The 60,023-nt window shown below is 30.8% G+C and overlaps 1 protein-coding gene across 3 annotated transcripts; it reads right to left on the bottom strand.

Annotated features, from left to right (window-relative positions):
* Window positions 1-4,375: 4,375 nt before the first annotated feature.
* LOC126746369 (elongation of very long chain fatty acids protein 7) lies at window positions 4,376-45,693 on the bottom strand. Of its 3 annotated transcripts, none has more exons than XM_050454597.1 (7): window positions 45,480-45,693; window positions 19,060-19,128; window positions 11,474-11,748; window positions 11,257-11,419; window positions 11,067-11,203; window positions 5,915-6,103; window positions 4,376-4,810 (listed from the first exon to the last, which is right to left on the bottom strand). In XM_050454597.1, the coding sequence occupies exons 2-7, from the start codon at window positions 19,118-19,120 to the stop codon at window positions 4,628-4,630; spliced, it is 1,008 nt and encodes a 335-aa protein (XP_050310554.1). In that variant the 5' UTR covers window positions 19,121-19,128; window positions 45,480-45,693; the 3' UTR covers window positions 4,376-4,627. The 3 variants fall into 3 exon arrangements, with proteins under 3 accessions (XP_050310554.1, XP_050310552.1, XP_050310553.1); XM_050454595.1 differs by lacking the exon at window positions 45,480-45,693 and adding an exon at window positions 33,304-33,350 and having other exon boundaries at window positions 19,060-19,127; XM_050454596.1 differs by lacking the exon at window positions 45,480-45,693 and adding an exon at window positions 20,958-21,093 and having other exon boundaries at window positions 19,060-19,127.
* Window positions 45,694-60,023: the final 14,330 nt, after the last annotated feature.

Raw genomic sequence — 60,023 nt, 5'->3', positions numbered from 1 at the left:
TAGATAAATATGATTATAATAGGTATAACTTATAATTATATTATTATATAACTTATAACTCTGGTTCACTTGGATATAGCAAATAAATACAATGTCTTTCCCTTTATTCCCCTTCTAGATGCTAGTTAGAAAAATGTGTGCTGTAACATATTGAAACGGGTTAATAAATGCAGCATGATAAAACGTCTGAAGGATACGCTTAAGTTAATTTATATCTGGTTCTGATTTAAATCATCTCTATATGCTCTTTAACCTGATTATCAGCTAGTTGTACTGTTTCAGTTACCCGGAATTACGTATTAAATTCCGAAAGCCACAATGTTCTAGGTAATTAACGAGTTGTTTGCAACCAGACTGCCGAAATTGGAAAAAGGGTTCTTGTAAATGAAGTGTAAGAAATTGAAAGGCCTTAAAAAACCAGTTTGGCTTCTGTAAGGAAAGTCGGCATTTGTACTTTACAAGTTTTGCTTGTCGAAGAACGATTGAATAAAATTTAGGTGGATTTTATCCATACTCACTTCTTGAAGGCGTGGATATCGGAATTCCTTCTTGGAGCTTATCTAAATGGCAAATATACATTGACGGACAGCATACCTCTGATGAACTCAAAACTCGTGTAAAAGCAAAAATATATTTTGAAAAGATAATAATTAAATATAATATCAATGAATTGACTTGTAACAATTTGTTTCTATTCGTCTAATTTGCAAAATGTCTCGGTTTCGTAACTAATTATGTAAATTGCACTGTCTAAATCGGTTTATAAAATATTATACAACGTTTCGGATGAGATACCTCTAACTGCCATTAACTGCAAACTAAAAGTAGGATATACAGCACTATTCTATACACGCCCGGACAACGCAGGTCTTGAATGCGTAACTCAGTGCAGTTAGCTTGCAATAATAAGTCTTAATAACAAGTATAACAGAGAACGATAGCCTTTTTACTACTTCTCTTCTGTCCTAGTAGTAAGTAATTTGCTTTTCTTTGTTTGACAGTATTCTTTATTTCTGTTGTTTCTCCATACAGGTTTAATATCTCGATAATGATATTATAGCCTGTCCAATAAATTCTCAGCATACTACGGTCCCACCCCATTTCGAAGGCCCCCAAGTAACAATTTGCAGTCACCTAAGTTGAGATTACTCTTATTTTCACTAGTTGCAACGTTGTTTTTAGTGCAAAATTCAGTTGATTTTGCAACGACGTTTATTTTCGACCAAACTTCGACGTATTGCACCTTTATCGCAACTGTTGTAAAACTTTGCTGTTTTTACGACGTATTTTTTTACTACTATAGATGGTAGCAGTAGCAATTTACACTTATAACAACGACGTGCAGACGGGTACAATTTTTCGAATCAAAAACCCAGTAAGAACAACGTTACGTCATCGTTAGCGAAGGAGTATTACATTGCCTGATCGTCTGTGTTAAGCATTTTTCGCTGTAAAGGGAGCTTTTTTACATGTTAAGAGTTTCAGGAAGAAGATGAAAAACAAAGGTAGAGAGAATAAGAGAAAGAAAAAATATTCAATTCAACATAACCTACTTAATCTAAATTTTTTATAATTCATTTTTTGCTTGGAATTATTGGGATTTATTATTCTTGTTTTGCTTTAAAAAATGAAGAGATATAAAGACTAACTATTCTGCAACTTATTACAGACTCACAAAAAACTTGCAATGGAAGCAAAAATGCCTACAACTAGCTTACCTGAAGGTAATATGGATTATGTAGAATCAATGGAAGTGGCGGAAGATAGCAGCGAAAAGGTTTGTATTAAATTTTACATATTTAAAGTTTAAAATACTGAGTTTACTTTTTGTAAATGGTTTCCTTCATGGTTCCTATATCCTACTTTATAATGTAATGGTAACATTACATTCTGAGTTTATATTTTTCGAAGAGCTTATGAATTTTTTTGTAAAAGTTAAAGTTTTTGTTTATTAAAGTTTGTAAAAAAACGTGCTACAAACAATATTGCAAATTGCCAACAATAGCATTTTTAGTGTTTAAATTTGGAAGCTGACATTTGAAGATTTATTGAAATATATTGTAATGCCTACTTAGTTCATAGAGCTATACAGAATGTAAATTCTGGGCTTTTATCTAATAAAATAATAATAAATAATATAATATATGAAATATTTAAATTTGAGGTTAGGTCCATTCGTTCTTCCTCTCGCTTCAGGCCAACCAGGGACACAGGACACCAATAAAAAAATTACTTATTATTTTTTTTCGAAATCCGGTATAAATTCTGGGCACGCCTGCTATTTAGGGCTAAAATAACATCTTTTTACAGTAAACCGTTTCACAGTGTTCCGTTTATAAATTAAGTGCTAGTAAATCTTTTAAAACGGGTATTTTACCCGTATAATTTACTATACTAAACTACATACAAAACAAATATTAATAAGGACTGTTCAAAAGATGGATTAAAAAGGTTGTATTTTTGGAGTAGCTGCCTACTCGAGTTATCTCTTAGTTTATTGTTAAAAAAGTAATTAATTTTTCTGTCGTTATGGCGTCCAAAAATCAGTAACTCTAAAAACGTTGCAAAAGTATTTAGAAAGTTAACGGGTAGTCACTGCGTAACGCTGAGACAACCAAAAAAATCTTTTTCAAATTGGTGTAAAACGGGGTTGTCTCTACGGTTAAGACAACGTAACAATGCAACGTTGCGTTGCAATTTGTAACGTTGTCGCGTCGAAATATTGCTAATTGGGCCTCCACTCCTCTTTGTATCGTTTCTGTTAGCGTCCAAATTTTCACATCATAAGCCAGTGTGCTAAAGACATAACATCTTATTACTAGAATATACAGCATCTTACGCATGCTAATAAATATTGCTTTTGCCTTTTCTATTCGAGCCTTTGCCTCAATCGAATAATCCCATATATCATTAAATACGCAGCCCAGATATGTCATTTTCCTCACTCTTTCTAGGGTGATCCCATTTATGCTTATTTCAGCGCTAACATTTGGATTTTTACTGACTACCATTGTTAAGTTTTATTTTCATTAAGTTTCAGAAGATTTTTCGCAGATGGTCACGATGTCGATTCATAAGCCATAGTTTGATTCCAATATAAGTTTGAGGTAATACTAAGATCAGCAGCTTCGACACTACGAGAGGCCAATATCTCAATAAGTTTGTCATGATTCATAACGTCAAACGCTCTCCTAAAATCTATGAAACATCAGGTATGCATTATATTGATATCTTTCTATCTTTCAATAAGCACTTTTACAGCAAACATAGTATTTTATTTTTTATACATCTCTTTTTAAGCTTGTAAGCTCCTCCAATTCATTATATATTCGTCCATGAATTATCCGCAGCAAGAGTTTTAGAGCGTGACCTAATAAGCTAATGGTTATATATTCCTCGCATTTTTTTGAGATAGGCTTTTTGCCAGAATTAAAATAGATTTCAACTAGTTCTGTGGTATTCCACCTGTATTGTATACATTTAATGTTAAACATGTCTTGTATGTCATCAATGTATTGGCAAAGAGTTTAATAATTTCGGCTGGTCATCTTCCCCGTGTATTTTATTGTTCTTTAGCTGCTTTGTTACATGAATTATTTTCTGCTTTATAATCGGTAAATCATCTATCTTCGTTTTCCAATTTCCTTCCCGTTTTCATTAAACAATTCTTCACTTATAGACCCAGCAATTTCTGTTGTCAGTAAGGTCAGTAAATTACGTTTGACATTGTGCTTATTATCTCTACACTTGGTCGGCTAAAAATTTGATCTTTCTTGATGAGGTCTACTCCTTGCGGAAAATCTTGACTTAAGATCAATGAATATTATGAGCATATGAACAAGCATGTTCTGTTCAGGTTTTGTTCATGATACTGCAGACCTAATGTTGCATTTGCTGGTAGAGCGCCGGCTCTTGATTGAAGTCCTTTTATGTACTGTGAAGATCCTTGTAGATTCATCCGGTATTTGTATAGGTTGCTTTCTTTTTTTTATGAACTACAATACAATACTTCTTGAAAGTTGTATAACTCTTATGGTGGGTTTAGGATCTAAATATAATGGCCTGTATTTTCTTTAGTCTACTACTTCTTCAATATTCTTCTCATAGGTCCATTACCACTATCTGCAAGTAAAATCTCGACGATGTTATCTTAAATATTTTAGTGCAGAAGTTTTATTCCTTGCAAATAATTTTTTGGTCTTTTGAATTTTATACCTCACCAAATTAAGCTGATCTTTCATTATTAATAACTTTTTGTGATGAAATATATAATAAATGATAAAAAATTAATAATATTTTTTAAACTTAACATCTATAACTTTATTACCTTATATTGAATTTTATTTCTTCTTTAATATTCATTAAAAAAACCATGTAAAAAACACCTACAATTCCAATTTTATTGTCCATAATATTAAGACACTGTCCTTAAATTATATGCTAATATTAAGGTTTATTAATATTTTATCAAAAAAAAAACTATAGTTTCGAATTACTATAAAATATTTATAGTAAGACAAAAAAAAAGAAAACAATATTAGGTAAACAGTTTTTACGCAATATAGTTTTCGCAAGTTAAATCACAACGCGAATAAATATTAAAATCTAAATATTGGTAACAATCCTTTTAACCTTTCTTCTTATCGGATAACTCTTTGGGTAAGGAAATGTCGTTTTGGTTGATTTCAGTTTGGTTTCCATTTACTCGCACCATGATTTTTCCATTTTCGTGGATTATTTTGCCATTTTCGATGAATTTTCCGTTTACTACCACACCATTTTTGTGCTGGCAAATACCATTTTCTTTGGTCTGAAATAGTTAAAGGAAAGATATTAATAGTATTACAGATTACTGATTTTAGTTTCTTAGATTAAAGATTTTATTTAAAATTGACATGAATAATTCGTAATTTCAACTTGCTTATCAATCATCTAAAAAATATCTTAAAAACAATGCAACATAGTGAATTTAATTAGGAACTATATCATACATAGGAGTCAAGAGACGAGAAATCTAGATTACGTTACTTCAATGTATACCTAGAGCCTTACCTGGTAGTGCTCATTAGTACTATTTATTATTTGGTACATAGCCAAAATAATAAGATAAAAACCTATACGAAGGTGGGTAAGAATCTACTATGATAGTCTGACAGCATATAAATTCACTTGCATTGGAAAATAAAGTAAGGTGTCAAAGTATAAAGGAGCAACAATTATACGAGTTTCAAGATACAAGGAGTGCCAAGATAAGATTGGCTAACTAGATAAATGATGCATCAGATAACACAGAGCTTTTGCTACTAAAAGGTAGATAGAGAAACATAACTACCCAGATAGTTTTGTAATAATTGAAAAATACTAAAACGTACGGTATTTTTAAAGAAGTCATATTAGAGGAAGATTATTTTGCTTGTTCCAATAGATTTTTTTAGTCATTGTCTGATGGGTAACGGATGAGCTTGTCTATACACAGAAGTAGTAAAATGATATCTTATATAGAAAGCTATGCACAGAAAAGCCTTAAATCTAATAAATGCAAAGCTTTACAGCTATCAAAAGTAGATACAGGAAATAAAGTAGATAAAGAAAAGTCGTCTTTAACGACTTTTTCCAATAATTAAGAAATATAAGGGAGTCTCATCAAAAAAACCTTGTGCTAATACGAAAGTCCTAAATATATCAAAATAGTCTTAACCAACTCAATAAGTAGTACCTAGCAAATATGGTTGTGTCTGCTTCACTAAGGGTCTCAGAATTATTCTAACTGAATTTAATAAAATATTTTTAAAGATAGTGGCTTGATTGATTTTACAATTTTTAGAATTTCTGTCTACATGTCATAAGTAGTTATCATATTCTAAAGAGGACGCTACATTTACCTTGAATTTTAGTTTAGGCTTCAGTGACTTACCTTAAGACTTTCACTTTGACTAGTTGCAATTTTCTTTGATTTTCCGTAATATGCCTTCCTATAGTAATCAGCAAAGAGGTACATGAAAATGACCACGTTGGTAACAAAGAAGTAGGTCAGCGCTCTAGGCAGTTTGCAGTCCATTACTACTACGAAGGCTAAGTAGACCAGCATGATACCAAATTGAGTCTAAAAAATAAATTTTAAAATGTTAACGAAATATTAAAGATAAAGGTTTCTGTATATACCGGCCTGGTCAACAAATGTCTTGCGTGTGGAAAAATTGAAATAATAAATTAAAAAAAATTTAAGTCGTTAAAAAGAGATTGATGTCATTCCTCCTAACAACAGTTTGATCTAAATTGAACGTAATGATGGTAGAACCGAGACTTGCGGCGTATTGTTTACTTTATTTGCCCTCTTATCAGCAAACACAAGTGGTAAATTGAGAAATCATTGTGGTTTTCTCTTTTAACCTAATGGTGTGCTTTTGTTGCAAGAGTATCTCTGTATTTATAATTGCAGAGGGTAGTGCAAGCACCATTGTACTCAGGCCTCACTATTGTCCTTTGTTAAAGGAGAAGAGGACTTCTCCCTCAGATCGTCATCCAGCCCAGTGAATCAACTAGACCGACAACGTCGCCAAGGGACCCTCTGATCCGTTTAAGGGATGGGTAGAATGTATGCTGCTACGCGTTAACGAGAGACTAGGGCAGTCACAAAGTATGTTGTCATTGTTATTGTCTCGTCTTCATGCTTGCATGCCCTGCGTAGTGAATTCCTACTCAGTTTCATTTAAAAAAAATCGTCATTTATTTGACAGTGACCAGTTAGCATGCCTGTTATAACACGTAAATTTCTTTAGTCAGAGATAATTTGCGGATTGCCTCTAGTTTGTCCGGACAGCTAAGAAGCTCCTTGGGTAAATTGCAGGGCCTTGTGTTGGGAAATAACCCAATAACACGTTTTTCTGTCATCGAGATGTATTTATTTCTTAATTGCTCTATGTTCATAATTTTAAGAACATCATCGATTTCTAGAATGTTCTCATAGGTGAGAAGATAATCAATTTGAAGTGGTTACTTTCAAACGTTTCAAACTTTTGAGGAAAACAAATATAACCTATAAATTGCCATGAAACGCTCAGATACTTAGGTCTTAAGCCCGCTTTCACATCCCTTGTTGATAAAAGAGGCACTTATTAAACATTTTCATCCCACTAATTAAGTCAAGCTGGTAAAAAGGCCGCACGGTCAAAGTTTAGTTATATAGTCGATCTCAGTTATTGTAGAAGTCAGGTTGGGTCACGAGTTACCTGTATTCCCTTTACTCTTTAAACCCTAATATGGGTCTCTCTCTCTAAAAACTCTTGATTGCTAAATATTGGTTTAAGAGTTGCAGTACACAGTGGAGTTGAGTTACTGTCGTCGAGAAGTAGTGAGTGCGTCAAGTCGCAAATCTTAGTCGCTCACGGAAATTTTCCCTATTATCCTCATTACCCCTAATACCCAAGACGGGTTTTTCGCTTTCTCTCTCTCTCTCTCTCTCTCTTTACACCTTTAGTGACCTAGACAGGTCCGTAAGCACCCTTATACTTTAAACCCAGTTAAAACTACCTGTATTATTGTCGCTAGTTATGAGTTCGGTCGTCGTGTGTTAATACAATATGTTAAAATAATTAACCCATTGTAATTAGAGTATAAGCACCATTGTTAGTAGTTAGTAAGAAGTGAGTGAAGTTACCTGCTAAGAAGCAAAGTGAGTATAAATAAGGTAAAATTAAGTATATAATAGAACAGCAAAGGCAATTCATAGTTTACAACTGCTTTTATGAATAACTGTTCCATTTTCCTGTCTTCGGATCTAATAAATGAGCATATTTTGCATTGTAAAAGTTTTTGTTTCATTTATTAAGTTAATTGGTTCAGCGTCATATAAGCTGTAGTCCTTCGAGAAACATACAGAATAAACAAGTACAGTCCACTAGTACTCTCCAGTGGCACAATTAAACAATTGTGCCGCCTCTATTTGGGGAAGAAGCCAGGCAGCATTTCTACCCCTTATTCAAAAGCGTGTGAGAGAGAGATTTTATTAGCTCTTTGATATTCGCCATAGTGAGATTCGCGAAGGGTTCTGGTCCTACTGTTTCAAGAGCGGCGGTCTGGCTTGCTTGGCAATCCCTTGCCAAGAGCAAAAATTGCAGTCCTCCTTAATCCAGCCAATATCCACTCTGTTCTTGAAAGACGCTTCCACGAGGGTGCAATGTCATTGCTGTACTAGTTCCGACGTGAGGCATAGTATAATCACAGATGACACAGAATGACAGCGTATAATCACCGTTTTATCAGTAAACTTGCTACCGATTACTTGTTCTGCCGTCAGGGTTATGCCGTATATTTCGCTTTGAAAGACATTTGTCATAATGCCTAATGCTAGCTTTGTATTTAATCAGAGGTCTTTGGAGTATATATGCCACAGCCCGAACCTGTTTTAGTTTTGAAATCCTCCTAATAGACATTAGTAATATCCGCCATCCGGTTTGAAACAGTGCCCTTTATGTTGATTGTGTAAGGCTTAATTAAAGCAAAAATTGCCAGATCAACTCGAGCCTCCAGTACAGGAAACGAGTTTTTTGCTTTTTGCCAGAAACTTTTTGAGGGCCTGTCTCCACACTTATGTTAATCTTAGTAGAGCAGAAGTGCATCATTATGAGTAAGACGACTCCCCTGACAAAAATGTCCAGGGGCATCAGCCACAGCAGATCTTCAAAGCCCTGCTTGGTGTGGTTTTCCTAGCTCCGTTATGTTGAGGCAAGCAATTCTTTGAACATGGCCTAGTTTTCGACAAATTGTGACCTGATCTACTTTATGGTACCAGACAATAGCATAGGTCCTATAATAGCTGCGTAGATCCACTCTAATGGAGAAGCCCTAGGTCTTGCCAATTGTGTCAGCATTGCTCGTAAGAGATTTATGCTTTCTGTTCTCTTTTGTAATGTGAGAGTTTCAATTTACTTTGCTGTCGAGTGTCGGACCTAGGTACTTGATGCATAGCTTGGTGAGGTGCCTAATAGTTTGAGTGTCAGAAGAGATGTTATTTCACTTTTTGGTAAAAAACATAATCTCTTTTTTTTGGGAATAATGGATAAAAAAAATAGGCACACCATTTCTCTATCATTTGATGAGTCGCCTTACATTTTAGCCGTTAGCAGAATGACTAACACATCTAGCATTTTAGGCAAATGACTGAATAATATTAGACAGGGGAATAAGACTGTCCAAAACCATGTTTCACAATAACAGAGATAATACCACTCTCCCTGCGGGTGGCCCCTGGTCACGTTCTAATTTTGACGTTCTGCACACTGATGTGTATAATTTTTTTTGGAATGCATGTTAAAAATTCTTTCTAATTTTTAGCGACTGGTTTATTTTACAGAGGCTCCTTTTGTCAAACACACTCTCGATGTCAATAAATACACCCAGGGTTGACTCCTTGTGGTCTATTCCTGGACTCTTTGTGGTGGACCATTGACCTTTCCATCCGCTCTAACACTGAGTCTATTGACCTTTCTGGAGTGTATCCGTGTTGTATAGGATGAAGCGGTTAGAGATCAGGATTTCAGATGTTATATATCTTTCTTATGGTACACAAGAATATTTAGGTTTTAAGTATTACGTATGAGATTGCTTTCAGCTTATTTACTGGATACCTATCAGAGAGAGAAGTCATAGATAAAAAGAAACTAATATATCAAATAATAAAGCCTCTGCGTTCTTTATCAGAGTTATGCTACACTTTAGACCTATTAGGACATTATATATTTGTAACAATGACATGCTACTAGTTAATGTTTTCTTTAAAGGAAGTCCCAATGCAAAAATAATTTATATTTTTTTTGATCGTTGACGGATAGAATGAGATAACAAGATCAAAAAAATCAGACGCAAAATATTTTATAAATGGTTGCCACGGCTTTGCTGGCATATGCGTACCCTTTTGGCGAAATTTTCAATAACGTTCTGTTTTATTGATACGGCGTCTAATTTCGACTTTCAATGTTTTGATGGTTGCAGGCTTATTGGTCTAAACCTGTGACTTCAGATAATCTAGAAAAGTCTAAAGCCAGAAGTCTAAAGGCGATAAATCGTAAAAGTGTGGAGCTCAATTCTGGTCACCAAATCGGGAAATGACACGACCAGAAGCAAACTCGAGTAAGATCGTCAATGTCTCACGGGCGGTATGAAATATGGCACCGTTCTGCTGAAACCACATGCCATCAAAATCAGTAGCTTCCTAATGAGGCACAAGAAACTTTGTTATCCTAGCACGATAACGTTCGCCATTCACTGTTACCACATTATCTTCTTCGTTTCTAAAGAAAAATGGTAATTATTAAAATGGTAAAAAACAAATTGTATGATACGATGCGGATGCACTGCTTTCTGATGAATCATTTGTGGATTTTCTAAGCCCCAAATGCGACAGTTTTGCCTATTACCAAAGCCATCGAGATGAAAAGGGCCTCATCACTGTAAATTGCTTTTGTTTGAAAAAAATAACCAGATTGTAGAAGGTAGGTAGAAGTTCTTGAGTCAGTTGGGAATTTGTAGGCATGCAGCTGTAAATTTGTAGTGAGAATTCGCTGAAGAGTACCTGTTGACAGGTCCGATTCTTGTTCCCGATGGCCGTTTGTTTTCGTATTTTGAATTGACGTTTCTCATCTTTCTGTCACACTTTCACGAATGCCATAATGTTTTGTTCTGACGACATCTACGAGCTCGTAGCGTAGCGTGTTCACATCACTGACTCAACCCGTACTTGCAATTTTTTTGATTATGATTTTCACAGTATAGATAAATTAGTATACATTATTTCGACCGAACATTAGACGCATTGTACAAATAGTGGTAATTTAACTTTCACCATTTTGATAATAATTTTCGACAATCAGGGCGCGTTGTTCTACCGTGTAGAAATAACTCCCATCTGCCAATTTTTGAACTGTCACAACATAATCGTAATGTCACATACATTACGGCTATCAAAAATTGCGCTCAATTCAAATCTTGGTTCTAATTGAAACACCATTTATACAGAAAAATAAGATCTTTTCATCTCGGAAATCCAGATAAAATAAAAATTTTCTTACCAATTGCATCCAGGTCATGTACTTCTTCCACCACAAGTATTTTTGGTATTTGGGTCCCAAGGCAGACAGGAAATAATAGAAATACATGACTACATGAACCAAAGAGTTAAGGAAACCGATAACGACGCCCTGTTCACCTAAAATATAGCATTAAAATAAATTTGTATAAGTCTATATATCATAGTCTTACCTGGAAGATATTTAAGATAGGCCCATGATCCGACCATGGTAACCGAATGGTGATAGACATGTAAAAAGCTAACCTGATTCTGCTTTTTCCTCATTACAAAGAACACCGTGTCCAGTAGTTCAGTTATTTTTGAAAAAAAATACCACCAAGCTCCTGTTGCAAGCTAAAAAAAATTGTAAAAATAAGATTCCTTAAAATATTTTTGCTTGAGACTTACTAATGCTTGAAATTCCTTATTTGGTGACGGGTTTCTACAAGTGTGCTTCAAAAAGTGAGGTATCGCGTTTTTGACGTTTAGAGCGTGCGAACACAGCCATATACTAAACAACACCTGGTACAAGTTATATATTATCATGGCGGATTTTAATTCAAACGGTTTTCTATTTTTCATGTAGTTCGGTCCAAAGTACAGCACGAACCAGAGGTAGGCGACTAGAATGGAGAATACTGGCAGGGGGGAGTGCATGAAAAGCCATGAGTCTACAAGGGGATCTGAAAAAAATATTTAAGGTTTTTAATCTCATATTTTGATATGGTTTTTGATAAATTAATAGCTTCATTCCGTAATCGGCGCAAGAAGATTTATAGTGCGCTTGTTTTGGAGTAAGTATCCAGTTTTCTCTTGAATCCCGTGGCGCCATCTAACATTCGTGCCTTAAAACATGAACTAAGGTATCTGGAGCCGAGAAGGTAAGCTATTCAGATAAATATGCATTAAAACATAACTAAGTTATTTGTCGAATAAAAAGATAGTCTATAACATGTGTGGACTTTAATTTTTAAATTTTTGATTATGAATGATTTTTAACAAACTCTTCCTGAGTCTTAGACATTACGATAAACACAAAATTATATATTACAGGCAGTTGACATCACTTCAGGAATAAACCAGATGATAAATAGAAAAAGACTTTGATGCCTTTAGTCCTATTTAAAATAATAACTATTTAAAATTATGTACTTAAAATTTATAAGAAAATATAATATACAAATTTATAATACTTAAAATATTGAATTTTTGAAAATGTTTTTTAATGATTGTTAAGTATTTTATGTACTGCCTACTATTAGTTTTGTATTTTACCAATTAGTGACTTTAATTTTGTTATTTGTTACATTACTGAATTTATTGTATTATCTGCTAATATTTTAATAATTGTCTTATTATTAGGAATTGCTTGCTGTTGGACAATAAAACTTAAAATTTTTTTTTTGAATTATTTACTTAATTCTATTCTGCAATGATCATGTACGGTTGGTCGAGGTTCATTTGATTAAAAAAACTTTGATAGCTGTTTTTCTGACAAAAAAATGTAAGATTTTGATTTCGATTCGAAAAATTCGTAAATTATTGATCCAATAGTCTAGCTGTTTTCAAACCACCTCTAATGAATTTGATTAGGAAAAAAAAGATTTTGGTGGATCAAGGTTTGAGAATGATTTGCTTAAGCTAGACAAGGCAGTTCCGAATAAATTGTCATCATCAGTACTCATTAGTACAGTGTAGAGGAAAGTCGCCTAATATGGGGATAGTTCCTAATATGGGGTAGTTCAATTTTGAGCTAGAACTAGTTGCGACATCTATTATCTGCATTACGTAAAATAAGTTAGGTTAAAATAAGTTTGTTTGAAAAATAAAGTTTTTTTGCCGGTTGTAGATTTGGATATTTTAAGCGACTTAAAGGTAAGTTTTAAAACTTTTAATTTAAAAAAAACATCTCAATTTTTCTAAAAAGTCGCCCCTTCCAAAAATCTAATTTGCTCCTAATATGGGGTACCTATCAATTCCTAATTTGAGGTACCCCATATTAGGAGATAATTATTTACTTTTTGATTAATACCAAATATTTTATTTTAGATGCCTAAAAAAAGGAAAGTTTGGGTCAAGCAGCAAATGATTTCAGCAATTTTAGCTGTCAGATAAGGTCAGATGGTTTACAAAAAGAGTGCGAGGACCCACGATGTGCCCCAAACAACCTTGGAAAGGTACGTAAAAATGGAAGGCAATCCTGAAGATTTATTCTTCTCTGGGACGCAAAATTGTCTTTTCACAAGAAATGGAATCGCTGCTCGCAAAGCGCTGCTTAGAAATGCAAAGAAGTTTTTTTGGTATTACATAAAAAGATGTGTGCAGATTGGCATATAGCTTATGCAAAGCTAATAATATAAAAAATCCATTTAGCGTAGCCAAAGAATCTGCTGGGAAGAAATGGTTTGCCAGCTTTCTGTCAAGGCACAAAGAATTATCATTACGAACTCCTCAAGGAATATCATATGCACGAATTAAATCCTTCAAATTTTTTGATTTGTATGAGCCACTTCTTGAAAAAATAAATCATAATCCAGCCAGAATTTTTCACTGCGATGAAACTGGCCTCACCATAGTGCAACACAAGCACGTTAAAGTCGTGAAAAAAAAGGAAAAAAACAAATAGGTGCTATTACCTCCGCTGAGCGTGGGTCTTTGTTAACCACAGTTACGTGTTTTAGTGCAACATGAGTATACATACCGCCCTTTATAATTTTCCCACGAAAAAACATGAAAATAGAGCTTATGAATGGCACTCCTCCAGGATCAAAATATGCGTGCCATATATCTGGCTGGATCCAACAAGAAATATTTGTGGAATGGCTTCTCCATTTTATTAATCTGACAAAGCCTAGCTCTGATAATCCAGTGGTTTTAATACTTGACGGCCATTATTCCCACACAAAAAATTTGGAGGTCATAACTGTGGCGCGAGAAAATTATGTTCAAATAATATGCCTTCCACCATATACAACTCATCGGATGCAACCATTAGACGTTGCTTTTATGTCTCCGTTTAAAACGTACTATACACAGGAAATTCCAAATTGGCTAAGGTTGAATCTCGGATGTGTAGTAACAGGCTATCAGATAGGAGAACTTTTTGGGAAAGCCTACATAAAAGTGGCCACCATGGACACGGCCATCAACGGCTTTAGAAAAACTGGAATGTTCCCTCCTGACAGAAACATATTTAAAGAACATGACTTTGTGGCAGAAGTGCAGGATATGTCTGGTGAAGAACTAGAAGAAGCAGAAACAGTTCAGGAAGAAAATATAGAAATAGAAACAATAGAGGATGAATTAGATAACAACGAGCCAAAAAAAAAGCCCTGAGAGATGGATTACCCCAAAGAGACAGATTACTGCTTTGAAACAGGTTACTCCTGCAAATTTAATGCCTGTTCCAACTACTTTTAAAGATATTATTAAAAAAAGAGTACAAGAAGTGGTAAAGCTGCGGTTATAACTAGCACGCCCTACAAAGAAGAATTGGAGAGCAGCATGGAAAAAAGAAAATTACCTTCAATTTCGGGCACTAAAAGAAAAATTGGTTATTTAAAACCAAACCAACAGAAAAAAAATAAATTGTCAGTGGCTAAACAGACACGAAAAAATGGGAAATCAGTCTCCTGCTGTTCTTCTTCATCAGACTTGGCTTCTGAACCGGAAAATCAAGATTCAGATGACGAGGTAGAAAACTTTGAGGAAGATGCTATTTGTATGTTTTGCGAAAGTCCATTTTCTGAAGATGTCAGAGGCGAGGAATGGGTGAAGTGCCAAGGCTGCTTCAAGTGGGCTCACGTTGAGTGTGCTGGTTGTGAAAGAAGCCACTATATTTGTGACTTTTGCGTTACAAAATACATTTGTTTTGTCTTTTTGGGTGCATGTAACTTTTAGGTATTTACTTTAATAAATAATACCTTTTATTTTTTTAGTTTTTTTTTAATAAATAATACTTTTATACAAAAAAAAACAAGCATATTTTGGTTATTTTTAGTTTCTACATATTAAATTGGGTACCCCATATTATTAGGATGCCATGACTCCTAATATGGGGTGGTGCAACTTTTTTTTAATGTTGCATGTCTTCTTCTGCATTTAATTTTTAACATCTTTCCTTTTATCAAATCCTTAAACAGTGTAAAATGAATCGTAAAATATGGAAGTATATAAGTTTTTAAAAAAAGTACCCCATATTAGGAGACTTTCCTCTAAGAGTGCGAAAAAATTGTTTAATGAAAGAAAAGAATAAAAAAGTGGAATCTGCCAAAAAAATTAACCCCAGAAATCAGTTAAGGAAAACAATAATGAAAGTAACGTACTAAAAAAAATAACAGCTAAAGAGAAATACTGTGAGAAAATACTCTGCTGCAGTAGAAAATTTGAAATAAAAATTATTAGATTTAAAAGAAGTAGGTTATGGTGAAGGTACAGAAAAAAGAAAAATGCACAGTGAACAGATAGAAATAAAAAATATTTAAGCTACTCGCTTAAATATTTTTTAATTTTTTTTTTCGCGGTAAAATGTAAAAAGTCTAGTCAATTAATGATTTAATTTTTTTTTTTGGTGAAAGTGAGAAGATAAGATTAAGAGGTTAAACTTTGTCATAGAATATTCGTAAGAAAATGTAAGTAAATAGAAAAACTAAATACTTGTTACAGTTTTTATATTATTTTTTTTAAATTTTTCAATAATATTTTTTTAATGCCATTTTTTTATAATATATTTAATAAAAGTATGGTAATTTGCTTTTTATGGATCCAATCCACTATCTCTATCCCTGTCAGCTCTAAAGAACTAAAAGTTCAAATTCTTAAAAAATCTTAAGCAAAAAACTCAGCTTTCAGTAAAATTTTGACTCATTTTTATCACGCTCTAAGTCAACTTTTATTGTAATTAGTGAAATTTTTATGAAAATACAAGTTTTTTTCTTATAGTAGATTTTTAAATATGAGATTTAAAATTTTCTTCAATATACTTAAATCTGATTTAAGATTTCTCTTCTCTTCTTTTTCACAAATAAATGGAGCGTCAGCAACAGTAACCACAGTAAAAGGATGTCCCCAAGGAGGGGTTCTGTCACCTCTACTGTGGACATAAGTAGTAAACAAAATTCTTAACATATTAAGTAGATCCGGATTCACAGTTCTAGGCTACGCAGATGACCTGGTAGTAATAGTTAGGGGCAAGCACGAGGGCGTAATATCGAATCGAATGCAAAGTGCCCTAAATACTATACAAAACTGGGGCGAAACTGAAGGATTATCTTTAAATCCTAGAAAAACAATTTTAGTGCCGTTTACCAGAAGAAGGAAGCTAGAACTCAGAGCACCTATATTAAACGGAACTCAGCTAACATTTTCTAACGAGGTGAAATACCTGGGGGTTACCTTGGACCACAAACTAACTTGGAACAATCATCTAGACAAGACCATTTCCAAAGCCATAGTGGTAATCTGGACATGCCGCAAACTCGTTGGCAAGACATGGGGGCTAAAACCGAAAATGGTATACTGGATCTACCAAACAGTCATTAAGCCCATCATCACATACGCTTCACTGGTATGGTGGCCGAAGACCAAACAAACAACCGCACAGACCAAATTAAACAAAGTCCAAAGGCTGATAAGTCTAGGAATAACCGGGGCAATGTCTACTTGTCCTACCACAGCCTTGGAGACACTGCTAAACATGCCTCGACTTCACATAAGCGTGAAAAAAGAGGCAATTAACAGTGCTCACAGGCTTTTCCAAACCGGCAAATTCAAGCCTGGGGATTTAAGTGGTCACCTGCGCATCCTCGAAGAAATTAAACTGAAAAATGCCAGCAAACCACGTGACCACATAACAGCCATGCTGGATCTAGAAATTCCATTCGAAGTGATCATAGATGATCGCCAATCATGGGAGAAAAAAGAAGTACCAGAAGCCGACAATGCATCGCTATGGTACACAGACGGTTCCAAACTAACAGAAGGAGCAGGACTGGGCGTGTCAGGCCCTAACATTAAGATCTCAAAGTCACTGGGCAAATACCCTAACATCTTTCAAGCTGAAGTGCTTGCCATAGACATATGTGCAGAAGAGTGCATCAACCAAGGCCTCCAAAGAAAAGACATATTTATACTATCAGATAGCCAAGCTGCTCTAAAGGCCCTGAAAGCTTTTAAATATGATTCAAAGCTAGTCTGGGAGTGCAAACAAACCCTAAAGCGCCTTACAACAAAGAATCAAGTAACACTAATGTGGCTACCTGGCCACCGGGGTATAGAGGGGAACGAAGAAGCCGATCGCCTTGCAAAAAAAGGGGCTCAAACACCATACTATGGTCCAGAGCCATACTGTGGTTTAATGAAGACCCACATCACCGAAGACCTAAACAGGTGGGAAAAAGAGCAATTGCTGTCGCACTGGAGAAGAGCACCAGGACTAAGACAGGCAAAAAAGTTTATAACCACTTCTAGAAAAAGAGCTGAACAGCTCCTAGACATGAACAGATCAGACATCAGAACAACAGTCAGACTCCTAACCGGTCATTGCCCAGTGAAATATCACCTAAAGGCAATAGGTATAACAGAGGACGACCAATGTAGATTTTGCAGCAATGCCACAGAAACAGCAGAACACCTGCTCTGTGAATGCCCGACCCAACTCTGCAAGAGGCTCAAGTACCTGGAAGGGGTACAACCAACACCTCAAGAAGTGGGACAACTACCTCCCAAAAATATAGCTTTGTACGGCAGAAGTCTAAGACTTTTTGAGACAAACTAAGACAAGTAGAGTTATGCACAAAATATCTCACAGGTAGCAGTGCTGAGCGGCGGATCAGCCGAAACGACTCCCTTCTCAATCTACAATCTACAATCTCTTCTTCTTGAAGTTTTCCGCACATTTATTTAAGTTTTACAATTTCTTATTAAAATATTAAATTCTTGAGATTTTTTTGATAACGTAGTGATTCATTTCAGTTTTTATTTTGCTTAGTTTACTTTTATTCCTGGGTTTTTTTTTACATATTAACTTGGTTAAAAGAATGCTTGGTATTTTTGGATGTCTAGGAATCTGTAATCAAATTATTATTTTTATTGAATAACCTTTTGTTAATCTTAGTTTTAATTTAATGCACAAATTAACATTCACAATTTTATTCAGATTTCTAGACATTAATTTAACCGTCTTGGATACTATTTGATTTCTAATAATCAGTTAATAGGTAAATTTCTAAAGTGAGTACTGGGATAAGTATGTGGGACATTGAACAATAAACCAAATAGTCCTATAGTTTATATCAGATAAAGCTAGATGAACCTCATCGAACGTAAAGTATCCAGTGTTGCCGCATTTTATATATTTTCTTTAAACCTTGATATTACGCAAGCAAATAATACATTCACATGTGTCACAGTTATTCTACTTAAATACATATTTACATGAACAAATTTTTGGAAAAACCAAATTTTCCATTGCAAGTTGCGGCCTTTATTTAAGCTTAAAGAAATACAAAATTTACTTAAATAACAAAACGCAAATAACTAAATGTAACCTTGTAAAAAACAGCAATTCGTTTGAAATAGTTTGCAGAAAACAAGTAAAAGATAAATAATTTTACATAGTATTGTTTCAAAATAAATAAGTAAATTATTTGCAACATTTTTAAATTAGTTTTTGAAAAATCTTAAATTCTATCTCTCAATAATAATAATAATTAAAATAATACCCTAAATAAAAATGAATCTTTAGTGAAATTAGTTAGTAGCTGTAAATAATGTTGGCTTAACCAAATATCGGTCTAAAATTTAATTCAGATTTCAAGTGTGTTAATAGAAAACAAAACATTTGACATCAATCTGATAGTGCGAATGCGTTAATTAATGTAAATTCTGTACTGAATCCAATAAGTGATTTTGACGTACTAATTACTTAATAATTTCCACTATTCCCGATTTAGTCCGAAAAAGGGATAAATTATAAAATATAAATTACTTCTTACCTTTTTTACTTTCCAATAATTCATTATAGTTTTCAACTATTAAGTGCATAATTGACGCCATTTTGAATCTGGAAAAAAAATTAAACATTTAAGAAAAATTAGGTAAAGGTAAATAGTATGTATAAGTTGTAATTAGTACTTTTTTAGGGATCAAATTTTGCAGGTGCTACTGAAATTTGAATTTGAAAAATATCGGCAGTTTTAACTTACAAATGCCTAAAAAATTAAAGCTCTATGAGAATAGAATTCTTATTGTATTCATTCTAAATTTAAGAGGTCATAAAGAGTTAATTAAACTATATCTACTAAAGGAAAAAATTCTATTACTCCTTTTTTAGAATCTGTTAAAAGTAGGCCTGCCCAAAAGTCTTTAACGGAGAACAAGTGTGATCAATTAAGAATTCTTATATTTTTTAAAATATGACCTGCCTTTTAATTTCAGTAATATGCAGAAGGAAAGAATCAATCAATCAATGCTTTATTATCATAAAATTTAATAAATATATATATAATAGTGAATAGTAGTAAACATTAAATAGCACTGAATCTTATGGAACATTATTATTAGACTAGATATCTTTTCACAATTGATTATACAATTTGTCTATTTAATAAAAAGGATCAAAAATAGTAATTTTCCTAAATCCATAGTTAATTACAAAATACTACAGCGGCTACTTTTCTAATATTTAGATCCAAGTCTAGTCTCTTAAGAAAATAAATTAATGGTCAAATTAAATATTTTTAATAGTAAAAAAGTTCAATATATTATTATAAATATGCCAATGTCTTGAAGGCATTTCCAGATATCTTAAAAATGCCTTGAATCGTTAAATATTTTCTTTTTCAAATCAAATCAAATGTATCGTAATATTCTACAGGCAAATAGAATATATTTCACTAGAGATGATCGAATATCCAATGTTTACACAATGCAGGAAAGGCAACATACTACTCTTTAACATAACAACAAGACAAACAAAATTATGTTATTATTAGAGAACGCTAATGAAATAATAAAATCCTTAATTCTGATCTATATATCCTTCTTTATCTGATTATGTCTTAATGAATGCACTGAGAATAAAATAGGTATTTTATCACATATTACACAGGACTACTATAGTTCTAAGCGGTCTATACATTACAGAAACTGTTGTAGTATTGAAGATTTTCTATTTTTTTTTATTATAATGACTCTCCTATCAATAAAAATATTTAAAAATGTATAACAAAAATTGGTTAAGCTATGAAAATTATTTGGAAAATGACAAATATTATAGCACTAAATTAGTGCCCTTGTATTAATCTTTGGAGAATATTAAATTATTAAACTTTTTAATAGACTGCTAAATAACAAAAATACATGAGGTATAACTTATGTTATTTCTAAGAAGGATTCTTGGGCAAAACTTCTCTAATTTTATCCATAATTGCTTGAATTTATATCTTCTTAAGCTATTTATAAATTTTTATGCATATAATAAATATCAAATTTATATATTAAGTCGTAAATCAACGGTTTTAAGCAAAATGTAGGTCATATAACTGGCTCCAAAACCAAATTCAGCAAAACGCCTCGGCCATTGTCTTTTGAAATCAAAATGGTTGTTATAAGGTGTACAATATTGCCTAGTTTTATAACAAAACCCCGACAGGTCAATGCACTAATAGAAATTGCAAAATATGAATAAACAATTGATTATGATGAATTTGCACACAGTAGAATTTGATTTTTTGGCATAAATCTTTTATGTAGCGACCCATTTAAACTTTCTGTAATTTTTCTTTTTTGTTAGTTAACTTAATCAAGGACTCAAATATGTTTTTACGTATGTAGATATTAATATATGTCTTACGCTATTTTATAAAATATTATAATATAATATAGTACTTACAGGGGTCAATCCTATAATTAATGACACGCTCAAATGTATAAAATATAAATTAATATAGATTAGAATTATATTGTTTACTTTATATTAAGTGTACATTTATGTCATTTTGAATGACATTTATTTTTTTTACCTTCATATTTTATACCTTTATTACCTGAACTCTAATAATGAAAAACAGAGTATGTTCAACTAGGGTTTATCTATCACGATTTTTAATATAATAATATTTGAGTAAAATAGCAAAAAATACACTATAGTTATAGAAAAAAACCTGTAATAAAATTTTAAGAAAAATATAATCGAAAAGATTTTTTAACTTAAAGTTAAGTATAGTTAACGTTAAGTTTAGTTTAGCACATAAATTACATAAATTTTTTTTTACAAAAAGTCTACTATTTTTTACAAAGAGAGACTACGGGAAAAATAGTTTATTTAAAAGTTTAGAAAAATTGAAAAAATTAAAATAACCATTAAAAACCTCTTTTGTTTGTTTTTTGTCAGTTACTTGCTGGAAAAACAAAGGCCTTAATTTCCCATAAAAAACCCACAAATAATAAAAGAATATAATTACGAACATGTGCCATAAATATTTTGTTTTTTTTTTTAATTTTTATCATTTAATTTTTTTTTAATCATAATTTTCTTTAATTTTTGTCAGTAAATATAAAGAAAAGCCAATAATGAAATAATCACAAAAAATCTTTGAGTGTACGAAAAAATTTTTCCTTATAAAAGTTCGGTACAGAATAATAAAAGCTATCGTTAAAAGAGAGTTCATAAAATATATTTTTTTTAATCTTAAATTAAAAAAGGTAATTTTCGTGAAGTAAATAGAAAATAATTATTTATTCATTTTTGTAAAGCAAGGCGCTAAGAACAAATTAAAAATAATTTTACTATTTTTTTTTCTTAAAAACGAGATTTTACACACAGTTAAAGAAATTATTGACAGCTTTTGGCTTTTGGCTAAAACTATAAGAAAAAATCTAAATAGTACAAGTGTAATTTATTGTCCATTAAAATAAAAAAAATAAGAATATAAAGTCTCTATAAGAACAGTTATAAGTATCATGATTTTTATTTCAAAATTGCCATATAATTTTCAAATTATTAAAAAACAAGCGGATAAAAGTACACAATACATTTTTACAAAAAAAATAAATAATTTGATGAAACCATTGACTTTTTGAGCTTACTTCAAGCAATTACTCATTTCTATATACAGGGTGTCTCTAAAGAATGGATATTGCAAATTTCTCGACAACCTCGTATATTTTTTAAATAAGCTCACACCCGTCGGTTTTCATTTTTTTTTTACAGTTTTTTAATAAAAAAATATATTATACAGGGTGGCTCAAGAAGGAATTATAACATTAAACTTAATTTATTTTAAATAGCAATGCCGTAATGTTTTTTTTATTTTTAAATTTGACTTCCAACTTTAGATTGATGTGATGTTAAACAGTATTTAATTATGAAATATACAGGCTGTAAAAAATTATGTACAGTAAATTTGCGAAGTAACCACTCTCTTTTATAGAATTTCAAACTGTCACTGGCGATATATTTTTTGCTTTATCTCTTATGCGTCCATTTATCCTATATATATTTTCCTTAATAGTAGACCCATAAAAAATAGTCTAAAGGATTAGCGTCCGAAGATCTAGTAGCAATTCATTTCTTTATGATAACTGCTAAAGCATGAACTAATTCTAAAGGTAAAAAATCTAAATATAAATCTGCATTTAGATTTCCTTAAAAAAATATGGTCCTAAGATCCTATTGTTAATCATCTCCATGCATATATATATTGACCTTTTGCTGATTTATACTGGGTATTTTTTCCAATAATCCAGGTTGGGTTTTCTTGAGACCAGTGATGATAATTTTGTTTGTTAACTTCTTTGCCTAATAAACATGTACTTTTATCTGTAAATATTATATTTTCAAAAAAAAATTGAATTTGTCGCATAACCTTCTCATATTTTCAACGAATCCTAGGCGAATTTCTGAATAATTTTTAAGAAGTTCTTTTACACAGGAAACTTTAAAGGCATGACAACGTTTTTTTTTAAATATCTAAATATCGAATTTTTATTAAAATTTTGATCTCTTGCCAAATTACGCGAAGACGCACAAGGATGTTCTTGAAGTGCTAATCTTAAATTTAACTTATCTTCTTCAGAAAAAAACGGTCTTCCAGCTTTTCGTAAATTTTAATATTGGCATGCTCTTGATATTTTTATTGTATTACGTTATGTTCATATTTGGGTATTTTGTTTTAAGTGGGCTGAAACCTCTCGCTAATTTATTTCTATATGACAATAACCAGCCATTATTAAAATATCAGGTCGTTGATGCTCCATTATATACGATTTTTTTATTTCGAAGTTATAATCACAGTTTAAGTAGTCATCGTTTTATTGTAGTGGCATTCGTTAATAATGACGTTGACACTTTATCTTTTTAAGGTATTCTTCAAAGCACTCCTTTTATTTATCCAAATCTTTAATTTTATAAAATAAAATGTGCAAATTGGTCACATTTCGACACTCAATACGCCAAAAGCGGTTAAATTTAAGAATAGCACATTATAAATAATATATGTTTAGAGTTTTACGTAGAATCGAAATTTAAAAGAATATATAGGGTAATATATTTGAGAAAACACAGGTGGTTATTAATTCCCTCTTCAGCTAGCATGTATACTAAATGTGTAATAATGTGGTACCTGTAGAAAAATGAGCAAGAAAAAGGTTTGAACGTTTTTAAGGAATATACGGGTTTGTCGATAAAACTAAATGTTTGATTACCAAAACTAAAATCTCTGATTAGTATTTCCTCGATAAATATTATAAATAAACTTTTGAAAAATGTGTTAAAAATCGATTAACTATCTTTTTGAATTTACTTGATGTTTTATTAAAAAAACCAATTTGGACTTCCAAGGGACTAAGTACTGCACATGCTTTCTCCAAACTCACTTCAGAAATCACCAAATATTTGAATACAAACAAAAAATATATTGCGCTCTTCATTGATCTGGCAAAGACATTTGACAATATGCCACATGAAGACCTGCAATAAGCTTTAAACCATTATGACATTAGAGGTAATGGGTCTACCAATAGAAGTGATAGAAGTTTAGTGGGCCATGTACGCAAAATGGTATGTGTCAAAACACGGAACAAGCGTCAGTTGTGTTAAGTATACTTTGACATTTCATCATGAATCGTTTAAGTCAAGAGCAACGTATAGCTATCGTGAAAAGGTATTACGAAAATACGCAATCGGTTAGAGCCTGTTATCGTGCTCTTAGAGAAGATTTTGGCCATCGTAGACGGCCTTCTGAGCTTGCAATAAGGCGCACAATTAATAAGTTTGAACGGAAGTACACTCTTCTGGATAATAAGCCACCAACGCGACAAAAAAGTGCAAGGACCGCTGAAAATATCTCCGCTGCAAGAGAAAGTGTTGACGCGAATAATAATGTGTCTGTTTTGGGCCGTTCTCAGCAATTAGGCATTTCACCAATATTTCTGTGGCGCATTTTGAAGAAAGACCTAGGCCTACATCCATATAAGATGGTTCTAACTCAAGAATTGAAGCCTGACCATGGTTTGCGAAAAACGTTTACCGACTGGGTCCTATTGCAGTTGGAACAAAATGCCGATTTTGGGAAACAAATCATCTTTTCAGATGAAGCCCATTTTTGTCTTAGTGGTGTTGTCAATACGCAAAATTGCCACTTCTGGTGTCAGAACAATCCCCAGAAATGAGAACAGGTGCCATTACACCCATTAAAAGTGACTGTGTGGTGTGGTTTGCATGTCGGTGGAATTATCGGTCCATAGTTTTTTGAGGATGCAGGGGGGCGTACTGTGACAGTCAACGGAGAGCGCTACCGCGACATGATAACAAACTTTCTTTGGCCTGCAATTGATGGTGGAGACTTCGAACAGAATTGGTTTCAACAGGACGGAGCAACATCACACACCGCTTACAAAGTTAACATAACTAGGGTTATTCGCGAAATTCAGCCCAACTTGTTAGAAAAAGTGATTGAAAATTGGGTTCATCGTCTAAACGTCTGCCGCCGTAGCCGAGGTGGACATCTTAATGATATTTTGTTTAAAACCTAATGTTACATAATAAACTACAACATGAAACACCAATCATAGAAATTAACCAATTCGTTTTTATTTTTTAGCAATTTAAACTTATATCATTCTTATTGGTAGACCCTATATATTGTTGGAACAGATCCTTAATTTGGAAAACGCCTATAGTGACCCTTTAGTAGTATTAATAGAAGTATCTCAAGATACAATACTGAGGCCTCTTCTTTTTAAATTAATGTATCTTAATACTTTTCACAAACTTTCTTTATTGAGTCAATTATTGTCCTTAACTGATGACACCGCACTCATTTTTAATGGAAAAATATGGGAGGACGCCAAAAACGTATTGTGCAATAACTTTAAGTAGATAAAGGATTGATTATGCACCCAAAAGTTCACAACCAATATGGAAAAAACAAATTGCGCTTTTTCTTCGAGAAATATTAATAGACGACCTTTCAATAAAATAATTTTAGATAAAGTTGGTAAAGAAGTATGTGAATTAAGAAACACTAAATATTTGGGAATTATACTGGACCAAAATAACAGGAGAAAACATGTAAATTATATTACAGACAGAATAAGGCATTTAAATCAGACAAAAATTATATCTACTTCGCGAATTTCTACACACTAACCTCCTCATATTTTCAACGCTAGGCGTTGAAGAATCCTAGGCGATTTTCTGAATAATTTTTAAGAATTAGAATTTGTCGCATAACCTTCTCATATTTTCAACGAATCCTAGGCGATTTTCTGAATAATTTTTAAGAAGTTCTATTACATAGGAAACTTTAAAGGCATTACAACGTTTTTTTTTAAATATCTAAATATCGAATTTTTATTAAAATTTTGATCTCTTGCAAAATTACGCGAAGATGCACAAGGATGTCTTTCGGTCCTTCCTCCAGCTTTCCGTAAATTTTAACATTGGCATGGTCTGATTAAACTAATGACTTTCTGTAAGTCATTAGTTCAATCTTTTCTTACTTGCTATATAATAGCATAGGGAAGAGGGAGGAAAGCTACCTTGCAACCCTTATACATATAATTAAGATTAAAAGTTATTTAAAAAAAAAAGATGTGCCACATAGAACTATTGTATGATGAAGATATACAGGGTGTTTGAAGAATAGACGAAGATATTTCAATGGGTGATTCCTTGTGAAAAAATATGAAAAAAAGTTTTTATAAACATGGGTCCGGAAATGCACAGTTTTCAAGATGTAGGGTGATAATTTTTTTTTAAATATTATTTTTTTATTAATAATAAAAAATATATTTACTCGATTCTTTTGAAATTTGGCAGCATTACTTATTGTATTAAGAGGCTAAATTAGCCCTAATTAGATTAAAATTATAAGGTCCAGTGGCATCCCGGGGGACATCTTAGCAAATATTATTGGCAAAAAAATGTACACCACTGCCTTTTTTCAACTTTAATATTTGTTGTTTGATTAAGCATTTAAAAATAAAACTTTTTAACCTATTGTATCTTTTTCGTATCTCACTTCTTTTTGGGCAAAAAAATACCGTTTTATTGCATGCCTGGACATAATTGGTTTATTAATTTTTGGTAAAAAAATTACCGGTGCCTTGGAAAACAAAAAATCTTCTGTATCTTGAAAACTGTGCATTTCCGCATCCATGTTTTTTTACAAGGAATCACCCATTGAAATATCTCCGTCTATTTTTTAAACACCCTTTATATATGAGATGTAGACAACATGTGTACACAAAACTGACATTGCTAAAAGATGTATAGGCCATCCATGAGTTATCAAGAATAGTGTGAATAACTGTTTCTCTCTCCCTCTAGGCGCAAGAATATTTATTTTAAGTTTTTTAACTATTTTAAAAGTATTATAAGGGTCCAAAGTATTATAATTTATTACGAATCGAAACTAATGCAATTTATGTTCTTAAAAATTTATTAAAATAGTGAATATAAAAAGACAATAAAAAGCTTTCGGGCAAAAAATTAATTTCGTATAGAATAACCAGAATAAAATTTAATTTACATAATAAGTTGAGTTATAACAGAATTAAATAATAAAACAAGCCCTATATATTAAGCTAAAAAAAACGTAATTTTCTTAGGTCAATAAGCCTTTAATCAGAAAATTTTTATCTAAAATTTCTTAATATAAATATTAATCCTCTAATAAAAATAATAAAACTGAAACTCACATATAAGACAATTTTGTCTATAATATGTGCAACTATCTTTAAAATTGTATTAAAAAAAATATATATTAACTAGCTTAAATTAAGTAGGATCGTCATGTAAAAAAGCAGGTTTAAGTAGTTTTTCTTTTTTATTACCAATTGAAAAAATTTTAATGATTTTGAAAAAAAAATTGAATTGAGTTTTACAAACTCACTCTTAGCTATAAGACAGCTTAATGAACTTCAAAAATCATTCAAAAAATTCATTCTTCTTTAACATTAGTTTTAAACATATTGCATAATTTTAATGTAAAAACCCTATTAAAAAAACAAGCTTTATATCATAAAATTTAGGCTTACGTGACATATTACTATAGCCAGCCATTATTAAGACTGCATAAATTACAATTTAATTAATATTCTACTCGGGTCAATTTCGGACGTCACTAAACTCCTTTTGAAAATTCGTCACATCCTTAATTCATCACGGTGATCATTTTAATTAGGAAACTTAGTCACACCGTTAATATATAAATTATTAAAGTTACATAGCTAAGTGTATCTATGCAGATTTGTTGGATGTAGAGGCATCTTTTGAATTAGTGATGGGAAAGTCTGGCAGATTTAACCTTGATGAGAATGCCCGTTATGCAATAAATCATCTTAATTAAAGTCTTATTTATATGTAGGATTTTAATGAAGATTAGAAAAAATTCATGCATAAGAGCACTTCTAATGAAAACAATATGAGTTAGAGAATTAAAAACTGTTTTCTTTTATAATTACTATAGAAAACAGTTACTGCCAAGGATCCTATCAGAATTTTAAGTAATACTTATTTTAAATTAGATTAATTTGTATTCAATCTATGTAATCTCTATTATATGTTGGGTAATTTGTGACGCTTTTAAATTTTAAATGAAAAAATAATTTGGGGTATTAAAATTTGTGATTTTTGTAAATTTTTCAACAAATTTTTGAAATGCTTTTATAAATGAGTATATTAATGAATTTCGGATTATTCTCAGTTTAAAAACAAGCATTTCTTGTAAAGTCAAAAATATTAAATCCCACGCCGAAGTCAATGCCCCAAATGAACCTAATTTGAATTTCTTATATTAATTGTTTTACTATTCGCGTTAGAAATTTCAATTACTTTAATTAAATTTTTTATATTTTTTGAAATTGCGAAGGTGCTAACCGAGAAAAGTTAAGAAAAATTATGAGTTTTTATTTATTTGTTACACATCTTTTATTATTTTTTTTTAAAATTGAGAAATAATTTTTCTAGAGCTTTGAAATAAATTTTTCAACGTTTCAATTTTTGGTCAGAAATTTATATAATTGCAGGCAGTTGACGTTTTTCTTTTTCGGGGAATTTGAAATAATTTCCAGCTTTTATTTTCTTCGAGTATTTAATAAAATTTCTCAATTTATTCAAAAAAGTTAACATAATTTAAAATCGTATTATGGAAAAGTAGTCCAGACAAGGATAGCAGTAAAAGTCGAAAGAACATCAGTACGAGCGGACAAGGAGAACAATATTCATTTTATGGTAATCCTTGAGTGATTTTAAAAATAAAAATTCAAATAATTTTCTAGATATTTTAAGTTTAGCATACGCCTTAAAGCATCAGTAGCAATTTTTTGATAAATAGGATATATCTCCAGTTTAAACCATGGGCTTCTATAGAGGATGTAAACTATAGATTTTTAAAAACATACAATATATATACTGTAATATAAAACCGTAAACAACAACCTTATTAAAAACACGCAATGTTAAAACATAATTAAATTTTATTTTCTTCTTATTAAAATAACAATTGACAAAGTTTTTAGGCTCTCCTGAAAAACTGTTATTTTGTGAGTTAGGCAATTTGCATCTTAGGACGACGATACCGAAAATTTGTTTATTGAAGACGCAATCGAATTCTTAACATCAAATAATTACAGAAAAATAAATAATAATAAAGCTGTAATAGGTAATTTCCTTGATTTGGCCAAGGCCTTTGACAGTGTGGAACGCAGAATTTTGGTTAATTGTTTCGAGGACCTTGGCTTTAGAGCAGGTGCCAAAAATCTATTTAAGACGTTTTTTTTTAAATAGAAAACAGGTAATAAGCATTTGAAAAACACAAATTAATCCAGTGCAGATAAGGTACGGTATATCGCACGGTACAGTACTATCCCCGGTACTTTTTTTATTGTACATTAATAGTCTTCTGAATATAAACGATACGACAAAAAGAAAAAATTACGCGGAAAAAATTACCCAACTTTCAAACAATTGAAATTTAAATGTTTTAAAGACATTTAAATATTCTGGAGGCAGTCTTGGTGTGGAAATTGATTACTTTCTTAAGTGGAACCATTACATAAATATTTATAAAAAAAAAATAAGAAAGCTTCTCTATATTTCCATAAAACTGAAAAGTATGCTAAGTCAAAATCAGTCAATGACGACTTATTGTGCATTGGTCCAATCCCATATACAATAATATAATCATGCAGTTTTACATCGTTTAATTGATATTGTTATATTTTTAAGTTGTCAAGAAATATCATTTAGGGGGCATGATGAATCGGACCATTCAGTAAATCAGGGTAACTATAGAGAATTAATTAAGTTATTTAAAAAATACGATTCGGAATTTTCTAAATTATTATCTGATTCGAAAACATATAGCGGGGTCTCAAAAACAGTGCAAAATGAATTAATAGAGTCAATAAGCCATATTTTAAATAAAACCATTGAGTCAGAAATAAGCGAATCCACTTGCTTTTCTCTAGAAGTGGATGAAACAACGGATATTTCTTGTCACACCCAATTGTCAATTGTTGTTCGATATGCCCTACACGGGGAGATTTATGAGAGATTTTTAGGGTTGAATATATTTTTAATATTATAAAGGAAAATTTTAACTGCTTTGATATAAAAAATAAATTAGTGGGACAAACTTATGATGGTGCTGCAGTGATGTCAGGCGAACTAAATGGATTACAGGCAAAAATCAAAACTATTGCCCCACAGGCGTTATTTACTCACTGTCATGCACACCGCATGAATTTAGTTTTGCAAGATATCTGTAAAAAAATTAAGGAATGTCGCATTTTTTTTGCTAACTTAACCGGGCTTGCTTCATTTTTCTCAACCTCGCCTAAGCGCACTTATATCTTAGAACAAATTGCTTCTAAAAAACTTCCAACAGTTGCTCAAACGCGATGGAATTTTAAATATCGTTTAATTTTCACTGTAGCAGAGTTACGTGACCAACTTTTAGAAGTTTTTGAATTAATTATTGAAGGAGATGATTTTGAAAATGACGACATATCGATCCAAGAAGTAATTGGTTTACAAAAATTATTAAACGATTACACTTTTAACGTCTTTTTAAATATTTAAAAAAAAATTTTTACTCAAACAGATTTAATTTTTAATATTATTCAAAATCAATCTACTGACATTATTTATTCAAGAAACAGAATTACAAAACTTTGAGAAAATCTGAAAGAATTTCGTAGACATAATTTTGAACACAAAGAAGTGACGCTTTGGACTCTTTATATTTCTGAACTCCCTAAAAAAAGACGAAGACAAAATGATGAGCGAGACATGAATTCTGAAAAACGTACCTATTTTGAAATTTAAGATACCATAACAATGTAAATAGAGACGCGCTTTGCAAATTTCGAAGATTTAAAAATTTTTGATCTTTTTGAACAGACAAAATTTAAAAATTATTTTAAAGAATTTTCAAAATACTTATTAGATAAATTATTTAAAAATTATCCAACATTTTTTAATTCACTAAAATTAGAAAATGAATGAACAGTTTTATATGGTGATCCGGATATTTTTGGGAGCTGGGATAGGTTAAGAGATGTATACAGTTTTATATATTGCAATCCTTTACAAAAAACAGTCCCGAAATAAATAAATTATTATCATTAATTCTCTCATTACCACCAACTTCTGCCTCAAATGAACGGGATTTTTCATGTCTTAAAAGAATTGTCGAAATACTATGAAACAGGAAAGAATGTCAAGCTTGTCACAAATCTCGATAGAAAAAAAACTTTTAAAGTCGTTAAAAAAACAGATAAATTCTACGATGATGTTATAACTCATTTCGCTGCTACAAAACAACGTAGACTAGAGCTCATTTATAAACATGTTTAGTTTATCAATTTACTTGAAAAAAAAACGCTAAAAAACCAAAAAAAAAAAATAAAAATATGTAAAAAAAAACTAAAATCTCCTATGATGATTAATATAGCTTGTTTTTTTAAAACATATTCTCTGAGGACAACAAACAAAAAGATCCTGCCGACCCTGTCAAAAAATTCACGAGCCGCCACTGTACAATATGGAATAATTGATTGGAGAGGAACATAATAACGATAAAAAAGTCTCTAGAGGTGGCTCAAAAAATTTTTAAAAAAATAGTTTTTACAAAAAGCCAGATGATCCCTAGCGATGAACTTTGAAAAGTAAGCAAGGTGTCATAAATCATCACCGCAACACCAGACAAAGAAATTATATATAAAAAACATAATTTAAATCTTCAAAAACCCAGGAACAACACTCAAGTTGTCTTCTGGCGCTGTACTTAAATCGTGTATTATCAATAGAAATTAAAAATGTTAGAAATAAAAAATGATTAAAAAAAATAAGAATTTGGATTTTAAATAGTTAATATAGAAAACTGTTTCATGATTTATTAAGTAAATTAATTCTCATTTTCCTACGCTGAAAAAATATATAGACTAATCGATTTTTTAGTTCCGTCTCATTAGATTATTATAATATATATTGTTTTAAGCGTAAGTTGATTGTATAATAATGATATTTGTTTTAGTAGTAGTAAATAATTAATGTTATAACAAAATAATTATATTGTGTATAATTAGTTGTTAATTTCATGTATTATAACATTAAATTTAATTATAGAAAATACGTAACGAAGTCTTCGGACTTTCTAGGTTCCTTTTTTATATTTCCAAATTTAGCTTCTAAAAGCTATCTCAAGATGCAAATAAATAAAATTAAATTAATAAAAAGTTATTATAAATAATCTGTTAAGCATTCCCTTATACAACATATTAGAAGTCTTTATTAAAAACGAAGAAGTAAAGACAGAGAACATTACTCCTGATTCGAATCGAAAAATCTGAATGAGGCAAAAAATTGAATTAACCCCATTCTCAATTGCTGTGGCATCATTCTTGTTACTAACATATTTAAAAAGCTTGAACTTATAAACCTTTAACCATTTTTTCGTATCTTAGGCGAATCATTAATGAAGAGGAAAAATAAGATAGAAAAAAAATCATTAGAAAGTGCTAAATTATTACCTTGAAGAACACCAAATGTAGTAAAATATTAGTGGGACAAAGCATTTGCATTTTTAACCCTCTACGTTTGGTTGCTTTAAGCGGAAACACAAAGCCTTTACTATAATGGTCTACCTTATCAAAAGCTTTTGCCCAGTCAGTAATTCACATAAATTAACAACTGTAAATTTATTGAGAAGAAAACCACGCTAATAACCTCGTAATTTTATTTAATTTATATACTTTTCAATAAAAAAAATATCTAAATAATTAGTCACATCTCTTTGTACTATAAAAATTTATTTGGTCGGCTACATACGAATTGCGTGTTTTCCCATGTTACGGTACAATTTAACGTTCATTTATCATTGTAAAATTGTTTAATATGCAGGAGAAATCTTCGTGTTTTGGTATAGTTTACTTTCTTCATTTTTGCTAATTTGTGTAAAACGAGGAGGAAGTGTAACGAGGAAAATGTGCTTGAAATGATGTTTTCGACGAATGAGTAAATTCAAGCTGTTATGAATTTTGTTAAATAAATTATTGTAAAAAATTTATAAAAGTTGGTCTCAGCTATAAACACAGCGACACACCTAGCACATAATATTTAAAAGTTCCCAAGGGCGTTTTTATAAAATAAAATTAAAATATCTATAGTATTTTATTAATTGTTTTCACAATTACTAAATAAAAAATTACTAATTAATTTAAAAAATTACCTTTGTAGTGCAAGTTGACTATAAAACGGCATTTTCCAATTTCAACTGATTAACATATATTATATATACATTCACCAAAGCTCGCAATTAACAACGATATAAATGTTACCCCAATTACTATAAATATACGTGTCAAACCACAATATTATTACTCAACTTTATCAATATAATGGCCCATTTTTTATTATTAATTATTTTGCCAGTCATAAAACGTCAGTCCATTATTAAGCCTTCACTAAGAACTAGTTTATAAACGCAAAAATTCGTAATAAATAAAAAAATAAATATTATAAATTCAAATAAGGTGCATAGGGTAACGTTTAAAGAGTTAAACTTTACCTTGGAATTTAAATGTCGTGACATAAGATAATATGGCAAAGATATGGGTATTGTTTAAATTTAATACGGTTTTAAGCCATTTTTTTTTTAAGTTTATACTTTTTTTTCTGAATTACTAAAATTGAATTTTCAAGGATCCTTTTTAATTTTAAAATTAAAACTAATGGTGTATTAAACACATCAAAATGGTCTAGGGAACACATAAAAATATGTTAATATTTTTGAGAAGATTGGAAAAAAGTTAATTATTGCAATTTTTTTACATTATTCGAATAAAATAACAATATAATTATTAACTTTTTTTTATAGATTATAATTTACTCATAATTTGGGGCCCAAATAAAAATAAAGAACAAAATCCCATTTATTACCGTTTATTAAAAAAAAATATAAAAATCAAAATTTACCAAATACAAATTAAAGTAGTAGCCAGGTTGGCATCGCTTAGGCATACTTAAAATTAATTCTTGGGGCAACTCCTCCCAAACATGTGTCACAGAAAGACGAAGCTCCAGAGCGCTTTGAAAAAAGTCAAATCGTTGAAGAAGTTGCCTTTTTAACCAATCCCAAACATGCTTAATTGGATTAAGGTCCGGTGAGGTAGAGGGCCAGGGTAAAAGAATCGCTATTTTCCTTAATAGCGTACAAGCCGTGCTCGATGTGGTGCGGCATATCTTGTTGCAACAACGAATTTGGGCCCATTTCGCGTAAATATAGAACAATTACAGTAGTATATTATCCCTATAACTTATTCCAGTCAATGTATTTTCCACAAAAATGAGGTTCGTTTTTCCATCAAGTCTAATGCCACCCCAAAATATTAGTGATCCACCACTTTGCCAAACGACTTTCATTTTCTTCCTCTCTCCAGACACGAATTCTACCAGAATCAGGATAAAATAAAAATCGAAACTTATCCGTAAAAAGAACTATGGCCCATCTTTCTTGATTCCAATTAACACGTTCTTGGCACCATGTTAATATTGCACCTCGATTTCCTAAAGTTAACCGAGGAACCCTTGGGGGTCTTCTGGCATGAAGTCCTCTCTCATGCAAACGGTTTCTAATAGTTTGACCTGAAACCTCGACGTTATGCACTCGTGAGAGCTGCTGAACCAAAACAGAGGCTGTTACCGTGGGATTTCTTTAAGCTTGCAAAGTTATAAAACGGTCTTGGGCAGGTGTGGTAACTTGCGACGGGCCTTGTTGCCATTCTCTAACATCATTTGTCTCTCTATATCTTGTCCACAAACGGTTAATTACACTGGGAGATGTATCCAAAGCTCTTGCAACGTCTCTTTGACTTGTTCCTGCCTCAAGCATTCCGACTGCATTTCCTCTTGAGTTAAATCTCGTCTTTCTATTTTTATTGAATAAAAACTAAATCACAATTGTTCGGTTGGAACCACAGAAAATGCGATATTGCGTTAGAATTTAAAAATTATAATCTGCGTTATTTCGGCAACATGTGCAAGTAGCAAAAAACGCTGTTCTGGCATGATTTTTTGTACCCAAATATTTATTTTACTTCGTTGGTAACTTAATATTAAAGGTAGTATCTATTCCGTATGAAAATATCAATATATAAAAATTTATAAGGCGAAAAAAACTATTTTTCTAAGTATTCCTTAGACCATTTTGATGTGTATATTTATACCAAAGAAAACTGAAAAAACCGATTAAAATTTGATGTTTACACCAATTTCTCCAAATGCCGATTGCTGATTTGTCATTTTCCCGAATATTATTGTTGAATAATACATTTTATTATCAAATAGTAAAATTTATTAACAGTTGATTGAAAATTTGTGTTTATCCACGGAGTAATTTAAAAATTCGGATAAATTTCTTTTTTCCGGAATTTGACTGGGAATTAAATTTAAATCAAAATAAAATGTAATTTAGGAAATCGTAAAGCTATGTCTATTCCATAATAAATATTACAAATATAAATTAAAGGGGTTATAAGTTTTTGAACTTTGGCAAACTTTGAAATAAAACTTTTAAATCTGGTAGGTGTAATATTTTTGCAGGAAAAAGTAGAAAAAGAAATTAAAATTTGGTTAAAACTTTAAATATAAAGAACAGAAATTAAAAAAGGTTTATGTTTTTTTAATCTATAGTTGAAGAAATTTAAGATTTAACAAAAAAAAATGTAACTTAATGTTATAAAAAAATGCGTGTCAAATTTTATTTAAATCCAATATGGATTGGTTCAAAAAAAAATAGTAACAATAATCAACTACTTTGGCAACAGTGGGTTTTTCCAATACTTATAATTATAAATTAATATTATAAATTATAAATACAAAATTTAATAAAAAAACAGTTAGCCTAGAAAAACAAATTGCTTTTCAAACAAAAAATAATAACAGTGTTTTAATAAAAATATAAATTAAATTTAACCGATACTGTTACTTAACTATAATAATACAATGGCCTATTTAAAAAAAATATATATATTAATGGGTTATTCATAAATCTGCACTATATTATAGGCGTTTTATTATCTCAGAACTAGTTTACAACACTACAAATGAGTAATAAATGAAAATTATTTTACATTCAATTAGAGTACATGCAAAAATATTTTAAGAGATACATTTTACCTTAAAATTTCAATACCATGGATCAAGAACATATGGCTAATGTTTCTATAAGATACAAGTTTTATTTATATTGAAGCTATTTTCATTGTTAAAATAATATACCCTCTATTCGATTTATAATTAATGCAAAATTAAATAACTAATTTAAAAAAAAAAAACTTTTTAATTTTTAAAATTGTAAATGGAGTGATGTTTTTATAGAAAAAATATTTAAATTAGCCTTAGATGTAGTAAACATTTAATTGGAAGACAAATTTCATAACAAAATCCTTTATTTCTATGTCGGTCTCATAATTCATATAAAGACACTATTTTCTACTATCGAAGTATGTAAAAATTTGACAAAAATTACTTAGTGGTTCCAAGCAATAATCTAAATATCTACTTAGTAAACAGAATAATTTTAATATATGTTTAAGAAAAATAAGAGTATTTATATATTTTTTGTCTAATAAATACACCTTTTTTGAAAATCGCATGTGACGTTTAAATTTAATTTTTATACAGGGTGTCCGAAAAGTCAACGATAATACTGAAGGGGCAGATGGAGCAACTCATAAGCACCCAGAAAAACATAAAATGACCTTAGTAAAAAATGGATGGTTTTCGAGATATTGGCACTTTAGTGGAAGTCACCAAAATCCTACTCTTGGATCAGATTTGCGATTGACACGCCTTAAAAATAGATATTTTTTGGAATCTCTTTTTAGCTATGCAACACTGAATAGCCATTTTACTGATCAGAGACAAACATTATACTAAACGGCCAAAAAATTTATTAAGAAATCTATTCTAAAATAAAGTATTACTTATTTTTATTTTTTTAACTTTGAATTTGACCGCTCATACTGGACCAAAAAAATTGTACGGCAACCTGGCTAATACCTTAAAAACCTTGCTCATTTAATCTACTTTTTAAAATTACCTAAATGTTTTTTTAACAGTTTATTATTATTGTATTATAGTAAAAAGTAACCCTAATTCACCTTATGATATCATTGTAAAAAAATTAAACAAATTTTTAAGTTATGTTTAAAATGTTTTTATTTAACTTAAAAGTTAAAAAAATCAAGAGCGAAGGTAATTCTTATCACCATAGCAATAAACAACAAACATTTTTGGAATTTAGTTTGTTTACAGTATTCCGTGAACTAACTACTTTTTTGCTTGTATCCTAACGTTTCTGTTACCTTTTGCTTTGGATTTGTTTTTGAGTTCATTTTCCTGTGGACTGTGTTCTTTGAGCTGTTTGTTTTATTGGTTAATAATTTATTATGCCCTTGCCGTATACCGCCCAAGAATATGCAAACATGCATCTTATTTATGGTGAATGCAGAGGAAATGAACTCAGAAACAGAGGAATAATCTTTATCAGGAAAGATATCCGAATTTGGCCCGATATCCTGACTATCGTGTATTTATTAATGTTCGCCGCTCATATTCCGAAGGCAAAAGCCTCATGCTCTTGTTCGAGAGGGAAGACCTCGTATTGATTATGTTGATCAAGTTTTAGAAGAAATTGAAAATGATCCGACTACTTCGGCACGGGCAATCAAAAGAAGAACAGGGATACCGAAATCGGTAGTAAACGACATCACTAGGCGGTTTCAATATCACCTTTATCATGTTCAACGAGTGCAAAGCCTACTGCCTCGAGACTACGCACCACGCCTACAATTTTGCCGCAGAATGTTGCAAAAAAATCAAGAGGCTCCGAATTTTTTAAATAATCTGTGGTCGGATAAGAGTAGATTCAAAAAGGATGGCTTTATGAACATGCACAATTTGCACACTTATGCGTTGGAAAATCCCCACTCTATTCAAGAAGAAAGGTCACAGTACTGATTTAAAGTAAACTTGTGGACCGGTATCTTGAACGGACGTGTAATTAGCCCATTCGAATTACCAGAAAATTTGAACTGGCAGGCTTATTTAGATTTTTGTCGAAACAATCTACCAATTCTTTTAGAAGATGTTCCTTTGGCCAGTCGCCGAATAATGTGGTTCCAAAATGATGGTTGCCCGGCACATGCCCATGAAGTTCCTCGGTATTTACACCAAACATACTCCAACAGATGGATCGGCCGACTTGGTCCAATTTTATGGCCTCCCAGGTCTCCAGACCTAAACACCCTCAATTTTTTTTACTAGGGTTGCATAAAAGAAAAGGTTTATGCAAGACCAATAAATAATATTGCTGAATTACGGCAGCGAATAAATGATGCAGCCCAAGATCTTAACGCTGCCAGGAATGCAAGATGGATCAATAGGTCATTTATTAACGATGCCACGCCTGTATTCGCGTTGGTGGTAGACAGTTCGAACATATTATTTGATTTTTAAATTTTTTTTAAAGTTAAATAAAAATATTTTTTGAACATAATTATAAATTTGTTTTATTTTTTTCATAAGGTAGATTAGGTTTATCTTTCACTCTATCACAATAACAGTAAAGCTTTTTTTAAAAAATATTGGATAATTTTAAAATTTTAAGGTATTAGCCAGGTTGCCGTACAATTTTTCGGTCCAGTATGAGCGGTCAAATTCAAAGTTTAAAAAATAAAAATAAGTAATACTTTATTTTAGAATAGATTTCTTATTAAATTTTTTGGCCGTTTAGTTTAATGTTTGTCTTTGATCAGTAAATGGCTATTCAGTGTTGCATAGCTAATAAGAGATTCTAAAAAATATCTATTTTTAAGGCGTGACAATCGAAAATCTGATCCAAGAGTAGGATTTTGGTGACCACTAAAGTGCCAATATCTCGAAAACTATCGATTTTTTACTAAGGTCATTTTATGTTTTTCTGGGTGCTTATGAGTTGCTTCATCAGCCCCTTCAGTATTATCGTTGACTTTCCGGACACCCTGTATAAAATATATTTGCAACAAATTTTGTTAGTTATCTATAAATAAATAAATAAAAGTTTAGAATCTGTAGAATTATTTATGTAGTTTAATATTAAAATATGAGCAACAAGTAAATTGGAAATTAGCCCGAGAAGTTACTAAGAACGGTACATAGAGTAATAAAATTAGAAATATGATGGTGAAAATTTAAACATAAATAATTCATATTTGAATATAATGGACCAAGAGATTCTTGCAAAAATTATATAATATTCAAATTTTTATCACACTAAAACAATTTTAATAAAGTACACTCTTTATTTGTTTTTTTTTTAAATTTAACATTTCAAAATTTTGATTAGATTTCTGACCGCCTAAATGATTACCATGGGCTTTTTAACATGATAAGGGATGATCGCCGTTTTTTGACAGATGCCCTATACTAGTAATGGTAATTAATGGTAATTTACTGGTGTTATAATAATCCTCACCGAATGCGTGACCATCGTTGGACAATAAAGGTATGGTCCAGAATTGCTGAAGAAAAAATTATCGGCCCTTTTATCTTTTATAGAACCCTAAACAGTGAATTATACCTTTAATTTTTAAATAATGATATGACACAATTATTTGAAGCCATGACCATCGTGACAAGAAGAAATTTATGGTTTCAATACGATGAAAGGGTACTACCTTAACCAGCAGTTCCCTTTTTGATGTATTGGAGAAGAAAGTTTATTTCCCTGGCCAGCTAGGTCTCCTGACTTAGCTTGTCTCGATTTTTATGGATGGAGAAGAAAAGAAGATTTATACAGGGTGTCCCGGTTCATGTGGGAAATCTCTCAGATTCAGGTAGAACATCGAAAAATAATACCGAACGTTCCTTTAAAAAAAATTCCTACAGGCCTTCTTTACGAAGAGACAGCCTCCTAAAGGACGCTGCTGGAAATTGGTTTTTCATAAATTACTTTTAAACTACCCGGTAGAATTTAATAAAAATTTTAGGTGATGAACACTATTAGGGACCTCTCAAAATGACATCCTTAAAATACATTTACCTTATTTACTTTACCAGGGGCGGACTAGGTTGTACACTTTAATGCGTATATTTTTAACACCCTGTATGTTAAAGTCTAAAAAAAATTAATTTGGATACCCTGAACCCTAGGCCAAAAAAAAGATACTCTTGTTCATTATCGATAAAATGAAACGTTTTGGAGAAAAAAAATAAACGAGCCAATGTTTTTTTTTTTAATAAGATAAGTACGCCTGTTATTCAAAGACCAGAAAATTTCGATGTCATTTAATAAAAAAAAAATACATGTTTTTAAAAATACAGTGGTGTCCTAAAAAATACTTTTACAAAATATTTCTTATTTATTATACATTTATTTATTTTTTGTTATTCTTAAGATAAAAACTAAACATAAAAAAACTAAAAAAATAATGTAAACCAATTGTATTGTATCTGACTTATTTATCGGAATTTTTGCATTTTTGAACGCATTATTGTTACAAACGTTGCTATACTCCAAATTTAGCAAATACCTATTATTTAAACCTAATCTTTGTTACATATTCATCCTTTATTTGATAATATTTTTTTAATTTTTGTATTTTTTGGTAACTTTTAATTTAAATTACGTCAAAATATGGAGTTTACTTTTATTGAGTATGCAGATATGCATCTGATGTATGGTCCGGCGTCTTGCAATGCATTGGAAGCAAAAAGATTATACGAAGAAAGATTTCCCAATCGCATTATTCCGGATCAGAAAACATTTCAACGTGTTGATCAACGTCTAAGGGAAACTGGTAGGTTTCTGTTTTTCACTTAATGAGGTAATACTATTAAATTTCCTTAATGCAATTTTAGAATGTTTAAAAAAAAAAGGAATAATGGTGGTCAGAGGAGAACAGCACGTACAGTACAATTGGAAAAAAATATTTTAGACGCTGTAGCTGACACTCCTACAACGAGTACTCGAAAGTTAGCCGCTCAGCTTCATTTGTCCAAAACAATTGTACATATGGTACTTCAAGAACAACTGTTGTACCCATATCATTTACAAAAAGTGCAAGAACTACTGCCCAGAGATTTTGCTCCCAGAATACACTTCACAAACTGGCTGTTAGATCAGCAGCGAAATAACCCTAACTTTATCAGCACGATTCTTTTTACGGATAAAGCAGGGTTTACCAAAAATGGAATTGAAAAGTTACATAACTCGCATGTATGGGCTGATGAAAATCCCCGTGATACTTTTATTTCTCATCATCAACATCAATTCCAATGAATAAATATCTGGGCAGGAATTATTGGCAATTTTTGGATTGGGCCATTTGAACTGCCACCACGTTTAAATGGAGAACTTTATTTGGAGTTCCTTCAGAATAATCTTCCAGATTTATTAGAAGATTTGCCCCTTGTAACCCGCCGAGATATGTATTTTATGCATGATGGAGCCCCACCCCATTTTAGCCTTGCTGTAAGACACCACTTAAATAATACTTTTAAAAACCGTTGGATAGGTAGAGGAGGACCTGTTGCTTGGCCTCCTCGGTCTCCCGATCTAACACCATTAGATTTTTATCTATGGGGTCACCTCAAAACCTTGGTGTATTCCGCCCCAGTCGATACTCGGGAAGAACTGCTCCAAAGAATCACATTTGATTGTGATAATATAAAAAACAATCTTGGGTTATTGTGGCGAGTGCAGCAGTCCTCGATTCGTCGTGCCTGCGACTGTGTTAGAGTTCACGGAGCCCACGTCGAATCTACTTATGAAGTTTTTAATAATTAATTGTTTATTGCTCGTATTTAAGAATTTAACTTTTAATTACATATTTGGTTTTTGGAATTTTTTTGTAAGTCGTTTTTTCTGATTTAAAAACATACACTCATAGATTTTTTTTTATTATTTTGTAAAAGTATTTTTTAGGACACCATTGTATTTTTAGGAACATGTATTATTTTAAATTAAATGACTTACATCGAAATTTCTCTGTTCTTTAAATAACTAGCGTACTTATCTCATTTAAAAAAAATTAAAAAAAAAACATTGGCTCGTTTATTATTATTTTTCTCCAAAACGGTTCATTTTATCGATAATGAACAAGAGTACCTTTTTTTTAGCCTAGGGTTCAAGGTATCCAAATTTATTTATTTTTAGACTTTAACATACAGGGTGTTAAAAATATACGCATTAAAGTGTACAACCTAGTTCGCCCCTGGTAAAGTAAACAAGGCAAATGTATTTTAAGGATGTCATTTTAAGAGGTCCCTAATAGTGTTCATTACCTAAAATTTTTATTAAATTCTACCGGGTAGTTTGAAAGTAATTTATGAAAAACCAATTTTCAGCAGCGTCCTTTAGGAGGCTGTATCTTCGTAAAGAAGGCCTACAGGATTTTTTTTTATAGGAACGTTCGGTATTATATTTCGATGTTCTACCTGAATCCAACAGATTTCCCACATGAACCGGGACACCCTGTATAATGGATAAAATATCCATTATTTCCACATATCTTAGTCAATATTCGCTGGTACGTTAATCGATTTAATATTTTAAAGCACTATTGAATAGACATTTTAATGCTACTTATAATGATGTGGCACATTATGGGGGTTTCCATTTGACATATGAAAGTAAGGTTAGGTGGAGATAAGGAGGTGACTAATAGAACTTTGTCAAATATAAAATTATTCGTTCACCTGTATATCTAGATTGACGTTTTTTTTTTTTTAAAGAAGAAGTTATTAAGGATAGTTTGTTTTAAAATAAAAGCACTGTAAATGATGGAAATTGAAACTACTATCTCATTAAGGTTGTACCGCTTTATTCAAAATGACCATTTGGACTATTTCATGACCATAAAAACATTTTGAATACATCAAATAAGTGGCCAATTTTTCTGTGACTTTTGTTCTTATTCTTGTACAAGATTTAAATATGAGAAATATGATCTTGCCACATTTTAAACGAAAAAAAAAAAAATTGTTTAGTATGTCTTCACAAAGATAGAAGGTAATAGTAAAAATACTGTCCAAGATACAAAAGAATAAGAATCCTAAAGGAAAATAGCTTACCAAAAAAATATTTCTTAGCACTATAACAAAAAAATTAAAAATACTTCTAAAAAACAATTAGATAATAATATCCAGTACTTCATCCATGTCATATTTTTCCAATATTACACAATAACGATTTTTTTACTATAGATCATTAACAGTAAATATAATTGTTATTGAACTTTATTAGTATAATGGTAAATTTTTTCAGTATAATAACAAATTTAATAAGTATAATTAAGATTTAAAATAAAAATGTAAGAATCAATGTAAAATTTAATAAAAAAGAAGTAATTTTAAATAAAATGTATACATATTTAAAGTTGTTGGTGTATCTTAATAAAATTAGTTTAGGCTCAAGCTAAAACATTCAATCTGCAAATTGAATAAAAGATCAAAAAATCATTTGGCAATGACTTTTTAATTAATTATATTCTAATTAAATATAAGCAAAATATTATTAATATTTTTTTTAATCAAAATTAAAAAGTATTATTAATTTATTTATCAGGTTATAAATAATTTTTATTTCGAAATGAATACAACACCATGTATTAAAAAAAAAGTTACTATAAATGTAATTTTTAGAATATTAATTTGAAATAAAAAGATTAAGACTAATACAATTTTTGCATCATTACAAGTTAAATAAGTAATAGTTCATTGGATAAACAGTTGTGAGTAAAAATGAAAAATATGTAAAGTTTTATTCAATGTTTTGTTGCATGTTTAAAGATTTTTTTTTTACTCAAATTGTAGGTTTAAAGTATTTTTATGGTTTATATTTGCAATTTAATTTTAAAATAAAATTTAAAAATAATTAGAACTGTATAAATGCTAGTTTCATGTGAATTCAAGAATAAAATTAAATATTATCCTCAAGAAACTTAAAATAAAATATTAAGTCAGTATGTTTATTAAAAGTTATGAGGAAAAATAAGATACTTGGAAAAATATATATAATCTGAACCAATAAGCACTTTTTTCAACTGAAATCTTATGTTATATATTATAATGATATCAAAATGAAAGCAAAAAATACATTTTTTTTATATTCTCCTACATTATTATTCTATCATTTTTTTTAAACAGTCGATGTAGATATATATATATTTATATTAAATCTACAGTAAGTTTTTTTGTTTATTCTTGGATATCTTTGTCTGACTAATAAATCATTTTCTGTTATATCTTCCAAACGCTATAGTTGCACAAGTTCTATAATGTAATTAAAATTTAAACATTTTCCAAATGCCCAATTCTATATAAAAACAAGACACACGGCATAATAAAAAATATTAGTCGATTTCAGCACCTACTCCTAAGTTTAAATGTATAGAATCTACTTAATTTAATTTATTTAAGTAAAATTGTGAATTAATAATAACGGTAGGCAGTTTTAATAAAAATACCTGTCAAAAGTAAATAAAATTTTAGCCAATATCTTATTGCAATTTTTTACTAATTTTGTATGAATTTAATAAATAAAATTTACATAATATTTTAACTGTACATAATATTAATTTTACAATAACATAAAATTAAAACGACGTATATTATACAACTGTATAAGCACCAATTTTGTGTAAATTTAAAAATGAGATGAAAAAAGGTCAGTTTCAGATTCCTTAACAAAAAACTTTTAACCTGGATCATCCTTTTCATATCAATATAATTATAAAAAATAAATAAACGATGTTACATATTTTAAGATTATATAGTTTTTATTCTTCAGGTTTGCTAAATAATTTTTTTAATAATTCTAACCATATATTTAATTTGACTTATTGAGTATTTCAGTACGACCCTAAAATAGATTATTTTAAATATTCCTTAAGCTTTAGTTGTATTAGTGCGTAAATATGAGTAAAATTTAAAATTGACTTTTGAATTTGAAAATAAATTTTTTATTAGTTATATAAAATATTCAAAGATTTTTATCAATGAGAAAATTGGAAAACTGTCCTGCATGTACATTTCTAATAAAGCCACATTTGCCAATTTAGAGTTTTATATATCTTTGTTAATTTTGTTATAAAAAATCAAGAAAGCCCAATAATTTTTAAAAATTTGAAGAAACTCGCGATCTTTTAGCTTTAAATGAAAACTTAAACAAAATAAAATTTATAAAATAAAAAAAACTTTTATAATTTTTCATTCCTCTTTACATTTTTCAATTCTTCATTAATTTCAAATTAATTTTTTCTTTAAATATACAAAAAAAAACTAAATAAGTCACCTCAAGTATCTCTAATTTTTAAATAAAAATAGGTAACTAAAAAACTAAAATTTAATAAAAACTTACCAAAAAAAAAATTATTTATGGCACCACAATACAAAATAAAAGTCCAAAAATAAAATTCCTCACAAGAATAATTTTTTTTTCTCAAACAGTACTTTAGGGTTCTTCGGCTTCCATAAGAAAGAACTCCGCCAATCAAATGTGTACCAGTACTACTCGCCGTAGCGGAACCCACGATACTGGCGCGCGACGTTGGCAGTACTTTCTTATTACTCTGCGAACAATAAAATAATGGTACTTGACTTACGGCACCTCGTTTTCTCTTTCTAGCTTAGCTGTGAAATTTTTTTTTTTAACTTTAATGTGTGTTAGTGTGGTGGGAAATAAACATTTATTTGAAGATGTTTTTATATTTGACCAGGCTATCGTAATCTAAATGGGACAAATCGAGAAAGAACAACAGCCTAATTAAGTAAAAAAAGGAAAAGTTTAATAAGCAAGCTCTTTTAAAAAAAATATTAAAAATAAAATAGATTTAAAGCATAATCTATGATTCATAAAAAAGCCAATTTTATGACTCATAAATTTTGATTTTTATTATCAAATTTGGTACAAAATTATAGTACTTAACCATGATAAATCAAAGGCCTTGTTCAGTAAGAAAATTAATAATTAAATTCACGTACCTAATATTTGAAGGTAGCAAGAATATTCCTTTTTTAATAATAAACAAATAGTTACTAATATTTGTTCGAGAAGTTGCATCATTGCAAATTGTATAAGATGGTATAAGTAAAGTCTTTGGCAACATTTGTTTTATTAAAATTAATTTCAATAAGTTTAAAAAAATACCACTAATAGAATATTGATCTTTTATACCGTATGTTTTCTTCTACTTCATGTGCCTTCCCTAATGTTACCTTCCATTTCGATTTTAGAAATTAATAGATCACCTTTAAGAGATCAGTCTTCAGCCTTTAATAGATCACATGATATCGAACCATCCTCTTAAGTTTCTAAGCTTAGATGTTCTTTCCCTTCTAATATTATTTTTTTCTGACAATTTTTGTTTATATTATGAGTTCTAACATTAATAAATATATCTTGGAACTCTCATGATATGGCAGATATATTGCATTATACTTTAATTACGTAGATGTTAATGTTTTTAATGGATATAAACATTTTTTTAGACTTAGCAGTATTTCGGACAGCAGAGCCCATATTCTTTATCTTAAAAGTACTATCTTTTTTGTAAGGGTTTTTGTAAATTAAATAGCTGCGAAAAACTAAGAAGTAAGACGTAAAAACCAATCTGGTTAAATAGACAGAAGGAAATCAAATAATTAAAAACATCAAAGAAGAGGCCAAAGAATAGTAGGAAAATTCAGGTAGGAAAGATAAAAAAATTAAAGAACTTGAACGAACATACGATAGCTTTAACTTGCATGAGAAAATCAAGCAACTTACAGTAATTAAAGATAAAGTTTTAACATCCAAGTTTTACAGTTTTGCTGACAATCGTGGATTTAATCTTATTGGTCCTCAACTAGCTGTGGTATTATATACATAGTGGAAATTGTTCAGTAGGATTTCATTAACTCGTACTGTATCGGCATCGTTTTTCAGGTCTTTGGCAAAGATTTCACATCAGTAAAAATTAAGTAGTAAAAGCCTTTCTCATATATTAGATGTCTAATTTTGTCAATTTTATGTGGTTTTTTGCACGCTTCTAAGGAAAATCGTTCTCAAATTATCTTTTATGGGCTTAGCGAGTTCTTTATTCTCTCAATTTTTTGAAATAAGATACTTTTCTTCATTCAATGAAGCTTGTCCCTACTTTTGCTTCTTGTGCTCACTCCATTATCTATTTATACTATCCAATCTACCATTTTGCTACTCTAAACTAATCTGTACATGTGATGTGATATTTAGTTATTTTGATTCTGGTTCCTTTTAGCAAAGATAATAGGTCAGGTATGTGATGTAAACATTAAATCTATTGCCATGTGTCTCATTTAAAGCCCTAAATTCTTATCCCTTTCGAAAGTTTGTATTTGTATGTATATAAGAGATGATACCCTCTTTTGATACCCTCTCTTTGATACCCTCTATGCAGGCCTTAATCTAATAAAGGCACTACTAGATCTTCTTCTACCAAGTCGATTCTCTCTCTTATTTCCCAGTGCATCACTGCATCCATATAAATTCTACATGCTTCGAATTTTCTAACTTCTAGTTTTAGTACCAGCTCCGATGTTATCCTGGGGTTAGCTATCATTCAATGTCGTTCCCATTCTTCTCTGTTTGGACACTCATCTTCGCAAGTTCTGATATTTTCTCCTTACAGATTGTCCCAACTCTTTTATGTCTTATTAAATCAAATCGACAGTTGTTTTATCCCAACTGCTTTAGTCCTAGTCTAACTTTGCCTTGAATAATTAAATAATTAACTACGAAAGTAACGGCAAATCGAGTAGCGCCTCTATAGATGCTGTGGGCATAATAGACAAACTAGTCTTTGTGTTCCATCCAGCTTTTGTTTTGCTATTATTTGGTAGTATATTGGACCACCACGTCAAAGGATAATGTATCATTTTGGGTGCATTATAAATAAGGATGGTTTTCGAATGCTTAATTGTTCTATCCAAACGTTGGATCCCATAATTAGTTAGAGTCCAGAAATTTTGAACCTTTTCTTAAATAGGAGTTGTCTTATTTTGGTGTGGTAGAGGCCTCCTCCCATGCCCTCAAATTTCCGTCTCTTGGTAAATGGTAGTGTAAAGGATTTAAGAAAACTAATATTTAATCCTTTCTTTTCTGTCAAGGGCCAATTGTAATCGACATCTCACTGTTGTGAGCTTTATTGCATCTCTTGTAATAGTGTAGAAAACTAGGGAAGCGTAATGCATTAGCTATTTATCTTTCAGACTCTTGGTCATCAGAGAGAGTACGATCCATAAAGACTCAATACCAGAGAGTCTTTAGAGAAAATAACATTCGACTGATGGTGTGAAGGTTATTGGCTTATTGACTTCCACCTCACTAGAATAAATGATCAACTATGAACTAGCATGCCTATTTATCAGAGTACCTGAGCTATTTTGCCTCATTGTTACAATGATACCATCAAGATCAGCAGATTTGTAAGGCTGGAATTTTCGGTACTAGTAAGTTTTCAAAACTTACAGTTCTTCCATTCACATTTTTGATCTTAGTATTTTATTCTGTCAAAAGTATTCTATACTTTTGAAAAGTGAATTTCTTTTACTGTAAGTGACTGGTCTCACCAGCTCACTTGCTCGGATGAGTTCGTTATGACTTCTGAAGGTTATTTTCGTAACACATTATGATTGTGTCTGTTAGCTCCGCTAGACTAAATATTCTTCCCCTTCTAATATATTTTTCCTATAATTTTTAGTTGTATTACGAACTGTTACATCAATAATAACCTCAATAAATATATTTGATATGAACGAGATATTGCATTATTCTTCTCACTTTACTTCGTATAGGACTTCGATGTTATTTTTAGCTTCATTCTTCACGTATCTACGTTGATGATCTAAGTATGCAAATTATTCAAAATAACCGGAAATTTTAGGATCGAGTACTATAGTTTGGATGACAATCATGCCGTTGATCTTGCTGGTTCTCAACTAGCTGTGGTATTGTCTGCATAGCACAAATTGTTCAGTAGGATGTAATTAACTCGTACACCATTGGCATGTTTTTTCAGGGCTTTGGCGAAGATTTCATCTTAGTAGAGATTGGAAAGAAGTAGTCAAAGTTCTCTTTGATTTTCACTGCTTTCTCATGAAATTGTGATGAATTCATTACGGCTTATAGACTTTTGCTTGTTGTGCTTACCCCATTAATTATCCTACCCTATAATTTGCTACCCTACACACCAGGTCTTTTGTAGCTGTAGTATTTAGTTTTTTTAGTTCCTGGTTCCTTTCAGCAAAGATGACAGGTCAGATCTCTATTGTAAATACTAAAATTACTAAGGTGGCTCTTCATTCGAAGCCCTATAATTCTCCTTACTATGTTTCTTTTTAATTGTAAAAAGGTTTCTGAAGTTTTTTTTATTTATTTCTGTCTAGTGAGCATGTCTCTTAATTTAAATTCGTATTTCTATGCATGCAGTAGGTACTTTTTATTAAGGTACTAATGCATTAAGGGAATGCAGGCCTTGTTTTATTAAAGCGACTAACAGATACTCTTTTGTTTTATCACTATTAGCACAACTCACCTGGATATCCTATAGCTTTTTTTTTTATAAGAGCAAGAGTGGGACAAGACTATGTCATGGGGGCATCCACATATTACCCAGAGTTCAATTTTTTTTAAAGTAATTTGTTGCTTACTAATCTGCCTTAGACCATACTCTCAATCCATGTCAATCAACAACTCCAAGTCTCCTTAAGGCTCTTTTCATAGGTTCAGATAATACGGTGTCAAACGTGCCCTCTTTATTCAAAAAAGACGTACACCATCAGTTCTTTATTTTCTCTGAGTCTTCTGCAAGCACATTAGTCCTAAATAAAAGCACGATGATTGAACACTCCTGATTGAGTTTATCGAGCAGTTTCTCGAGGATCTTTAGAGCAAATGCCATTAGACTAACTAGTGTGAAGGTTCTGCCATATCACCGGCATGTAGCTATAAAATAAGATGGCCCTTATAGTTTCATTCATCTTATTTATGATCTTGTTGCGTCATTGCTATAGTGAGACCGTCAAAATCAGCAGATTTGTTAAGGCTATAATTTTCGATACTAGTAAATTTGCAAGACCTACACTTTCTCCATTCGCTTTTCCAATCTGGGTATTGTATTCTGCCTATATTCACATGTCTTCCACTTACCAGTGTTTTTGTCTCACTAAATTTGTTTCACTGCGAGTTACTGGTCTTACGAGGTGCGAGTCAGCTTGCCTGGATGAGCTTCTTATAACTTCTGGACTGTTATTTTTGTAAAGCTTTTTGATTCTATTTGTCACCTTTTCTATACTTAACATTTTTATATTCTTACGACCTCGCACTTAAATCCGACTTGTAGCACCCCTTCCAATCTGCCTTCTGATTTTAGTAAGTTGTTATTTTCCACTTATACCATTATTATTAGAACGGATGTGTTTATTATCCGAACAACTTTCTTTTATGCTAGTCTCTAATAAAGTTACAGAATTTTTTTTTAATAAAAAAGGCTTTCTTAAAAAATGTTTAAATGAAAAATCCTAATATTTTGTTGTTATAAAAAATACTTATTTTATCTAATTTACAGTGTAGCAAACATATATTTTTATTGCCATTTGCCTTCATAATTTATTGAAAAATACCCAAAACAGAATCTTTTTAAGTACTATGAAAATATAATTTATTAACAGAGGTTAAGCTTTTTTTAAACAATTACAAACATTAAAAGATAATTTATTATTCTGTTAATTTTAATGGTTAACACGTTTATTTAGGCGTAGATATGCAAAAATAAGTGAGATCAGAATGAAAAGTTAAAAATTCTGCTTTGATGGAAAAAAAGGTTTAGATAAAACAAATTTGGTCAAGGAATATACATGAAATATGAATAACAAGCTCTATTAGACAGTGCTCTAATGTGTAATTTTATTCAAATGGATTTAAGATTGTTATCTATGTAAATGATTAAATTAGAGACTCTACGTCTAGATTATCTAGAATATTGATACAAAACTAGAATAATAAAACAATACTCACGAGATACATATATGTACTTTTTAACTTCAGTCAGATTGACAATTAAAATCTTAAGGAAAAAGATGATGATACTATAATCCAAGATAAGTTTGTTATCCAATATTATGAAACGAGTCCTATATTTAATTTTTGTACACCTTACAACAGGTAAAAAGGTAAAAGAAATAATAAAAACTTTTGATTTTGGATCTTTTCGACCTTAGTAAAGAGTCAAATGAAAGATTAATTAAAGAAAATTCTTTGTTTTCTCTTAGGCAAGATTTGTCAAAGGCTTTTGATTGTGTTAAGCATATTATACTTTTTTAAATTCTCGTCCAATATAGATTTAACAATTTAAGTATTGATTTGCTCCTGTCCTTAATAAGCAAAGTGTTTTAGGTTCATTTCAAGAGTAGTTGCTGCCAGAGTTTACTTATGACACATGGCATGCCACAGGGCTCTGTTGTTGGACCCAGTCTCTTTCTGCTGTAATTCTTTTCAGCTGTCATCCTGAATCCCTGATCAGCCTGGATTTTACAGTCAATCAGTCATGCAGTAAGTACGGGGAGTGAACGATAACAATAATCGATTTTTCGAGCTTTAATCAAAACAAAACTAAAAACTTCATTTTTTCCCTTAAAGATTGTAGTCGTCGTCAGCAAAATCTGGATCACTCCGGATTTGGAAATGCCCTGGCAATCACATGTTGGAAAACTCTCATCTAAGTTGTCAACATGTATATTCCAATGCTTAAATTGCGGAGTTTTGGATTAAGCGATCAGGGCTACATATTTTGAATACTAATATTCCATAATGACGTATTGCTTATTTAATTAGCATCACTCTACTTATACGTTCAAAATCTTTGTGCTCAACTGCCTGGAATAGTCACTTGAGTTTCAAGTAGTTTAATTTTTTAAGGCATTTATTGAGGTAATTTAGGAGGAATAAAAGTCATGTTTTTTTATTTCATATTTTATCACAATTGACACTATCAAGAGTCATTTTCCGGCATTTTCAAGCAGTTAAAAGAATCAATTTCTTCCAAGATATTGCCTGAAGGAAGTTTTAACTCCCTGGTACAGTTACTTAAGTTTAAAATAGTTAAAGCAACTTTTTAAGGCGTTTGATACAATTTTGGAGTAATAGAAGTCATGTTTTATTACGTGCAGATAATTGACACTATTAAGAGTCATTTTCCGGCATTTTCAGGTAATTAAAAGCATGAATTTCATTCAAGAAATTGCCTAGAAAAAATTTCAACTGTCTGGAATATTTACTTGAGTTTCAAGTAGTAAAAGGAATTTTTTAAAGAATTTGAGGCAATTTTGAAGTCATGGAAGTCATGTTAAGCAACTTTACAAGGCGCTTGAGGCAATTTTAAAATAATGGAAGGCGTTTTTTGATACGTTCAGATAATTGACACTATTGATAGTCATTTTTCGGCACTTTCAGGCAGTAAAAACCATCAATTTCTTCCAAAGAATTACTTAGAGGAAGTTTTAACTGCCTGGAATAGTTACCTGAGTTTCAAGTAGTTAAAGCAACTTTTTAAGGCATTTCAAGGCAATTTTAAAGTAATGGAAGTCGTTTCTTGATACGTCCAGACAATTGATACTATCAAGACTCATATTCCGGCACTTTTAAGCAGTTAAAAGCATTAATTTCTTTCAACGAATTGCCTGGAGGAAGTTTTAACTCCCTGGAATAGTTACTTGAGTTCCAAGTAGTTAAAGTAACTTTTTAAGGAATTTAAGGCAATTTTGAAGTCCTGGAAGTCGTTTTTTGTTACGTCTAAATAATTGACACTTTCGAAAGTTATTTTCCGGCACTTTTAGGCAGCTAAAAGCATCAATTTCTTCCAGGGAATTGCCTAGAGGAAGTTTCAACTCGCTGGAATAGTTACTTGAGTTTCAAGTAGTTAAAGCAACTTTTCATGGCATTTGAGGTAATTTTGAAATAATGGAAGTCGTTTTTTGATACGTTCAGACAATTGACACTATCGAGAGTCATTTTCCGGCATTTTCAAGCAGTTAAAAGCATCAATTTCTTTCAAGGAATTGCCCGGAGAAAGTTTTAACTCCTCGGAATAGTTGCTTGAGTTTCAAGTAATTAAAGCAAATTTTCAAGGCATTTGAGGCAATTTTTATTTTACTAAAATATCAGAGGCTTTACATCTTGCTATGAAGTACAGTTTTTTAATGTGTTGTCTATCCCTGTTAAGAATCTACCCCCTTCTGCTTTAAAGGTCAAAATTAAGAAATACCTAATTAAAAAATGTTTTATCTTATTTATAGTTGCAATGTTAATTTAAAGGAGCTCATAAATTATTTTTCAGATATTCAAACACTTGCATTATATATTTCTTGACTTGTGTAAGAGTGCTTTGCTTGTACACTAATAGATTAATAAAATTAAGTCGGAAACATTTCAAGTGATAGATGACCAAATATTAGAGTCGCTGGTATACAAATGTAGTTTTTAGGACAGGTACTTCTCCAAATGTCTTAAAAGTCATTCAGTAATAATCATTTCCTCAAAAAAAAGGTGGCGATACAGAACGCATTAATAATTAAAAACTTATATCACTTATATATAAAGATGCTATCGATAAATCAAAGCTCTCAATATGCATTTTTGTAGACTCTCGAAAGCATTCGACACAGTTGATCGCAAAATATCATAAAAAAAATTAAAGAGCTTTGATAGTAGAGAGAGCTATTAGAGAGCTTGCGCAAGATTTTATAACTGACTATGTTTTAAACCAGCAACTGATTATTACAATAAGTGGCAGCGAAGGTGCAACTAAGAAAATTATATGCCACATATACCAACGAGTCTTGGACCGCTTTTACTTATACTAGAGTCTATTAAAATTGAATATGCCTGAAAAAATTTTAAGTCAAAAGTTATACGCATAACCCTGCAATTTTTTGTAAAGGGGAATCGTGAAACACCCTTAAACAGTTAGTAGAAGAAAACTTTCTTAAAGTCATTAATTGGTTTAAATTAATTAAAAACTTCTTCAATGTAACTGAAACAACAATAATTTAGTAAAAGTACTTTTGTACTTTTACTAAAATAATGAGCTTTGTTAAGAAACAAAGGATATCTGACAATATATGAATTCTCTAAAAATTTGTTATACAGTGTGTCCAAGATAAAGATGTCTATCATGGGGATCTTGGCAGCTATAGGAGATACGAGGTTGATTAAAATAGAGAAAAGTTGCGCATTTTAGAGCCTAACAATACGCCGTTTAGAAAGTTTTAAAATTTTGATTAGTTTCGGAGATATTCGAGAAAAACCGAAATTTGCCAATTTCGTTTCTATTTTTTTCTGACGTTATTTAAAGAGATATGGAAAAGCAAAAGACACTTTCTCATTGCCACTTTTTAAGCTCTAAAAAATAACATTGCGAGATTTTTCGTACGACGTTTCATTTCGAAGAAACCATCATCAACTTAATTTTTTTATATGGCGCGTAAAAAAAGTACCCCTTGTATAAAATAGCATATTTTATTACGATTATAACGATGTATGACACAGTATGTTCCTACAATATTTAAATATTAAAAATGGATTTTTATTAAATTCCGATGGTTTTGATGTAGGCGGTGAAATAATGAGGCTGAGTATGGTGTAGGCTCTATTACTCATATTTTGAAATACTAAATAAAAAGCACGTTGTTGGCAACTTAAAAACTTTATTCATATACCGTCATGCAGCTAGGTCACGTGATTATTTTAAAGAATTAAACACATTATTAAATTAAAAAACTACCTACTAGAAACCCAAAAATACTAATTTAAATCATAGTAATAAATGTTTAAACAAATTACCATTATTCTCCAAACATCTTTTAACAGTCGAGTTTAAAACACTTCTTAACATATCAGGTGCTCTCAAATGCTTCAAGAACTATTCTCCTCAGCTGATCCTCAGATTCAAAAACACGACTGTAAACATAATTTTTGCAATAGCCCCAGAGAAAAAAGTCGAGCGGAGTTATGTCTAGGAAACGAGGAGGGCACGGAACTGTTGAACCATTTTTCCGGAAATCTGTTCGATAAATACTCTCGCACGATTAGGGCATTGTGTGCATTCCAGCCATCCTGCTGAAACCAACAGTTTCTAACCTTGGCAAGCGGTAAGTTGTCCAAGGATTCTTCCAAATCTCGTTCCAATAAGTTGCGATACCGCTTCGAGGTAAGGGAATTGTTGTAAAAAAGGGGCCTAATAAATCTGTTCCAAAAATGCCATCCCGCATATTAAAACCGAAACGGTGCTGATGTCTAGCCATTTAGTGTACTCGGGGATTATCTCCTGACCAATAATGGGTGTTCTTCGGGTTAAAAATTCCATTATTTGTAACCATGCTCTCGTCGGACCAAATAATCCTATGGGGAAACGTTTTATCCTCCTGACACTTCCTGGTGTACCATTCACAAAATGTTCTGCGCCTTTCTTCGTCACTAGGTCTGAGGCCTTGACAGATTCTGAATTTAAACGGGTGGTATTTATGTTTTTTCAAAATGAAATGGGCAGTAGATTTTGGTATTCCAGTGGTATTTTCAATTTTTCTAACAGATATTTCCGGATTTTCAGTTACAGCTAATACCACATTATTTTCTTTTTCTTCATTGCAGGGCTTAGTTTTTGACAATACTGGCTTCTTAAAGGCACCATACTGCTTAAGATTGAAAACCAATCATCCGAAAATTTTTGTGCTAGGTTGTTTCCTGTCTGGATAGTTATTTAAATACATAAGACCAGCTTCAACGGCGTTGCTGTAGCATAGGATATAACATTTCAACATATCAAACTTTTACTTTATACTTACTTTACTTAAAATAAAAAAAACAAAAAATAGTGGTTATAATAAAAACCACTTTGACATTTAATTTTGACATTTTCTCAACGTCATTAGTTCACAGCCTTCTAAATCAAAACGGAATTTAATAAAAAATAATTTTTTACAATTTAAATATTGTAGAAACATATTATGTCATACATCATTTTGATCGTAAAAAAATATGCTATTTTATAGGGTGTACTTTTTTTACGCGCCATATAAAAAAATTAAGTTGAAGATGGTTTCTTCGAAACGAAACGTCGTACGAAAAATCTCGCAATATTATTTTTTAGAGCTTAAAAAGTGGCCATAAAAAAGTGTCTTTTGTTTTTCCATATCTCTTTAAATAACGCCAGAAATAAATAACAACGAAATCGGCAAATTTCGGTTTTTCTCGAATATCTCCGAAACTAATCAAAATTTTAAAACTTTCTAAACGGCGTATTGTTAGGCTCTAAAATGCGCAACTTTTCTCTAATTTAATCAACCTCGTATCTCCTATAGCTGCCGAGATCCCCATGATAGACATCCTTATCTTGGACACACTGTATACTCATTAATACCGGAAGCTAATTCTACTAATTATTTACGAATTATTAAATATAAGCATTTACAGAAGACAGCTCTGTAAGCTGACGACGAAAATCCGTTATCTTATTTTTAAATTCAAATATCTTTTAGATTGTTTGAATGAAAAATATCTTAAAATACTCTATTTTTCATTTGTATAAGCACGACTAAGTTACGGAGTCCGGGGTTAAGCAGATATTAGGGACTATTATACTGTATTAAGTATAATTTTTTTTGCAAAAAAGAAAGTAGAAAAAAAATTATATTTTAGAAAATTAAAGAGATAATATTAAAAAGTCTGGATTTACGTTTATCAAATACTTTTTGCGCATAGAAGGAAGGTGATGGATCTGACTCTGTCTTATCGATACCATCACGGCAAAATATCTACTTAACAGACACGTAGTAAGTTTCTCGTAGATTGGTAAATAAACCTTATTAAAAAAATTAAAATAAATAAACTTAATAATAAAGTTTTTAGCGTTTTTATTTTTCAAATAATAACGTTGATCAGCCTTTGTGTAGTGATAAATACACTTCATAATGTTTGCTTATTCCATCACTGGACATGATTGATTGACTTGCTGATTTTTTAAACAGAACTAGGTATGTACATCTTAACACTATTCTTTATTGTACATATTCGGGATTCAAATACATGTTTTCTCTCTTTTTTTTTTTGGTAAATTATTACTTTATAAAAATATGATGTAAACAAAAAAATAAAAATAAGAATGCCTGTTTTATGTTTTTTTTTTATTGTTTTAATTAATTAATTTATTCATTTATTTGCTGTAAAGTATTTTTAAACTATAACGAGTCATTTCCAGCCCTAAAGATGGTCTAAATAAAGGCTGGAACGATGGCATTTCTTTTTAAATAAAATCAGTTTTATTTGAAGTACTAAACACTTTCGTTCTGTCTATTTAATATTATTTTTATTATTATATTTAAGATATTTATCCACTATCACCAAATAAAAAAAATCCAATTCCTTTTCACCATTATTTTAGAACTAGGATCTAAAAAGACCAAGTTAAGACTTTGTTTTGGTCGTATGATTATCTTATTATAGCTTTACTTAAAAACTGAGACTACATAGTTTCATTTAGTTTTGGGAGTATTGAATATACTTTTTTTATTCACCACTTCTTATAAAGATAATAAAATGTTTTTAAAAGCAAAACCGAGATTATACTCTAGCTTAATATAAATGATCTTGGTCCACTTTTGGTCTTAAAAAAAATGCGGTCTTGTCCTTGATTTTGATACCGAGATCGAGAAAAGTATTGTGACTGGAAGGTCCAACTTGTAAAGTCCAACTAGTTTTTTAAGATATCAAATTTAAAAAAATAAAAAAAACTCACAGGCAAAAAACTTGTTTTTTTAAAAATTCAAAACAATACCTAATATTCTCGTTTATTTGTTAATAAGCCTAGCACCTACGTGTTAAAAAAATAAAAAAAATCAGTTTTTAGAAGGCAAATTTCCTAAAGTCATAAAGGTATTGACTTTAACAAAAAAAGAATAGGAAATAACCAAGGACAACATTCTTTGATATTTATTACTGGTCATGAATCTGTGAGAAAAAATTATGAATCTCATCAAAACCAAATGTATTGTGGGATGTATTTACCTATAGGCATATGCTAAATACCAATGTGATTCAGATAATACGTTAAAAGTGTGGAACTCTTTGTGAAACTTACCTATCAGGGTGTTCATCCTTCTCTGTATAGTTGCCAGGATTCTTGGTTTCTATTGTGCATTTAAGTCTCATATTATAACATATATTATAAGTCATTATATTAACCAAGGCTCGTATACTCTATTTGCCTCTTACTTATAAGAGAAATACGAAGGCCTTAGATACAAATACTATGGAAATTCTTCTCTAAGCTGATTCCACTTCAAGCTATTACTTTAAAAATTTATTGTCTCTTTCGACAAACTCGTATAGAGGATGGTCAAAGAAGAGTTAGACGTCAAAGAGAAACAGTTCTAACTAGGAGTATTGGCATTAACTAAAATCACCTTTTAAGCTGATGTATAACTCCTTTAGTATTTCTCCAATAAGACCAATTGAATATTGTCTAAAAGGTTTATTTAGTCTTATGGCTAATTTTTTTACCTAAAGTAGCACCAAGTAATATCATTAGCATACGTAAGAAATATGTGTATTCATTAGTTAGTTGTACTTGTGTCTGTAATTATTGTTGCATCACTAAATTTATTATTTAGTTATGCCTTAAATTCTTTTATTTTTCTAAGTGACTTTATTTTGTTTAGTTTTAGGTACATACAGGATCTGTCTTATTTGTCTTAGTTTTTAAAACATAATTATGGTTTTCTTGGAAAATCACTGACGTATTTTTTACAATTTATCATTTAGTGAGTATATTTGGGTTCTCATAATCTTTGACATCTGATAGTAATATTTTTAGTTAGCTGCATCTTACATATTATTGCCTTTTTTATTAAACATTGTTTTAATCTTTCAGGTGAAACGAAGTTGAAATGGCAGACAGTAAAATAAGAAATACACAAATCTGTTTCTCTGTTAACAATTACGTTTCGATAGATGTACTGTAATCCTCAAAATTTAACACCTGCAGATATCTTTAGTTAAATTTGAACAATGCAACAAAATAGACTTCTATGTTTAAGTGCTGATAATATTGCTGCTGATAAATAATCTTCACCTGAAAAATTCCTTTTGTGTTCACTAAATATCACTTTCTAAAATTGAGATCATCGTTCAAAATCTGACTATCTGTATCTGAAGTTTGTAAAATTATTTCTTTTTAGAAAGATATGATTCTCATCGGAGATTAGAATCTATTAGTCTATTCTAAGTTTTATTTATACTTGGCTAAATATCAATCAATCAAAAAAATATATGCTTTATTGTCATAAAAGTAAATTTGTTGACAAAGCTGTAAAAAAGAAGAACATATACACAAACATGTAAAAAAGTTATTTAGCATGCTATGGTCCATCATCCTAAAGGAATTCTGCTTCTATGAATATAGTTCACCTATACCGGCAAAACCAACAACATCCCCATTCTTCAGAAATACTCCTCTAAGACTCTGAACCAAAACATACAAAGCTAATGTAAAGTCAAGAGTATCAATATGTATAACACAAACAGATATTCACTCCCGAAATATACAATTTTATCAAATGTAAAACTGTAAAAAAAATTAATCACAGAAATAAATTAGGCGAAATGATATGGTGTAAAAAATATAAAGAATATACCTAAAGTCCTGCCAGATAAAGGTAAAAATGACTAAAATCTATCCGACAAAAATTCAGTTATTTCATAATAGCCCTTTGCAACTAAGAGTTTCAGAGCTACCTATACCCTTCAAATCGGCAGGAAGATGATTAAAGAGTTTTTTACCATCAAATATAAAAGTTCTTTTGATCAGTGAACTTAGGCGTTAAATCAGTGAAAGTAGG

This window comes from Anthonomus grandis, chromosome 17 (genome assembly GCF_022605725.1).
Source record: "Anthonomus grandis grandis chromosome 17, icAntGran1.3, whole genome shotgun sequence".
In the NCBI taxonomy this organism is placed as follows: Eukaryota; Metazoa; Arthropoda; class Insecta; order Coleoptera; family Curculionidae; genus Anthonomus; species Anthonomus grandis.
This window is presented reverse-complemented; position numbering and strand designations above follow the sequence as displayed.

Excerpts from the sequence above, each read along its gene's own strand:
- LOC126746369 (XM_050454595.1), bottom strand. The coding sequence starts at position 33,335 with ATGCCGTTTTATAGTCAACTTGCACTACAAAG. Across the intron at positions 19,128-33,303 it reads AGTCAACTTGCACTACAAAG|ATTCAAAATGGCGTCAATTA; the intron begins GTAATTTTTTAA and ends TTTTTTTTCCAG. Across the intron at positions 11,204-11,256 it reads CTATCTTAAATATCTTCCAG|GTGAACAGGGCGTCGTTATC; the intron begins GTAAGACTATGA and ends GCTATATTTTAG.